Genomic DNA, 72,089 nt, shown 5'->3' with positions numbered 1-72,089 from the left:
AACCTGATCTTGCCGCCATTTTACATTCAGTGTTTTGCCAGTGTAGGGAGAGGTTGCTGTGTGGAGCAGGGACAGGCTGTTAGGGACACCAAACGCTAGCTAATAGGGCCACAAAAGTCATTTTGAGGACTGGTATAGGTGTGCTATCGATAGGTGTGATACACAGAGGGGTGCGATATACTTATAATATACTTTTATAATGAGCCCAAAACACATAGATCTATATAGTGATCACCTGGAAGTCAGGGGCCTAGGGGCTTACTTACAAGGTTCCAGACGGGGTCGCTCTTATCAGGGCGGGTGGTCTGTGGTTTGGCTATCAGGGCCAAAATAGTACCCCCCTGTAGGGCAATATCAGGGACAGTTCTTTGCCCACCTGGTCCTTCAATACCACATCATCATCTAGCCCAGGGATGGATGTTTTTTGCTTTCCCTCCGGGATTTATGGATGTGCACTGGAACCCCCCGGATTGTGGTAGGACATATGGTTTCTGATTTGGTGCCGCCAAGCTCCTGATTTAGTGCCGCCGAGCACCTGTTATTGCCTACCACATCTATGCTTTTTGCTTAACTTTAATAATTTAATTTAATTTCATTTTGAGGGATATCTTTTCCATTCACACGTCCGCAAAATGGGTCCGCATCCGTTCCGCAATTTTGCGGAACGGGTGCAGACCCATTCATTTTAAATGGGGCCGGAATGTGCTGTCCGCATCCGCGGATCCGCACTTCCGCATCTGTGCTTCCGTTTCCGCAAAAAAATAGAACATGTCCTATTCTTGTCCGCAATTGCAGACAAGATTAGGCATTTTCTATTATAGTGCCGGCGATGTGCGGTCCACAAATTGCGGAATGCATATTGCCGGTGTCCGTGTTTTGCGGATCCGCAAAACACTTATGGACGTGTGAATGGACCCTCATAGTAACATTATTTATGGTTACGTTTTACCTTTATGTACAGTCGTGGCCAAAAGTTTTGAGAATTACATAAATATTGGAAATTGGAAAAGTTGCTACTTAAGTTTTTATAATAGCAATTTGCATATACTCCAGAATGTTATGAAGAGTGATCAGATGAATAGCATAGTCCTTCTTTGCCATGAAAATTAACTTAATCCCAAAATAACCTTTCCACTGCATTTCATTGCTGTCATTAAAGGACCTGCTGAGATCATTTCAGTAATCGTCTTGTTAACTCAGGTGAGAATGTTGACGAGCACAAGGCTGGAGATCATTATGTCAGGCTGATTGGGTTAAAATGGCAGACTTGACATGTTAAAAGGAGGGTGATGCTTGAAATCATTGTTCTTCCATTGTTAACCATGGTGACCTGCAAAGAAACGCGTGCAGCCATCATTGCGTTGCATAAAAATGGCTTCACAGGCAAGGATATTGTGGCTACTAAGATTGCACCTCAATCAACAATTTATAGGATCATCAAGAACTTCAAGGAAAGAGGTTCAATTCTTGCTAAGAAGGCTTCAGGGCGTCTAAGAAAGTCCAGCATCGCCAGGATCGTCTCCTAAAGAGGATTCAGCTGCGGGATCGGAGTGCCACCAGTGCAGAGCTTGCTCAGGAATGGCAGCAGGCAGGTGTGAGCGCATCTGCACGCACAGTGAGGCGAAGACTTTTGGAAGATGGCCTGGTGTCAAGAAGGGCAGCAAAGAAGCCACTTGTCTCCAAAAAAAAAATCAGGGACAGATTAATCTTCTGCAGAAAGTATGGTGAATGGACTGCTGAGGACTGGGGCAAAGTCATATTCTCTGATGAAGCCTCTTTCCGATTGTTTGGGGCATCTGGAAAAAGGCTTGTCCGGAGAAGAAAAGGTGAGCGCTACCATCAGTCCTGTGTCATGCCAACAGTAAAGCATCCTGAGACCATTCATGTCTGGGGTTGCTTCTCATCCAAGGGAGTGGGCTCACTCACAATTTTGCCCAAAAACACAGCCATGAATAAAGAATGGTACCAAAACACCCTCCAACAGCAACTTCTTCCAACAATCCAACAACAGTTTGGTGAAGAACAATGCATTTTCTAGCATGATGGAGCACCGTGCCATAAGGCAAAAGTGATAACTAAGTGGCTCGGGGACCAAAACGTTGACATTTTGGGTCCATGGCCTGGAAACTCCCCAGATCTTAATCCCATTGAGAACTTGTGGTCAATCCTCAAGAGGCGGGTGGACAAACAAAAACCCACTAATTCTGACAAACTACAAGAAGTGATTATGAAAGAATGGGTTGCTATCAGTCAGGAATTGGCCCAGAAGTTGATTGAGAGCATGCCCAGTCGAATTGCAGAGGTCCTGATAAAGAAGGGCCAACACTGCAAATACTGACTCTTTGCATAAATGTCATGTAATTGTCGATAAAAGCCTTTGAAACGTATGAAGTGCGTGTAATTATATTTCACTACATCACAGAAACAACTGAAACAAAGATCTAAAAGCAGTTTAGCAGAAAACTTTGTGAAAACTAATATTTGTGTCATTCTCAAAACTTTTGGCCACGACTGTATATTCTAATGGATTGCCTTCCTTGTACAATGTTATAATATACTTTTTATGTTAGAAAGTATATTATAGTGCATTTGTATTGTGCGGCAGTTGTGTGCGGTTCTGCAGGTATATAGAGGGACAAGCGTTATTGGAACAAATAATTTCTACTAATGTGATATACCAGTCGCCCCCAAAAAAACTGATTGAAGCGGGGTGTTATATACCAATATACTTTCTTTATAGTGCATTTGCGCATGCGCGAAAATTATATTGCCGATATTTCGCATTGAAAACAAAAATGAATGGAAATCGCAAATTCGAATAATACACTGCTCAAAAAATTAAAGGGAACACTTAAACAACACAATGTAACTCCAAGTCAATCACACTTCTGTGAAATCAAACTGTCCACTTAGGAAGCAACACTGAGTGACAATCAATTTCACATGCTGTTGTGCAAATGGGATAGACAACAGGTGGAAATTATAGGCAATTAGCAAGACACCCCAATAAATGAGTGGTTCTGCAGGTGGTAACCACAGACCACTTCTCAGTTCCTATGCTTCCTGGCTGATGTTTTGGTCACTTTTGAATGCTGGCGGTGCTTTCACTCTAGTGGTAGCATGAGACAGAGTCTACAACCCACACAAGTGGCTCAGGTAGTGCAGCTTATCCAGGATGGCACATCAATGCGAGCTGTGGCAAGAAGGTTTGCTGTGTCTGTCAGCGTAGTGTCCAGAGCATGGAGGCGCTACCAGGAGACAGGCCAGTATTAAGGAGACGTGGAGGAGGCCGTAGGAGGGCAACAACCCAGCAGCAGGACCGCTACCTCCGCCTTTGTGCAAGGAGGAACAGGAGGAGCACTGCCAGAGCCTTGCAAAATGACCTCCAGCAGGCCACAAAAGTGCATGTGTCTGCTCAAACGGTCAGAAACAGACTCCATGAGGGTGATATGAGGGCCCGACGTCCACAGGTGGGGGTTGTGCTTACAGCCCAACACCGTGCAGGACGTTTGGCATTTGCCAGAGAACACCAAGATTGGCAAATTCGCCACTGGCGCCCTGTGCTCTTCACAGATTAAAGCAGGTTCACACTGAGCACATGTGACAGACGTGACAGAGTCTGGAGACGCCGTGGAGAACGTTCTGCTGCCTGCAACATCCTCCAGCATGACCGGTTTGGCATTGGGTCAGTAGGTACCTCGCCAGAGGTAGCCTGACTGCCATTAGGTACCGAGATAAGATCCTCAGACCCCTTGTGAGACCATATGCTGGTGCGGTTAGCCCTGGGTTCCTCCTAATGCAAGACAATGCTAGACCTCATGTGGCTGGAGTGTGTCAGCAGTTCCTGCAAGACGAAGGCATTGATGCTATGGACTGGCCCGCCCGTTCCCCAGACCTGAATCCAATTGAGCACATCTGGGACATCACGTCTCGCTCTATCCACCAACGTCACGTTGCACCACAGACTGTCCAGGAGTTGGCAGATGCTTTAGTCCAGGTCTGGGAGGAGATCCCTCAGGAGACCGTCTGCCACCTCATCAGGAGCATGCACAGGCGTTGTAGGGAGGTCATACAGGCACGTGGAGGCCACACACACTACTGAGCCTCATTTTGACTTGTTTTAAGGACATTACATCAAAGTTGGATCAGCCTGTAGTGTGTTTTTCCACTTTAATTTTGAGGGTGACTCCAAATCCAGATCTCCATGGGTTGAAAAATTTGATTTCCATTTTTTTTATTTTTGTGTGATTTTGTTGTCAGCACATTCAACTATGTAAAGAACAAAGTATTTCAGAAGAATATTTAATTAATTCAGATCTAGGATGTGTTATTTTTGTGTTCCCTTTATTTTTTTGAGCAGTGTACATCTGGTATGTCACTGTCCATGTTGTGGGACTATTTCTGCACTTCTAGTAATTATTTCTTGGTTGCAAATATGAGCTGAAGGTTTTTCAGGTTCGCCTGCCATTAAAATGAATGGGACCCGCCGCGAAATTGCGGTTTACGAACATTTGATCGCGTTTGCGCACCGCCCCGGCAGATGTTTGTCCATCACTAGTAAAGGTATCAACCAAACATCATCTTCTGATGCAGTGGTTATGAGATAAGGGCTCGCTCATCAATTACAAGGAGTCACAGCTAACCCCAACTCAGGAGCTGAAATATCTGGTTTCATCGTAAACTCTCATCAGCAAACGATAAGCTTGTCTTCAGAGAAGAGAGACGCAAGCACGAAGCGGCTAAGTCACCTCTTTCCTCACCCCAAAGTGTCCATTTGGTATGTCTGTTGAATCTCCTATCTTCATCATAGATGTAATACTAGGAGGCTGTACCTCACGTCCACTTACCCCAAGGGAATATACACTCCTTGGAACAGATATCACAAAAGCCTAGAGAAGAAACTTTTGGGTGTATCCTTCAATTCACCAAAGGCTGAAGTCGTGACTAAAACCCAGGCATCTGCTACGTGGCAACTTCCTGATTCCCCCTACAGTCCTCACTACGGATTCCTCCTCCTGCGACTTGGGTACGCATGGCGAGAAATTGTGGGTCCACAAAATGTGGCATAAGAAGAGGTAGTCATCCAACCAGAAAGATCTCGGGGTTGTCAGACTGGCTCACTTCCATCCTTACCCTCATGACCACCAGATGCTTGTTCATTCCGACTACTTTACCTAATGGTTTACATCAATAAACAGGCTGCAAGAAGCTTTATCCAGAAGAGTGGAGCCTCCAGTTCCTCATCTACACACAAATATCGTCTTTTCTCCAATCTAGATTAAATAATTTAGGTAAAGAAGCTACAGAAACATTTGATCTTTTATTGAAAACACCCCAAAATCATCTATTTCAAACCTATCTAAAAATTTACAAAATTTATATTCACCTGCACATTTCCAAAAAATTTTTAGGACATGGACTTTTCAGCTTCCAGATGAAAATATACCCAAAAATCTTTTTTTTAAGGATGGTCAAAAGTCTAAAAATGTACATATAACGAAAGATGGAAAGAAACTTTCTTCAAAATCATACATAAAGCATATCCAAAAAATGATAAAAATTAAAAAATATCCAAACTGTCCTAAATGTAACTCATCAAACATAGATTTATGGCACAGATTATGGACGTGTAACAACATTCAAAACTTCTGGAAAAACATCCAACAATATATATAGAAGCACACTGGAACCGATATAGAACAAGACATCAAACATCACAAATAATCCATGCCATACTATGCCGATGTATCATGAACTCCTGGATATACCAGTCTACCCCCACAACTACGAAAGTAATATCCCAAATGAAATGCATGATGTGTATGGAGAGAATAGATACACTAAATAAAGAAAAAACAACACCATTTCTTTAAAAAATGAAAAACTTTAATGGAACACCTGCAAAGTCAAGAAATGGAAAATCTGATGAGTCCATTCCAACACACAGAATGGTACAATGTAGAAAAATTAATAGGTACCCTAGGGAAACAAAATATTTTGAATATTTATAAAAATACGTATGTATGTGTGTATATTACAAGACATTATATATGTGTCTTAATATTAATGTCAAGTTACAGTGGGGCAAAAAAGTATTTAGTCAGCCACCAATTGTGCAAGTTCTCCCACTTAAAAAGATGAGAGAGGCCTGTAATTTTCATCATAGGTATACCTCAACTATGAGAGACATAATGAGAAGAAAAAAATCAAGAAAATGACATTGTCTGATTTTTTAAGAATTTATTTGCAAATTATGGTGGAAAATAAGTATTTGGTCAATAAAAGTTAATCTCAATACTTTGTTATATACCCTTTGTTGGCAATGACAGAGGTCAAACGTCTTCGCTAGGTCTTCACACACTGTTGCTGGTATTTTGGCCCATTCCTCCATGCAGATCTCCTCTAGAGTAGTGATGTTTTGGGGCTGTCGCTGGGCAACATGGACTTTAAACGGGGTTGAGATCTGGAGACTGGCTAGGCCACTCCAGGACCTTGAAATGCTTCTTACGAAGCCAGTCCTTTGTTGCCCGGGCAGTGTGTTTGGGATCATTGTCATGCTGAAAGACCCAGCCACGTTTCATCTTCAATGCCCTTGCTGATGGAAGGAGGTTTTCACTCAAAATCTCACGATACATGGCCTCATTCATTCTTTCCTTTACACTGATCAGTCGTCCTGGTCCCTTTGCAGAAAAATAGCCTCAAAGCATGATGTTTCCACCCCCATGCTTCACAGTAGGTATGGTGTTCTTTGGATGCAACTCAGCATTCTTTCTCCTCCAAACACGACAAGTTGAGTTTTTACCAAAAAGTTCTACTTTGGTTTCATCTGACCATATGACATTCTCCCAATCCTCTTCTGGATCATCTAAATGCTCCCTAGCAAGCTTCAGACGGGCCTGGACATGTACTGGTTTAAGCAGGGGGACACATCTGGCACTGCAGGATTTGAGTCCCTGGCGGAGTAGTGTGTTACTGGTGGTAGCCTTTGTTACTTTGGTCCCAGCTCTCTGCAGGTCATTCACTAGGTCCCCCGTGTGGTTCTGGGATTTTTGCTCACCGTTCTTGTGATCATTTTGACCCAATGGGGTGAGATCTTGCGTGGAGCCCCAGATCGAGGGAGATTATCTGTGGTCTTGTATGTCCTCCATTTTCTAATAATTGCTCCCACAGTTGATTTCTTCACACCAAGCTCCTGGCCTATTGCAGATTCAGTCTTCCCAGCCTGGGGCAGGTCTACAATTCTGTTTCTGGTGTCCTTCAACAGCTTTTTGGTCTTGGCCATAGTGGAGTTTGGAGTGTGACTGTTTGAGGTTGTGGACAGGTGTCTTTTATACTGATAACAAGTTCAAACGGGTGCCATCAATACAGGTAACGAGTGGAGGACAGAGGAGCCTCCTAAAGAAGAAGTTACAGGTCTGTGAGAGCCAGAAATCTTGCTTGTTTGTAGGTGACCAAATACTTATTTTACCGAGGAATTTACCAATTAATTCATTAGAAATCCTACAATGTGATTTACTGTATTCTTTCCCCTCATTCTGTCTCTCATAGTTGAAGTGTACCTATGATGATAATTACAGGCCTCTCTCATCTTTTTAAGTGGGAGAACTTGCACAATTGGTGGCTGACTAAATACTTTTTTGCCCCACTGTATATATTTATATATTTTTTTATGACTTGTATTTGTTATACCTTTTATTTATATGTACTGTATGTATTCTACAAAAAAGAACAAAGGACTGCGATTCTAAAGTTATCAGAAATCAAATGTTCTGATAATTGAAAACTACAATAAAAAGATTAATAAAAATAAAATAATAGATACCTCTATTCCAACAAACAAAATAGTATAATCTAGAAAAATTAAAAGGGAAACTAAATTTTTAGAACATTTATGAAAATATGTGTATATACGTTACACACAATGTTGCAAAACATTACACCTGTGTCTTAATATTAATGTTACGTTATATATTTATATATTTTTGGGGACCTGGCCGGATGCGGAGCTAAGAGGTCGCGTATTGCACCAGCTTCGGCAGGTACCGCACAAATAAGCTGCACACAGCACTCCAGAACCCCCTGAGCAGCCCCATAATACAGCCCACAGCTGCCCCACACGCTCACCTCCACAATATGGGCCCCACTAAACAGAAGGAAGCGGCACCCAGCAAGATAGAGGTCTTCGTTCCGGCCCCCAGCAAAATCCAAGATGGTGCCTGCAGTTCACAGCACAGAAGCGCCAAGAGAGACGGCGCGCGCTCAGAATCCTCCCTGCCCTCCTCGGTGCATAATTCCCCAGCCAGCAAGCTGCGATTCCCCAGTGGCAGCCAAGAACAGCTTCACAATAAAGAGCCAACAGCTCCTTCAATGAGAGGCTCTTTTGAGTCACAGCCTTCCCCCAGCAGAGGCATAGTCCTCCAGTCACAGAATCTACACCGAGAAGCCTCTTAGACTACTTTCACACTAGCGTTAATGTTTTCCGGTATTGAGATCCGTCATAAGGACTCAATACCGGGAAAAAACGCTAACGTTTTGTCCCCATTTATTGTCAATTGGGACAAAACTGAACTGAACAGAACGGAATGCTCCAAAATGCATTCTGTTCTTATACCGGAGAGCAAACCGCAGCATGTGATGCGGAGAAAGACGGATCCGTCATGAACCACAATGCAAGTCAATGGGGACGGATCAGTTTTCTCTCACACAATAGAAAACGGATCAGTCCCCCATTGACTTTCAATGAAGTTCATGACGGATCTGTCTTCGCAATGTTAAAGATAATACAACCGGATCCGTTCATAACGGATGCAGACGGTTGTATTGTCAGTAACGGAAGCGTTTTTGCTGAACCGTGCCGGATCCAGCAAAAACGCTAGTGTGAAAGTAGCCTTATCTGAGCCGAAGCAGTCAATACATAAAGATATCACCACTGCTTTTTCAGCCTTACAAAAAGATATGGCACAAATTGGGGACAGAACCTTCCATATTGAAAATAAAAGGGAGGAATTCACAACTGCACATAATCAATTAGTGGATGCGCACAATGAGGTAGAAGAGGATTTGGAAGAGCGCTCAAGTCGTAACAATCTTAGGTTTAGGGGGATCCCCGACAGTATAAATGCGGACGCTTGCAGGATTTCCTAACTGATTTCTTTGTAGCGCTCATCCCTTTAGCAGAACAAAGAGATTTACTTATAGACTGAGCGCACACCGCATACCTAAGCCTAAAAGTGCGCCAAATACAGCCCCTAGAGACGTCATCGCCAGATTTCATTTCTTCCACTTTAAGGAGAAAATCACAAGATCTCCCAGAGCGCTTCCAAAACGTCTTGGTGTTTGCAGACCTATCTGCTGCCACTTTAAACAGACGGAGGGAATTCTCTACTACCACCAAAGTCCTGAGGATATCCAGTAAAATTTATTTTCTCCAAGAGTGGCATAACCCACGTCTTGACATCACCGAGAGAAGCCATGACACTACTGCAAAAATGGTCGCTGGTAACTCTGGACGAAGAGACAAGCTCTCCACTAAATTAGAGACCACCAACACTTTCTAAAGAATGGGCATAATTGATGGGGACTTTCTCGGGCTGCCGATATCTGGGTTCATGTGAGTTTACCATTTATAGTTTCAGGTACCAGGAGCATTAATGGAGCGACCAACTTCTCTGATCTCCCCCCGGTAATACACTGCGTGCAGAATTATTAGGCAAATGAGTATTTTGACCACATCATCCTCTTTATGCATGTTGTCTTACTCCAAGCTGTATAGGCTCGAAAGCCTACTACCAATTAAGCATATTAGGTGATGTGCATCTCTGTAATGAGAAGGGGTGTGGTCTAATGACATCAACACCCCATATTAGGTGTGCATAATTATTAGGCAACTTCCTTTCCTTTGGCAAAATGGGTCAAAAGAAGGACTTGACAGGCTCAGAAAAGTCAAAAATAGTGAGATATCTTGCAGAGGGATGCAGCACTCTTAAAATTGCAAAGCTTCTGAAGCGTGATCATCGAACAATCAAGCGTTTCATTCAAAATAGTCAACAGGGTCGCAAGAAGCGTGTGGAAAAACCAAGGCGCAAAATAACTGCCCATGAACTGAGAAAAGTCAAGCGTGCAGCTGCCAAGATGCCACTTGCCACCAGTTTGGCCATATTTCAGAGCTGCAACATCACTGGAGTGCCCAAAAGCACAAGGTGTGCAATACTCAGAGACATGGCCAAGGTAAGAAAGGCTGAAAGACGACCACCACTGAACAAGACACACAAGCTGAAACGTCAAGACTGGGCCAAGAAATATCTCAAGACTGATTTTTCTAAGGTTTTATGGACTGATGAAATGAGAGTGAGTCTTGATGGGCCAGATGGATGGGCCCGTGGCTGGATTGGTAAAGGGCAGAGAGCTCCAGTCCGACTCAGACGCCAGCAAGGTGGAGGTAGAGTACTGGTTTGGGCTGGTATCATGAAAGATGAGCTTGTGGGGCCTTTTCGGGTTGAGGATGGAGTCAAGCTCAACTCCCAGTCCTACTGCCAGTTTCTGGAAGACACCTTCTTCAAGCAGTGGTACAGGAAGAAGTCTGCATCCTTCAAGAAAAACATGATTTTCATGCAGGACAATGCTCCATCACACGCGTCCAAGTACTCCACAGCGTGGCTGGCAAGAAAGGGTATAAAAGAAGAAAATCTAATGACATGGCCTCCTTGTTCACCTGATCTGAACCCCATTGAGAACCTGTGGTCCATCATCAAATGTGAGATTTACAAGGAGGGAAAACAGTACACCTCTCTGAACAGTGTCTGGGAGGCTGTGGTTGCTGCTGCACGCAATGTTGATGGTGAACAGATCAAAACACTGACAGAATCCATGGATGGCAGACTTTTGAGTGTCCTTGCAAAGAAAGGTGGCTATGTTGGTCACTGATTTGTTTTTGTTTTGTTTTTGAATGTCAGAAATGTATATTTGTGAATGTTGAGATGTTATATTGGTTTCACTGGTAAAAATAAATAATTGAAATGGGTATATATTTGTTTTTTGTTAAGTTGCCTAATAATGATGCACAGTAATAGTCACCTGCACACACAGATATCCCCCTAAAATAGCTAAAACTAAAAACAAACTAAAAACTACTTCCAAAAATATTCAGCTTTGATATTAATGAGTTTTTTGGGTTCATTGAGAACATGGTTGTTGTTCAATAATAAAATGAATCGTCAAAAATACAACTTGCCTAATAATTCTGCACTCCCTGTATACTGGATAAATAGATGATCACTTACAACCGGACACTTGCAAAATCCACTGTTATAATTAGAGTTTAATCCGTTACAGTTCGTGGTTTAATGGTTATTACCTTTACAGTATATTTACGGTTTTCCTTAAAAAAAAAAAAGTATCCCCCTTTTATTTTATATTGTATCGTATTTAACGGTGACATTTGTATATTCAACTTTTGTACTTAGGACACTACCATGGTATTCACCATCCCTAGTATTAATACTAAAGGCCTTAATAGCCTTTTCAAAAGATCAATGTTTTGGAAAGAAGCGAAAATTCTATATAATATGCGCCCACGAGACCCACCTAAATAAAGAGGACACTTTTAGATTGCAGAACAGGAACTTTACTATCACTCCAGCCACAGGGAAGAAAAAAAGGGGTAGCAATAGCGATTAAAAAACAACTTAGTCTTTCAACTAATTAAAGAAATAATAGATGAAGACGGAAGATATATTATCCTCATCTGTAATATATACACTAGTCGCCATTTATGCCCCTAATCACCAACAACTTTCTTTCATTAAAGATTTATTATCAAAGATATCCAGCGTAAAACAGGGGTCACTGCTTATATGAGGAGATTTCAATTTACCCCTGTCACTCATCATGGATAAATCCTCCCATCCAGATTCCAGACACTCGTCAGTGGCATACTAAGGGGGTGGCGTGGGGAGGGGCAGTCCGCCCCAGGTGCCGGCTCTCAGGGAGTTGCCAGAAGCAATGAGCGCTTCCATCCATACAGATGGCAGCGCTCATTGCTGGAGCGCAGGGAGCTGGGTCCTGTCACTCACCGCTCAGCTCCCAGCGCTCCTCCCCTCCTTCAGGCGGCGCACAGAATGGTGAAGCAGTAAGTCTTCACCCCGCTCCACCATTCAGCCTGCAGACACAGAACGCGCTGCCAGCCTGTGTGGGCGGAGCCTGCATGCCGGAAATCTGCATAAGCCCCGCCCACACAATGCTGCAGAGCGATCTGTGCCTGAAGGGAAGAGAGGTATGTGCGCTTCAGGAACGGGACAAGGTAAGTAGTTACTGTGTTTTTTTTATTTATTTTTATTCAGAGGGGGCACAGAGGGCTTTATTACTATGGAGGGGGCACAGAGGACTTTATTTCTATAGAGGGGGCACAGAGGGCTTTATTACTATGGAGGGGGCACAGAGGACTTTATTTCTATGGAGGGGGCACAGAGGTCATTACTAATGTGAAGGGGGCACAATGGGCATTTCTACTATGGAGGGGGCACAGAGGGCATTACTAGCACAGAGGGCATTACTTCTATTAAGGGGGCACAATGGGCATTATTACTGTGAAGGGGGCACAATGGGCATTATTACTATGAAGGGTGCACAGTGGGCATTATTACTATGAAGGGACACAATGGGGATTATTACTATGAAGGGGACACAATAGGGATTATTACTATGAAGGGGGCACAATGAGGATTATTACAGTGAAGGGGGCACAATGGGGATTATTACTATGAATGGGGCACAAAGAGGGCATTACAACTGTGAAGGGGGCACAGAGAGGGCATAACTACTGTCAGGGGGGCACAATGTGGGCATAACTACTGTGAGGAGGCACACATCTGTACAAAACTACTTTGAAAGTTGTACAATGAGGGCAATACTACTGTGAGGGGGTACAAATTTTTTATTGGGGTGTGTGCCAGAGAAAGGACCCGCCCCGGGTGCCAAACACCCTAGGCACGCCACTAACACTCGTCCCCCTTTTCACAGCTTCTCCTATCGGAAGATATGTATAACATGTGGAGAGTACTTCATGCCTCTGAGCGTGATTCAACATTCTACTCCCATCCATATAAAACATACTCAAGAATTGACATCATTATCATAGAGAAATGGTTATTACAAAAAATTGAAAAGGCCAGGATTGGCTCAATAATATGGTCGGACCATGCACCAGTGTCATGCCAAATTTTGGAAAACTGTAATAATTATTCAAACATTCCCAGGAGATTAAATAATTACTTATTAACGCATCTTGACTATAAAAAACAAATACAGGATAACCTACAGGAATATTTTTCCTTTAATTTTTCCTTTAATTGCACTGCAGATGTCTCCCCGATCACTGTGTGGTGTGCGCATAATGCGTTTATAAGCGGGCAGATAATAAAATTGCTGCTCATAACAAGAAATATAGGCTTCTCCAGACAGAAAAACGAAGTAAAGCCATAGCAGACCTGGAACATTCACATAAACTCAAACCTCCGCCCGTAACATATAAACAACTCCAAGATTTAAGATTAAATATGAGATATATCAATTATACCAGCACAAACATGAACAACAGTGATGACCAGTTCGCAGTGTTCGCCAGCGAACACATGCGGGCTGCCATCTTGACTCACAAGTCCGGCGATGCACAGGTAAGCCCTTACCTGTGCCTGTGCCGGGAGCCAGTCTGAAACAAATGCGGTCACCGGGAGCAGGCAGTTCCGAGAACAGCCCGATGAAGGCCCCTGGCGGCTGTTCTCGGAACTGCCTGCTCCCGGTGACCGCATTTGATTTCAGACCGGCTCCCGGCACCGGTAAGGGCTTACCTGCGCCTCGCCGGACTTGTGAGTCAAGATGGCAGCCCGCATGTGTTCGCTGGCGAACACTGCGAACTGGCCATCACTGATGAACAATACCCGAGGAAAGCAAAAACACGCCTCTATTGGCAGGGGAACCGAGCAGGAGCTATGCTCGCTAATAAGATTAATACTAGAGCAGCTAAACAGAAACTATACTATGCCTCCCACTTGTTAAGGAACCAAAAGTAATGGGACAGAATAATAATCATAAATCAAACTTTCACTTTTTAATACTTGGTTGCAAATCCTTTGCAGTCAATTACAGCCTGAAGTCTGGAACACCAGACGCTGGGTTTCATCCCTGGTGATGCTCTGCCAGGCCTCTACTGCAACTGTCTTCAGTTCCTGCTTGTTCTTGGGGCATTTTCCCTTCAGTTTTGTCTTCAGCAAGTGAAATGCATGATCAATCGGATTCAGGTCAGGTAATTGACTTGGCCAATGCATAACATTCCACTTCTTTCCCTTAAAAAACTCTTTGGTTGCTTTTGCAGTATGCTTTGGGTCATTGTCCATCTGCACTGTGAAGCGCCGTCCAATGAGTTCTGAAGCAATTGGCTGAATATGAGCAGATAATATTGCCCGAAACACTTCAGAATTCATCCTGCTGCTTTTGTCAGCAGTCACATCATCAATAAATACAAGAGAACCAGTTCCATTGGCAGCCATACATGCCCACGCCATGACACTACCACCACCATGCTTCACTGATGAGGTGGTATGCTTAGGATCATGAGCAGTTCCTTTCCTTCTTCATAATCTTCTCTTCCCATCACTCTGGTACAAGTTGATCTTGATCTCATCTGTCAATAGGATGTTGTTCCAGAACTGTGAAGGCTTTTGTAGATGTCATTTGGCAAACTGTAATCTGGCCTTCCTGTTTTTGAGTCTCACCAATGGTTTACATCTTGTGGTGAACCCTCTGTATTCACTCTGGTGAAGTCTTCTCTTGATTGTTGACTTTGACACACATACACCTACCTCCTGGACAGTGTTCTTGATCTGGCCAACTGTTGTGAAGGGTGTTTTCTTCACCAGGGAAATAATTCTTCGGTCATCCACCACAGTTGTTTTCTGTGGTCTTTTGGTGTTGCTGAGCTCAGCGGTGCGTTCCTTCTATTTAAGAATGTTCCAGTTGTTTTGGCCACGCTTAATGTTTTTGCTATCTCTCTGATGGGTGTGTTGTGTTTTTTCAGCCTAATGATGGCTTGCTTCACTGATAGTGACAGCTCTTTGGATCTCATCTTGAGAGTTGACAGCAACAGATTCCAAATGCAAATAGCACACTTGAAATGAACTCTGGACCTTTTATCTGCTCATTGTAATTGGGATAATGAGGGAATAACACACACCTGGCCATGGAACAGCTGAGAAGCCAATTGTCCCATTACTTTTGGTTCCTTAACAAGCGGGAGGCACATATGCAAACTGTTGTAATTCCTACACCGTTTACCTGATTTGGATGTAAATACCCTCAAATTAAAGCTGACAGTCTACAGGTAAAGCACGTCTTGTTTGTCTCATTTCAAATCCATTGTGGTGGTGTATAGAGCCAAAAAAATTAGAATTGTATCGGTGTCCCAATATTTATGGACCTGACTGTATATGATAACCAGCACAACAAACATCAAAACCCTCGATACATGGCCAATGTCTTTGCCTTCTGTTATTCCACGCTTTATAATCTAAAGGATGATCCTGTCACGTTGGACAGGATACAAGATACAACAGAAAACCACAAAACAAGTGTCTAGGCCAGAAGCTGGGGATAAAGGTTACTATCCTGACTAATCCCTACCAGCTCTCCCTAGACTTCTGTGCCCACGTTCAGACCCTAAAGGTGGGAATAAACGTGCCCCCGTGCCTAAGGCTGAAGATTCCCTAAAATCCCTAAGATGGTGAAAGGGGGAAAGGGACAGCCTGCTTCCTCAGGACCTGGAGGGTCAGGCGTCCCTCTAACAGCCTAGACAGAAAACAAAACCAACTTATCTTGTTACTGAGCAGAAACAGCAAATCCTTCCTTCCTCTGAGCAAGATAGCAGCTATAACCCACACCGGACACTGGGAAGGGGCGTAATTTAAACTCATACAAACGACCCCACCCAGTGCACCTGAAGGGAGGCGGATACAGCTCAACTCCAAAACCAAAACAAAAAACTACACACGTGCTGCTAACCTGGCAGACCTCCGCACATAACCTGAGCAGGGCATGACAGATCCCTCTACACCCCAACCTACTAACTATACGATCAAGTCCTTTTTAAAGGAGATTTCACTTCCAGAAATAGCAAGAGAACAAATGACAAAGCTAAATAAACCCATAGACGAATTGGAAATATTAACAGTGATAAAAGCGGCAGAAAATAATAAATCCCCTGGACTCGATGGTCTGACCATTTAGTATTTTAAAATCTACTTAGACATCCTAGCCCCTCATATATTGGCAACCTTTCAGCAGATTTTCAACACAGGGGAAATCCCAGATGAAATGTTGCAAGTGATTATAATTTCTCTCCCCAAACAAGAAAAATCTCCAGACCTACCAGGCAACTTTAGGCCCATTTCTTTATTAAATTCAGACCTTAAAATACATTACACAATTTTAGCTAACAGAATCTCTCACATTGTCCCAACTCTTATTAATAAAAGACCAAGTTGGTTTCATCAAATCTATGCAAACTATAGTCGGAACCAGGAGAAAAATGTATCTTATTCATGTAGCTGAGACTGGTCGGATGTCTTCTCTGCTTCTGTCATTGGATGCGGAGAAGGCATTCGATTGCGTACATTGGGGATATCTGTTCGAGATGCTCTCTAAATATGGACTTGATGGCAATATTCTAAATGCAATCGAACTTCTGTACTCCCAACCCTCAGCGTCCGTATATATTTCTGGGATGATATCTGACAGGTTTTAATAAGCAACAGCACGAGGCAAGTGTGTCCCTTATCCCCCATAATTTTTGCCCTGGTGATAGAACCTCTAGCTGAAAAAATCAGAACAAACCCATTAATATCTGGAATTAGTGTTGGTGGTCATAGCCATAAAACTGGGTTGCTTGCTGACGACATAATACTAGCGCTCACAGACCCCCTTAACTCCTTACCAGCCACTACGCAAGTGTTGGAGAGATTTACATCAGTTTCATATTATAAATTAAACATAGCCAAATGCCAAATTTTAAATTTGGGACTAAAACAATCAGTAACCGGCCGACTGAACGCCATGTACCCCCTTCAGTGGGATAACCAATATATCACCTATTTGGGTATAAAACTCACACCATCTACGTCAAACCTACTGTCAACCAACTATACGCCTTTAAGGGAGAAAATAAAAATGGAACTAATCAGAATGAAAAAACATGAGATCTCATTGACTGGTAGAATTGCCTCAATTAAAATGTTTATATTGCCTCAGATCTTATACCTGTTCCGTAATTTACCAATATCCTTTCCTATGAAAATATTAAAGGAACTGCAATCTATTATATCTAAATATATATGGCTAGACAAGCATCCGAGAGTACAAACTGAAGTGCTATACTTACCTCTTTCCAGAGGGGGGTTTCGGGGGCCCATCTATTGTAAGATATTATAGAGCCTGCATATTTGAGCAGCTTAGATTTTTATGGAAAGGTGAGGACAAACTGTGGATCTCCATTGAGAAACATCTCATGGGACATCTAATCCATCATCATTCTTTTACTTCCATTTAGTGACAGAACTAAAAAATAAAATACAGTTCTCTCCTACAATTGATGCGGCTTTAGAATTATGGAACTTCTTAACCACCAATGTGGATTTCTATAAGGCTCACCTAGAAGAATTGGAGAGCTGTATTCCAGTTTTGAATCTTAAATTATGGGTTCATGCTGGTATTAAATATATAGGGGATTTATTTCCCTTTAGTGTACTTAGAGATAACTATGATATACTGAATAAGGAATATAGTCCCTGCAGATAAGACATCTGTTATCGAAGAAAACGTCTCTACTGCCTGATTCTTCTAAACTTTCTTATTTACTATATAGCTCTTCTCATCATTTCAGGGCATTGTCCCTATCATACAACTATATGTTAGAAGCCATGGATGACCCCTTACCGTCATATCGTCGCAAATGGGAAAAATACCTGACCTGCTCTATCACTCCAGGTCAATGGCAAACGTCTTTCTTAGTTGTACCCTTACTCCGTCCATATACGGGCATGTCGAATAAATGTTGGAGGTGCCTTGAACCCAAGGCAGACCTGATTCATGTAGGGTAGAACTGTAAAGAGATTAAAGCTCTTTGGTTAGCTATCAACAACCTATTGACCCAGGTATGTGGAGTTACAATATCTCTCTCAGCACAACAAGCCCTTTTGTCAGTAGACTTAGACTCCTTTCCATACGAGATCAGAATAGTGAGCACTCATGTAATAATTGCTGTAAGATTAAAAATAGCTAGCTACAGGAAAAAATCGAATTCCCCTCCATTCGCCGAAGTCATAGGTATGATTAATGAGAACGGCTTATCATAGAAACTAATAGCTTCTTTCATAAATAAAATACCCTAGTTCATTAAGAAATAGAATGTATGGCTTAAGTTCTCCTTGAATAAAATATCTCTACAATATTGAGATGTGTATGAATAAGTATGAAAAAAAGGTTAACTATCTGAAAGATCCGAATTCATGCATGTCACCTACTTTTTTTTAGTTTTTTCTCCCCTTTTGTTACTTTATATATTTTTTCTATTATTATTTTATATACTTTGTGATTTTTTTTTTGCCTCATTTGAAAGAGCTATCTATTGACAATGATTAAGATGTCATGTGTTCTGTATCTGATTCAATGACAGACAATGTATCTCTGTTCAAACATAAAAGACAACTTTATTGATTGTTAAATGGTTTTGATAAAAAAATAAAAACAATGCAAAAAAATATATATATATTATATATATATATATATATATATATATATATACCTGACTGACACTAGAAAAGAAAAAAGTGTTGGCTCCATCCAGATTAGTGTCTTAGCAGAGGGTATAGCCAAACTAACCAGTTGGTACTAAAGCAGTAGGCGCACCAAAATCCTGAGTGAAAAGTGAAGCCAACATGTCCTAAACCAGAAAGAGGACCAATATCGAAGAGTCCCGGTAAACCGAACAAAAGAAAAAAACAAGGGTGGGATCTGTGTCCTCCAATACATCCAACGAGAAAAGGATTTTATGGTAAGTACAAAAATCCATTTATCTCGTGAATGGCATTGGGGAACACAGCACCATGGGACATCTCAAAGCAGTCCTCGAGGGTGGAAAGAAACAGCCATGCGAAAAGCCTAATGCACCGCCGCCTGCAGAACCTTGCGACCCAAACTGGCATCAGCAGAGGCCAAGGAATGGATGTGGTAAAACCTGGAGAAGGTGTGAACTGAGGCCCAGGTGGTGGCCTTGCAGACTTGGGAGGCAGAGGCCAGATCGCCCAGGATGCCCCGACCGCCCTAGTGGAGTGAGCGGTCAACCGGAAAGGGGGATTAAGACCCTTCGCCACATAGGCTTCCTTGACAGCCGACCAAATCCAACGGGAGATGGTGGCTTTGGAGGCTTGTAAACCCTTACGTGAGCCCTCAGGGACAACAAAGACAGTCAGAACGACGGAAGGACTCGGTTAACTGGAGACACAGCTCTGCCCAAACCACATCCAGACGGTGGAGAGACCGCTCTCTGGGATGAGAGGGGTTAGGACAGAATGAAGGCACAACAATCACCTCATTAATGTGGAAGGAGGAAACCACCTTGGGAAGAAAGGAGGGAACTGGGCACAGGACAACCTTGTCTTGGTTAAAAACCAAAAAGGGAGACCGGCAAGAGAGCGCCGCCAGCTCAGAGTGTCTGCGAATGGAGGTAATCACGACTAGAAAGGCAACTTTAAGAGACGGAAGAAAGGGAGATCTCCTTCAAGGGCTTGAAGGGAGAGGACTGAAGGGCATCTAAGACCAGATTCATGGTTCCACTGGAGAACGGAAGGGAGGGACACGATGAGCCACCCCCTGAAGGAAGGTTTTCACTTGGGTACGAGAAGCCAAGGGCCTTTGGAAAAGAACAGACAAGGCCGAGACCTGACCTTTGAGGGAGGCCAGACAGAGACCTTTCTCAAGGCTGGCTTGAAGAAAGGCAAGAATCCTAGGGACAGAAAAAAGGAGAGACTGAACCTCTCCAGATTCACACCAGGCAAAATAAGCCTTCCAGATGTGATGGTAAATCCTGGCCGACTGAGGTTTACGTGCATGAAGCATGGTTTGGATGACCAGAATCTCAGGACCGGGGCTTCAACAGACACACTGTTAAATGAAGCCGAGGTAAACTCGGGTGGAACAGCGGACCTTGCAAAAGGAGGCTGAGACACAGTGGTAGCCGCCATGGAGTGTCAGCGAGCAGGAAGACGAGATCTGCGTACCACGCCCTGCGAAGACAGTCTGGAGCCACCAATATCGCCGGGACCAGATCCATTTTGAGGCGTTTGAGTACCCAAGGAAGAAGCGGAAGGGGAGGGAAGAGATACAGGAGACTGAATTGGGACCACGGAAGCACCAAGGCGTCTACCGCAAGAGCCTGAGGATCCAGAGATCTGGCAAAGTAAAGCAGAAGTTTGTGATTCAGACGGGAGGCAAAAAGATCCACGTCTGGGATTCTCCAACGCTGACAAAGCTATTAAAACACCTCTGGATGGAGAGACCACTCGCCCGGGTTGAGATGTTGGCGACTGTGGAAGTTGGCTGCCCAATTGTCGACTCTGGGATGTGGACAGCAGAGAGAGCGGGAACGTGTCCCTCTGCCCACCGCAGGGTGTGAGACGCTTCTTTCAGGATCGCCACGCTTCTGGTGCCCCCTGGTGGTTCAAATAAGCCACCACAGTGGAGTTGTCCATCTGAATCCGGACAGGATGACAGCAGAGGAGGCGAGAGAGAGCTAGGTAGATGGCCCTGAGCGCCGGGTATTTATCTGCAGGGAACTCTCCCGTATCGACAACTGACCCTCGGCTGTTAGAGACCCAAAGACTGCCCCCCAACCTGCCAGGCTGGCATCAGTGGAGATCACCTGCCAACGGGAGGGAAGGAAGGATCTGCCGAGGAAGACGGTTCAGGGGTTTTAACCACCAACGCAAGTCCCGGCGGACCTGAGTAGAAAGGCGGATCGGGCAATCAAGGCCTGACGGAGACTTGTTCCACTGGGCAAGAATTGAGAGCTGAAGGGACCGGGTGTGGAATTGGGAATAAGGAATTGCATCGAAGGCGGCAACCATCTGGCCCAGAACGTGCATGCACGCCCTGATGGACAGAGGAGATGGCTTGCGAAGGCGAGCCACCCATGACTGGAGAGCCACTACCTTGTCCTGGGGAAGGAACACTCATCCGAGGAGAGTGTCGAATACCATGCCCAGGAAATCCATCCTCTGGCTGGGATCAAGGGAGGACTTGGAGTGGTTCACCAGCCACCTGAACTGGGATAGCATGGACAGGGTGATGTGGAGGCTGGACAGGTTGTACTCCCGGCACGAAGCCTTCACCAGAAGATCATCCAGGTAGGGTATTACTGCAACTCCCCTGACACGGAGAAGTGCGATGAGGGGAGCCAACACCTTTTTAAAGACCCTCGGGGCAAACGCCAGGCCAAAGGGCAATGCCACAAATTGAAAATGCAGAGAACCTACCGTGAAGCGAAGGTACCTCTGATGACAGAGCTATGGGGACATGCAGATAAGCATCCCGGATGTCTATGGACGACAGAAACTCGCCCACCTCGAGGGAAACACTCACCGACCTGAGGGACTCCATGCGAAAGTGACTGACAAGGATGAAATAATTGAGTGCCTTCAGATCCAAAATGGGGCGAATAGAACAGTCCTTCTTGGGAACAGTGAAGAGGTTCGAGTAAAACCCCTGAAAACGTTCCGAGTTCGGGACAGGAACAATCACTCCATGCGCGTGAAGGGAATGAACGGCCTGAAAAAAGCGGCCGCCCGGGAGGGGGACCTGGGCGGTGACAATTGGAAGAACCAAGAAGAGCGGAGAATTATATTTTGTATCTGTAAGAAACTACCTCCAGAACCCAGGCGTCGTCCACGCTTGCGCTCCAGTGATCCTGAAAGGAGAGCAACTCGAGCGGGGGGAAAACAGTCATGTAGATTATGGCTTTGCAGACTGGTGTTTGGAAGGCTTAGGACGTGCGTGCCAGGAGGGCTTGGCCTTGAAGGAAGGACGAACAGTCTTTTTGCCCTGACGGGAGGAGGAATCCCAAAAGGAGCGAAAACTCTGTGATCGCGATGCAGACATAGGACGGCGGTGGCGGAAACAGTTCTGGGGCAGGAGAGAACTTTTCCCACCTGTGGCTTCAGAAATAAGCTCCTCCAAACGCTTCCCAAAAAGCCTACCACCCAGGAAAGGGAGTGATATGAGTGCCTTTTTGAAGGCGGCATCCGCCACCCAGGCACGAAGCCAGACCGTGTAGCGGATGGCCACAGAGTTAGCGGCTGCCTTGCTAGTGCGGCAGGCCGATTCCAGGGTAACATCACAAAGATACCGGGATGCCTGGAGTAGATTAGAGGCAAGGAGGTGGAGCTCACCCTGAGTAGAATCTGGGGGTAAGGACCAAACAAGCTGTTTGGCCCAGACCACACAGGTCTTTGCCACCCTGGCAGAGGAGGAGCTAACAGTTTTCAGCCTAGTGTCGCCTCCTAGTGGCAGCAAACAGCTATAACCACGGTCCTGTGTCCCCCAATGATACGAGCGAGAAATTAACATCGCTTCTCAGCGCAATATTTAGTGTACGGCCCCCTATACTGCATGCTATATAAGAGGCATTAGTGTACATTTTGATCAAAAGGCATAAGCCCACTCACTACGTCAAGGTTGCCTCTTAGAGAGGGACCTACTCCAAATTTGGCGCGGCACTGCCTGGCAACCACCGGTGCCACAGCTCCGCAACAACAGGCGGCGGGATCCAGCCGCCAAACAGCACCCCTGCTGTCTGGCAATGCCACCCTGGCACCGGGTCCCACCAGCGCAGCGCCACAGCAACAACGGCCGCCAACCAGCACCGCATGAACAGTTGTCAAAGCTCACATTGTTACCTCCTCTCAGAGATTCAGACTAAGGGGTGGTAGGTCAATTTACACATATTCAGGCTACTGCTAATTAAAAGCCCCTGTACTGAATGAGAGGAGTGCTGATCCTGGACAGAATTATCATACATGAGGGTCAAGCACAAACAAGTTCAGGCTGACCGCATGGCAACTTTTTATTGCAATGGGCGCGCAAAAAATAAGTGGTGACCTCAAGGGGGGGGGGGGGGGGGCTGGGAATGGGAGTCTTCTCTGGAAGAGGACATGAGGGCTGAGTGGGAGCCTGAAAAAACTGAAAAGCAGCCAGCCAGAGACCCCAGGTGCTGTGTCTCTGAAGAGGTGCTGCAGCGCCCGCAGAAGTGTGCAGGAAGGCTGCAGGACAGATCCATGGGTGCTGGCAAGATGGAGGCCTAGAAGCAGAAGCTAAGTGCAAACCCTGCCCACGGGGGAAAAGCCCACACTTGACTGGGATAGGAGGGGAGGAGACCCCTCCCAAGAGCTGAGAGAAGCAGGGAGGGGCTAAGGAAAAAAGCCCGGGAAGCAAGGAAGGGGGGCAGGAGGATGGGCCTAGGCGAGGAAAAAGCCGGGGCCTCGATTAATGAAGAGGCCGGAAAAAGGTGCGCCCTCGGCGGGTAGGAACTTTGGGCCCTCCGGAAAAGAAAAAACTGGTGGGGGCTCCTGAGGAGGAAGTGAGGGAGGGGAAAAACAGGGCAAAAGATGCACCTGGCACCCGAGGACAGGCCAGAAAAGATGCGGCCTAGTCCCAGCAGAAGCCGGGGACTAAAGTAGAAGGGAAGGCCGGGGAGAGGTATGGGTAGCCAGGAAGGAGAAGGGTACCCAAGAGAGGGAAGAAAAAGGCCCCCCAACAAGTGTGAAGAAAATTTCTCCCCTCCCCACTGGAAAAACAGGGGGAAAGGGGAACCTCCCCAGGCCCCCCTGAATAAAGTGAATCCCACCCCCTGGCCAAAAGAGAGGAACTAACTCAGGAGACCCCATTGGGCAGGGACGCAGGGGGAGAGTACTTACCGTCTGACATCTTCAGGCGCTGCAGGGTCACCCCTTCGGGAAACTCGCACTCATGTGGGATTGCTGGCATGCCACTGCAGATGCAGTAATGGGGGACTGGGTGACAGGCGAGGTACAATAGTACCGCCTGCAGGTGGTACTACTAAGGCTACTTTCACACCTGCGTTAGGTGCGGATCCGTCTGGTATCTGCACAGACGGATCCGCACCTATAATGCAAACGCTTAGACCCGTTCATAACGGATCCGTTTGTATTACCATGAACAAAAAAAAAAAAGTAGCCTTAGTAGTACCCCCTGCAGGCGGTACTATTGTACCTCTACTTTTTTTTTTTTCATGATAATGCAAACGGATCCGTTTTGACTTTACATTGAAAGTCAATGGGGGACGGATCCGTTTGAAAATTGAGCCATATAGTGTCATCTTCAAACGGATCCGTCCCCATTGACTTACATTGTAAGTCTGGACGGATCCGCTCGCCTCCGCACGGCCAGGCGGACACCCGTTCAGGTGTCCGCTCACTGAGCGGAGGCTGAGCGCTGGCAGGCGGATGCATTCTCAGTGGATCCGCCTCCATTGAGAATGCATCAGGGCTGGACGGCTGCGTTCAGGACCGCTCGTGAGCCCCTTCAAACGGAGCTCACGAGCGGACACCCGAACGCAGGTGTGAAAGTAGCCTAAAGTGGAGTCCACGATGAAGCCCCATCCTGCAGCAGGCAGAGGTCTGCAGAAGAAAAATAAATAATAAAGACAACATAAAAAAGCAGCAAGACATGCAAAAAAACAGAGCAGGTCATGTCTGCCTCCTACAGACACTAGACGAAAACTAGTTAGTGTAGTGTCTGTGCAGAGGGTATAGCCCATCTGGGTGGATCTGGGTGGAGCCAACACTTTTCCTTTCTAGTGTCAGATGGGCATATACCCATGGTGCTGTGTCCCCCAATGCCATTCACGAGAAATTAACAAGGGTCTATGATTTTAAAAAGGCTTGTAAAAAAACAACTGTTCTTATTATAATTGAAAACTCCAATAAAAAAATTAAAAAAAGCTAGTTAGACGATTTATCACTCAGCTGGGAGCAGATGCAGGTGTATACACTAATATATATATATATATATATATATTATATATCTTCCCATAGAGTACTCAGGAAGGGTCAGGAGAAGCAGAAGGAAGTCAATTTCCCATGATGGCCTTGTTCCCGTTCTGTGGTCAGACTATTTCGGACCTTATCTTCTAGAAGGGGCGTCTTCTTCATCTACACAGGTTGCATCTCATAGTGTGGAAGTTGGCAAGGACAACCCGTTATACCTAGGATTTCACTGAGGTTGTTAACACTATGTTAGCTGCTGAAGGCTCAGGATATTTTTAACAGGCTGAGCAAAGGGGCTCCGACTGACCGCACTGAAATTTAGTGTGGCAAGCGTGACATGTGAAATGGCAGAGTCACTTTAAGGGGCTCTGTTCTGGACTCTGACATGGCTAAAATATGACCCATCCCTGCAGGAAGGAAGCCAGTAAGGGCAGATCTTACCCAGTCTACTAAAGTGGTGATCCACGTCCTGCCCAACCACAAGCAGCGAGAGTGGAAAGAAGGAGCTGCTTTGAGGACTAAACACGTTTATGCTTAAAGGGGTTGTCTCATTTCAGACAATGGGGGCATATCGTTATCATTGTCTTACAGGGGTGGGTCCCACCGCTGGGACCTGCACCTATATCAGCAGCGTGGTGTAAAGTGGTGGCTGGAGGACTCTGATCGGATGACCGGCCACTTTTATGGGCCCGACGGAAATAACAGAGCAAGCCCCATAGAAAATGAATAGAGGGCATGCACAGTGTGCCCTCCACCACTTTCGGGGATCCATTCTCGATATAGGTGAGGATCAGACAATGAAGGCATGTCCTAGCGATATGCCCTCATTGTCTGAGATGAGACAACATCTTTAAGTGTCTGCCTCCACACTACGCTTTTCCAACCTGCAGGGGCCAAAAAAAAAAAAAAACGTATGTTAACTTATACGTATATATATTTTTTTTACAATGAAACTATAGTGAAGGATGCCGCTATATCGCATCCATATGAGGTATCCATTTACATAATACGTTAAATGTAAGACAAAACCATGACATGAACCCAGCCTTAGATGGTCGCTTGATCCATGGTCAGTTATTGAGTATGACCAGCTTAAGCTATCGATGTTTGACTCCAAGATAACGCCTTTAACCAAACGTAGTGCGATAAGCCCCCCCCCCCACAACGATGCAGTCACTTAGGGACTGAGGCCCGTATGTTACAGAAGAGATCAGTCCATAAAGAGGGCTTTCTGACCACACTAAGGCCTCATGCACATGACCGCATCAATTTTGTGGTATGTAAACTCCAGTGGTCTTGGGTTTGGGATGGAAGATCTTAGGTTAGGTTCCACAATAGAACGAATCCAATCAGCAGGCACGCAAAATAAAGGGTGAGGCAATGGCTGATGTATCAAAGAATGAATCTCTATGAGCTGCTACCCTACAAAAACAGTGCATTAATTACCATAGCCATCACCACATCATGGGAGAAAATACTCTTTATTTTTCAGAAAAAAGGGCAAAACGAAATAAGTTGCTTGAGGTTTTGGGGCAAAAAAAAAAAGAAGAGGGACATAATTGTTTTGTAACATAGACGAGGAATAATCGGATATAGGAATCCTTAATTCGCCAACAATTGTTAGCTGCTCAGTTGCCGCCTCGTTACTTAGGGACAGGGACATATACTGTAATTTTCATATACTGGGCTGTGTTCATAAATAGAAAGGAATCAGGGGGTCCGAGATGCTGTGCGCCCCTCACTGTGTCTGTGGTCACCATCTCGAGTCTGTGGTCTGTCCCAGGAGCTTGTAGTCCAGTGTGAAGAGTCAGCATTCACCCTCTGAGGAGACATACAACAAGAGTTCAGTGTCTTGTTCCTTTAAGAGCGTGCGGCTTTCAATCAGAGATTGAATCAATCAAAACTGAGAAGATATTTCAGCAAAGGAAGGTAGGGGGAAAAAAAAAAATGTCCAAATGAAGATACGGCGATGTAGTGCACAAGCTGATATTTGAAAGGGGTTGTCAGGGATTAGAAAAACATGGCCGCTTTCGTCCAGAAATGGCATTGCATATTCTGTCCATAGGTTGTGTCTAGTATTGCATCTCAGCTTCAGTGAAATGAATGGGGCTTGGCTGCAATACCACACATAACCTATGGACAGAGGTGGTGCTGTTTTAGAAGAAGACAGCCATACTTGTGTAGTACTTTGTATGAGAAAATATGGCAGCTTTCTTACAGGAACCGTGGCACTCAGAGCCACAGGCTGTGTCTGCCATGCAGGTAAATGGGACTGGGCTGCAATATCAGACACAACCCATAGACACAGGTAGCGCTAGGGTTGTCACAATATCAAAATGTTGATTCGATTTCGATACCATAATAAAGTATTGCGATACTAGATACCGTGCGAAGAAAAAAAAAAAACACCAAAAAGGCTGTATGGAACGTCCGGCCCATGATAGAACAGTCCGATCCTATTTTGTGGGGGGACAAGGTGACAAAAAAAATGGTGAATCCCGCGGTTCTTATTTTTTATTTTTTCCTGTTGTGTTCACCGCATAGCAGATATTTTTTAATATTTTAATAGTTTGGACTTTTCGGACGTGGCGATATGTAATATATTTATTTATTTATTGTTTATATGTAAAGTTGGGAAAGGGGGTGATTTATACTTAATATTTTTTTTTTTTTTTACTTTTTATTTAATAACTATTTCCCCCCTTAGGGGCCAGAACCTGGATATTTTCATCCCTTGTCCTATTCACCCTGATAGATCTCTATTAGGGTGACTAGGACTTTACACTCTCCCTGCTGCCCTGTGCATAGTACACACAGCAGCAGGGAGATTACCATGGCAGCCAGGGCTTCAGTAGCGTCCTGGCTGCCATGGTAACCGATTTCACTGCTGCGGCTCTGATCGGAAGCTGCCACTAATGAGGTGGGGACCTGTGGATACTACCACCAATGACTATAATACTGGGGGGTTGGGGGGAGCGCACTGCGCCACCAATGAAGATAAATAACCTTTTATTACAAATATAGGCGGCGGGTGCCCGGCACCCGTCCTCTATGACAAGGCGGCATCATAACGATCTGGGTACAAAAGTATCGATAATTCGATGCCTGGTGCAACCCGAGGTGGCGCTGTTCCTCAAAAAAGAAAAAAATATGGACAGACAACTCAGGGATACTAATATCATCCACTATTTAATCCTATGTGGATTATAGTGTGTAAAGGATTAAACCATAGCCCTTCTCCAGTTCCCACCACTAAATGGGGATGTGTGGGCCTCGGCCAGGTGCAATCTGAGTTAGAAGTCCCCATGATCAGCATAAAGAGCTCTAACTCTGGAGGACGCAGCAGATCCACCTATCACACCGGTTTCATTGGCTGCTACTTTCCCAGTAATAAAGATTCCAGCTTGGGAAAGTAAGCAATGAAAAAGGACAGACACCAGCGGCCATCACCAGGGAAGAGCTTCTGTCGGGGAGTTGGTGCACTGCACCCCAACGGAGGCTACTTTCACACTAGTGTTTTTTTGCGGATCCGTCATGGATCTGCAAAAACACTTCCGTTACCATAATACAACCGCGTGCATCCGTCATGGACGGATCCAGTTGTATTATGTCTTATATAGCCATGACGGATCAGTCATGAACACTATTGAAAACCAATGGGGGACGGATCAGTTTTCTATTATGTCAGACAATCCGTCCCCATTGAATTACATTGTGAGTCAGGACGGATCCGTCTTGCTCCGCACCACATCACAGTCCGAAAAACGCTGCTTGCAGTGTTATTCTGTCCGCGATGGGGTCCTAACCAAACGGGATGGAATGCATTTTGGTGCATTCCATTTTGTTCAGTTTTGTCCCCATTCACAATGAATGGGGACAAAACTGAAGCGTTTTCATCCGCTATTGAGATCCTATGATTGATCTTAATAGCGGAATTGAAAACGCTAGTGTTAAAAGTAGCTGGAGAGGCACTAAGGAGTTCTGTCGTAATGGCCGTCATTTGTATCCGGACAGGGGATGACTGGGAAATGACGATCAGATCACAGTCACCAATAGTGAGGTGGATTATCAGGACCGGAAGACTGAACACAACAGGGAGGAGCAGAGGACAAAAACAAGACCCTGGGGACATACCTGCTGATAAACCTCAAGGCGCTGGATTCGGGCAGCTTCATAACTCGAAGGTTTTAGCCTGAAAAGAAGATGACCATTAGGAATAGTAACAGAACATGGTGCCCCTTCGCTGCTTCTTCCGCTTTCCTTCAGCTTACCTCCCTCCTGACATTGGGACAGACGCTCCTGCTCCATTCCTCCTCTGATCTTCAGGTGGCTTCACGTCAGTTGAATGTGTGGGATACTGGAAACATACAAAGCAGGACATCTTAGTCTGGGGTAATCCACCACCTCCATATAACATATGATACAGATCCCAGAGACAGCCCCAGCCGCTCTATCCTCTGGTGATCAGGAAGCTGCAGACAGAGACCTCTGCAGGGGAAATGTGGTATTACATATAATACATCATTAGGCAGAGAGGAGCCCCCACTCTCCAGCTCTTAGCAAAGGGATCCATAATTGTTATCTGTACATTACAAAGACTATAAGGTCACAGGTGTCACAGCTACATGACAGAATGCTTTATCCGCCCCTACCCAGCAATAACGGGTTTGGGAACCACCAATTTCTACATAGTACTTGCCTCATGTCTGACATTGTGTGCATGTGTACGGCCCGTGGCAGAGAGCTGATGAAGCGGCTGCAGTGCTTGACCTACAGGGACAAGTGGAGGCTGAGCTGCAGATGACAGAGATCCAAACCCCATTACTGGGAGCTGGCTATCCACCATTGGAAAGAGAACCTGAGATGGAAAAAGTGGCAAGAATTAAAGGACACGTCCCTTGCACAACTCACTGTTATTGTCCCAATGTATCTACAATACAACAGCTCGGCTAATAGCCTCGGTTAAAGGTTTCCTACACTTTTGTGTCTGCAGCTCTTCTGAAGGCCTATGCGTCTCCATGGTTACACTCTGTAATGTACTACTAGTCATGCACTACTCCTCATTAGTCCCCTACAATTTGCTAGCATACCATCAGGAGATTTGCAAGAAGCAGGGTGCAAATGAAAACGTACGGAGGTGCAGGACCAAACTACACATGGAGAGGCAGAGGTTTGCATGGGAGCTGTGGACACAAAACGATGGGAAATCTGTCATCAATATCATTTGCAAAGCTGCTTCATGCGTCACTTCAGATGCCAAAAAAATAAAACTGGTTGGCAAGGTCGACAATTTATATCTACACTGCTTGTCGCCTGCTCCTCACATATACGATACTGTGCACAGTGCTGGTCCACGTGTGTACTTACCTGCTGGGTGGGAGCTGCAGTGAGGTACCCGCTCTGTCCAGCATGATGAAGAGAAGCAGAGTAGTAATCAGATGCAGACGCCATGTCCTGTCTGACCTGAGAGCGAAACAGCATATTAACATTAAAGGATATGTTCAAACTGCGTATTCTGTCTCTGTCAAATCCGGGGTCATTTTTCACACTTGCACTTTAGCCACACTGAGTAGAGCGAAACCAAGAGCAGACACCTGCTGCGGCTTTCAATGGTGCCTGTCCGGACACTGTGCCAAGAAAGGCCATGTCTTTAAACTGCCGACTACGCAGCCTCTCATTGAAAACCATGGAAGGCGGAAATCGTGCAACGGGTCTACTCCAAAATTCCAGCGGCAAAAGGTGACTTTGTGAACAGGCCCTACAATGTTCTTGGATTGGCACGTCGCCTAATCATATTTTAAAGGGGTAGGGTGAGACGTTTAAAATCTCGGACAAGCGCCCAATTGCCTAAAATCCACTCTCTTGTACCGCTGATTTCTTTTACAAGCTGACTCGTCGTTAGTACCGCTGCAGCCAATTACTGTCCTAAGTGGTAGAAGGGCTGACCACTGGAGCCTCCACGGATTTACCATTACATTACTGCTTTTAGTAAATGGGCTGTCTATGATTTTTAGAGGGATTTCCCCCCCAAACAACATTTCTTTAGCTGATTAGCTTCGTGCCTGCAAGACGAGCGTAGCCGAGAGGAGGAGCTAAAACTTTTTTTTTCTCAGCTTAGTGTCGCCTCCTTGTGGCAGCAGCCATACCCCATGGTCCCCTGTGTCCCACAATGATACAAGTGAGATCCTATTCACAAAAGGAATAGGAGCAGCATGGTCACACGTGCACTACTGCTGCATTCACTCAGGGGACTGTGGACCACCGTTCTTCTGATCGGTGGGGGGTTCTAGCGGAAACATACAGAGCAGGACATCTTATTAGTTCCGTGGTAATCCACCACCTCCATATAACATATGATACAGATCACAGATGAAGGTATCACATCTTTATCATCCATTCCGGGCATAGGTGATAAATGTTGTTCATGGGAAAACCCTGTTTGATACGACCCCCAAGGATGAAATGAATCATACCTGCAACAGCTGCTGGTCAGTGCTGACTTGTGCTGGGCAGTAATGGCCGCTGTAGAGGAAGGCTGGAGCCTGGTATAACAAGCTGCCTGCAGGCATTTTGCTCAAGTCACTGAACTCTAGATACTGGCCTTTCAGGGCAATGCCGGAGAGAAGTGCAGATGTCGGCATCAGGGCAGGCGCTCCACCTGGTGACTGAGCAGGATGCAGGTACAGAGGCTGGGATCTGTCACAAAGCAAGACAAAAAGTATGAGGCAGAGGTAATAGAGGAAAGAGGTAGAAGAAAGGTAGAGAGGGGTCATGAAATTCTCTGACCTGTAGGGCTGCAGAGAGGGGGTTCCAGGTCTGTACCCACTGCCCGTGCCTGTGACATGGACATCCACCTGACACAGAATACAAGCAATGGAAATTATAAATCCATTCAGAGAGACAAAAACCAAAATATGCAGCTTGCAGCCAGTGTTTTCCTACCCGATAGTACTGGTTTGGATACACCCTCTGACCTCGCTCATCTGTAAAGAGGGAAAAAAAAATACTAATAAAAATGAAAATATTCCACAGTACAGCCAAACCGGCCACAATTTACAGTAAAAGCTGAATTCTGATTTTTACCTGTAACTGAAGTTTTCCTCCACAGATGAAGGCTGTGCCATTCTGGAGATACTCCATTATCCTCCAGAACACCACAGATGAAGGCTGTGCCATTCTAGAGATACTCCACCATCCTCCAGAACACCACAGCTGACAGCTGTGCCATTCTGGAGATGCTCCATTATCCTCCAGAACACCACAGATGAAGGCTGTGCCATTCTGGAGATACTCAATCATCCTCCAGAACACCACAGATGAAGGCTGTGCCATTCTGGAGATGCTCCATTATCCTCCAGAACACCACAGCTGACAGCTGTGCCATTCTGGAGATGCTCCATTATCCTCCAGAACACCACAGATGAAGGCTGTGCCATTCTGGAGATGCTCCATTATCCTCCAGAACACCACAGATGAAGGCTGTGCCATTCTAGAGATACTCAATCATCCTCCAGAACACCACAGATGAAGGCTGTGCCATTCTGGAGATGCTCCATTATCCTCCAGAACACCACAGATGAAGGCTGTGCCATTCTGGAGATGCTCCATTATCCTCCAGAACACCACAGATGAAGGCTGTGCCATTCTAGAGATACTCCACCATCCTCCAGAACACCACAGCTGACAGCTGTGCCATTCTGGAGATGCTCCATTATCCTCCAGAACACCACAGATGAAGGCTGTGCCATTCTGGAGATGCTCCATTATCCTCCAGAACACCACAGATGAAGGCTGTGCCATTCTAGAGATACTCAATCATCCTCCAGAACACCACAGATGAAGGCTGTGCCATTCTGGAGATGCTCCATTATCCTCCAGAACACCACAGATGAAGGCTGTGCCATTCTGGAGATGCTCCATTATCCTCCAGAACACCACAGATGAAGGCTGTGCCATTCTAGAGATACTCAATCATCCTCCAGAACACCACAGATGAAGGCTGTGCCATTCTGGAGATGCTCCATTATCCTCCAGAACACCACAGATGAAGGCTGTGCCATTCTGGAGATGCTCCATTATCCTCCAGAACACCACAGATGAAGGCTGTGCCATTCTAGAGATACTCAATCATCCTCCAGAATACAGAGATGAAGGCCGTTCCATTCTACAGATACTCCATCATCCTCCAGAACACCACAGATAAAGGCCGAGCTGATAAACATAGGAAATGCCACAAGTCTCGACTGTAGTGCCTCATGGAATTTTCTATGATGCATGTCTATGTGGTCAGATTGTCAAGGCTCAGCTGTGGGTGGAGGACCTGCAGAGTGGCAGCACCCCAAAAACAAAACAAAAACAAAAAAACACTATAATCAAGACTTAAGTCTTATACCTGAATGTTGTGATCTGGTCCCCCCTGGGTGGGTCGATGATAAAGTGAGCTGTCGAGGGTCCATCTGTGCTTCAACAGCATCCGAATTGGGAGAAATCTCCCAGGACTGTGCGGAGGAGCCTGTCTGAAAGTGAATAGTGCATGTGAATGGAGGAAAATACAACAGAATATGGCGAGAAATGCAAAGTGCAAGAAAGGCAGCAAAGGGTTCTTACCATGCAAGATGGCTGGCTTACAGTGCCTTGTGCATCTCTGCCACCCTGCTTGGTGCCAGAGGAAACGCAGGCCTCCTATACAGAATACAAAGCAGAAAATGAAAGAATCGAGCACAAACAGTGGGGTAAGTGAGAAGCGAGCCAGTACTTAATGGAAGACATGAACACTTACCTTAGCACTTGAGGATGGAGGAGGCGATAAAAGGCGAGCAGGGTTGCTGGCCACACCTGGACATTCGGATGAGGACTTCTGGGCCCGCTCCATTCCTATTGGATCAGGAGGAAGTCCCACTAACTGTAAAAGACATGAAGACGTAAGAAAAGTGCAGCAAGAAAACATATTGGACAAGAAAAGAGCCCAGATCTCAGTTACCGGATTGCGTCCACGCTGTGGTTGACCTTTGGCCCCCGGCCTTCCCGTTCTCTTGCCTCCTTCAGGCTTCATACCTCCATCAGGGGAGCTACGCTGACTACAACTGCTGGAGGAGAGCTGGGAATCGCTGCTCAGATCCACCCCGCTATCCGACTGACTCATCTGGGATTCAAAGAAAGGATGAGAACTCATTTACACCCGATGGACACAGGCTACAACATGACGTACTCGCTTCTACTTCTTCTACTTGCCTCAGTATTAATGGTGTCCTCATAAGAATTCAGAGGGTCCATCCAGGAATTCATGGGATAAGAAGAGCAAAACCTTCCCCGGTCATCTGATGTTAGGTATTATACCAGAGGGAAGAAAATGGTGATACACAAACAGGGCCACCAAAGAACAGATGAGAATAAAGACATTAGAAGACCTTTGGAGGGGAAGGTTTAACATCAACGCTCACAATAATCTAAAAAATAGTGTGGAAACAAAGACAACTCTAAGGTCCGATTCACATGACTGTGCTCGGCCCGGTCCATGTGTCGACCGCAACTTCCCAGACCCCAAACTGACTGCATCGTTTTGTTTTTTTATATAGTCAGCTCCTATCTGATCGCAGGTCTATTGTACTGTGCTCCCATGATGATGATGATGAGCTGACTGTCATTCAGTTCAGCTCAGGGGAGCAGCGGTTGGTTCGGGAGATTCGGCAGACTGTGTTTACCGGACCGAGCACGGCCGCGTGAATCGGATTACCCTGAAAATGAACCTACTGGTAACAAAAAGTAGGTAAGCACTCAAGGCAACGACAACCATTACTTTTGAACTGTGAGGGCTCACGCTTCAAATAAAACAAGAGTACAAGAATGAATTCTATTCTCTCAAATAGACCAAAAGTGAACCTCAAACCGGGCAGATTGATCAAATGCCTCCTTAATGGTGGCCGAGCTGGGAAAAATGGATCTGTCAGTGTGGGGGAGCAGTTAGTCAGCACCAAAAATCACCGCAAGTGCCCAGGGACGGCACGTTTGCTGCAAGCGCCCAGGCCCCCCGGCCTTACTCGCGCCTAACTTCTCCCCTGTGTATCTTCCGGCCAGACCTGTATGCTTGTGACTTCATTCTTTTGCAGCAGCCGAAATTCGATGCCAGCGCAGTACAGAGGCATAGTGATATGCAGTGCGCAGGCGCCAGTTAAGTAACCTCCAGGGCTGTAGGTGATGCACGCAGGTGCCGGATTTCGACTGCAGAAATGGAATGATGTCACAAGCCTACAGGGCTGGTCGGAGGATACAAAGGGGAGTAGTTAGGTGCGAGTAAGTCTGGAGTAAAATTAGGAAGGTGGGGAAGTTAAGAGGGCAAAAAAGGGGGTGACGTTTTGTTAAGATTCAACAATGCGACAAGAATTCCTGGCACAAAGTAAGCCAACCAGTAAGTAGGTGGTGTAAAGTTAGAAAAACGTGCCTAGCCGAGCACCAGAATGATCATCAAGCCTGGGCCACCGCGGGAAATTTGGCACAGCTCTAGACTGTACTAGGAAGTCTACTCGTGCATTTCTTCTTTAGGTGCTTCTTTGACTCTTCTGTAGACAAGGCTGGATGAGCTAGGAGCAGCTATGACAGATTCTAATGCTCTACTGTAGTTTTAGCTTTCACTGCTAACTTACTGCTCTGTCCTCTGTTCCAGAGACCTGACCCGAGGGACTCCAGGTGATGACCTTGAGAGAAGCGCTGTGCCCATGCCTTTGCAGAAACAGACATTCCTTCATGAGGAACATTCTACAAAAAAATTAAGAAATCAATAAATCACAAACTGCAAAGCAAAGAATCCAGAAATGGAATAGGCTGCAGGCCTGGTAATTAAAGGGGTATTCTCATCTCAGACAGAGGTGGGACTCGCACCTTTGTCCAAAATGAAGCCTAACAGGAGCTGGTGGGCAGCAGTGCCAGGTCCGGCCATCACCAAGCCTTTTTTATTGGCCAGTAAAAAAATTAGCCGAGTGAATCCCCACAGAAATTAATGGGAGCATCCCGCGCTGGCATGGCCACCGCTCCCATTCATTTCTATGGGGCCAACAGAAATAGCTGAGCCAGTGCTCTGCTATTTTCAGCAGCCCCACGGAAAAGAATGGAGGGCAGCCACGCATGCGCGGTGCGTCCCTTGGGACTTTGCCGGCTCCGTTTACGAGATGGGTGCAGGTCTCAGAGGTGTGCCCCCATTGTCTGACATGACACAACCCCTTTAAAAGGGTGTCTTCAAAGTATAAATGCATTCCCTATCCATAGGATAGGTGATAAGTATCTGATCAGTCGCAGTCCAACCGCTGGGACCCCCCACCAATCAACAGAGCAGTATTGTTCCCGACAGTCTAGCATGCTCCTCCATTCATCTGGGGGCCTGCGTTCTCGTGACTGGTGGGGCTCCCAGCAGTTGGACCCCACCATTTAGATACTATAGAGGATAAAGTTATATCTTACAGTGCAACTGTCTCATCATATACTTGTCTTGCTATACCTCTTGTGAAATCTCTCGAGCTCGTCGAGGCCGCATATTTCGCTTTTGAACTGGAACCGCAAAGCTTTCACTAACTGAGTCAGCACAGCTGTCATGGAGAGAATCTGCCGGAGGAATACGACCAGTTAATAATGCAGACAGACAAGATCAGCTCATGAGACATGCCCGATACTGGCATGAAGCAGAGGATCCACTAACCTGCCCTTGGCTCACAGCGCCCACTAGGAAGTTCCAAGCTTTGTTTGACGGCTATCACTTTGCCATGTCTTTGCCCTAGTTCGCTGAGTGCCTGTTGTATGCCCGCAGGATTACTGTGAATCACCCGGTCCACCCGATAGACTGCGCTTGTGTTGGGAGGTGGATGAGGAAGATGTACAGATGTAGGAGGGCGGTCGTCATTCGTTCTACTACTGTGAGGGAAAAAAATATTAAAGGGTTCTCCCACGACAAAGAGAGCCGAGTACAAACGTTATGCTGCCTCCATAGAGGCATGTGTGACTGCCGCTCCATTCAAACAGTAGAACATGCAATGCCATCCTAGAGATCAGCAGGGCCCACGGCAGTGGACCCCTGGCGATCAGGCAATTATATATGGGCATATGTCATAGGGGCTGCCCCTTTAATTTAAAATAACTGAGTGATTGAAACTCATCTGCTGAAGCTATCTTGACTCACCCTCGATTTCTGGGCGAGGGCCAGCTTCTTTTCTCTCCAGACTTGCCACCGCCACCTCCACCTCGCCCAGATCTCTGTCCACCAGGATGCATAGGTCGACGGTTCTGTCTCTCCATGACTGGCCTTTGGCTGGAGAAGCTTCTCTTTGACAGGTCTTTTCTTTGGTCTCTGACTCCCGCAGAAGAAGCAGGGCCAACTACTAACCCCCCATTCTGGACAGGAATGTCACCCTTTTCTTTTTTCTCAGTGAAGTCGCTGCTTTCTGATGCAGTCTCCCATTCCTCATTTGCCTGGTCAGAGTTGGCATTGCAAGGCTCTGGTGACTTGTGTCCTCGTCTGGGTCCATGGCGCTCCTCCTCTGGCTGAGCTGGACGATGGTGCTGCTCCTGCATTACAGTCACCTGCTGCTGTGGTGGCAGCGGGCCAGGCCCGTTCCCCGCTCGGGCAGCATTCTCTCTCTCCTGCTTCAGTCTTCGGAAGCGGGGAGGCTTGTCCTGCTGCTGCGATCGTCCATGCCTCCTTCTCCTGGGTGGAGGAGGAACTCTTTCGTCGTTGAGTGCTGGTGGACTCATTGGCATGACCACCCTTTCGTTTCTCCTCTCAGGTTTGTTCGGCTGAGTTGGTGGCTGTGCAGATGGACCTTGGGTTGCACTTGGTTGTTGCCTGGGGAGTGGGCTCCAGTTCACCGGGACGCTCGATGATCCTCCCCTTCCCCTTCTAGAAGGGACGCCCCTGGGTGTGAAGGTACGACCCCCTCTACCAGGGTCCCGACCCTTGTCTTGTTGTCGAGGATTAATAGTAACAGATTCAGTGTGTGTTTGCTGCAAGGGAAATCCATTCTTTCCAGCCTCTTTTTCAGAATTGAGTGGCTCCGTTTCGCTCCCAGTTTCGGAACCACGTTGCCGCCGTCTTTTGGGAACTTCTTCGTACTCTGACCCCTCGCTTCTTGTCTCGCTGGCATTACGTTCTCGTTCACCAGCACTTAACGCTGGCTTGCCCAAAGAATCGCCATCCTCTCTGTAGAAAAGGCCCTCTCTCCTGTATCCACCACGAAACTCACGACTCCTGCCTCTGCCACCACGTCCACGGTATGCCCCACGAAAGCCTCGTCCTCTGGCAAAGTACTCTCCTCTGCCGCGGCCACGAGATGAAGAGACAAGTGCGGGGGAACCTCGAGCATTGCCAATGACAGTTTCTTTTCTTCTGTGTGAAGGAGATCCAGCTGGTTGCTCCCCCTCTCTATTAGAATGATTTGTCTGTCTTGACTTTGGCGGCTCTGGTGCCGTTAGCGCGGTCTGACTTACTGTCTTACTATCCTGCTGCTCTCTGGATCCAGACTCCTCTTTTCTTACAGTCCGCTTGATAGGACCCGCACGTCTGTGGCCAGATGCCTGAGAGGAAGCGCCACCTGTAACTGGAGTTTCCTCCTGTCTCCGGCCTCCTCCTCCTCCAGGCCTAGGACCCCAGCGCGTCTCAGTCTTGGACTCGCGACGAGGCGGTCTGTGATACTCATTCTTGCTGCTTTGTCTTTCAGGCTTCATCTCCTCTTTGGTCATTTCTTTCCTGTCCTCCTTGTGGCGTCCACTATTGATTTCCGGTTTGGAAGCAGCATCTGGCTGGGAAGGAGGATTTGGAGGAGGAACAGAAGCTTCTCTCCGGAGTATGACTGGTTCGTCATCTGCTCGACGAGGCTGTGTGGAAGGAGCAGCAGCCAGAGTCGGTTGAACCGGGGCAGGTTCTGAACATCTTGGCTCCATGGATGGAGTAGGCTGCGGCTGCTGGGAGGCTGTGTGGTTCCGCTGCTGGTGCCAAGAACGCTGCTCATCTACTGGATATCGGTGCCCAACAGCATTTTCTTGATACGTCGTAAAATTGCCCAAGTAAGGCTGAGTCTGCTGGGGAGCAAGTGGACGAACGGGCGGTGTGTCACTTCTGAGAGTAAAAAAAAAGAACAAAGACAAAAGTGAGGCACATCAGCGTCATAGGCATAACACTGGAAACTAAAGGGCGACCAGGACAATGGTGCTACTGACCTCAGATCCCGGTCCTCCTCTTCTGTATTCTGTCTCATAGGGGATGCCATGGGCCGGGCATCAGGAGGATTGTACATCTCACCAGCCCACATTAATTTGGGGTCGGCTGGAGGAGTCCCTCGTTCTCTCATCAGCGGTGCATGCCGCTCATATCCATCAGACCCTGATCCACCACTATCTGATCGCTCTCGAGACATCAGTCCTTGGTAGAGCACACATTAAGATTAAAAAAACTAAAGCCATTACTGCGCATACGATACAAAAGAAAGTTAAGTAACATTTGAGGCAAAGGGAAGATGTAACAAGAAAAGAGGGATGTCAGGAACACACAGGGTAAGGATCGTCCGTCTATTTAACTGGAATATTGTTGAGAACCAGTAACACCACAAACACCTGTCACCACCTACCTGTAGGGTGAACACCTGCAGTGGGTGGGTAATAATCCAAAGGCCTCCCTTGCATGATTCGTGGATCTATAAAAGGTGGCACCATCACCCAACGAGGATCATAGCTAACATGAGGTGATGGCAGGGCAGCAGGCGGTGGTTGTGGTGTAGGGACAGGTGTTGTCCGTCCCATTGATGCTCCTCCATAGAGCGCCTTTTGAGGTGGCTGAGCTGTAGGTGCTGCAAGAGCCTGTGAAGGAGGTGGTCCACCCGGGGAAGGAGGAGTGGGCGTTCTGTTCTGTTGCCACTGTTTCATTAACTGCTCCTGCAGCAAAATAAAAGTAAACCAAATTCTTACAACCTGGTCAGGTGTTATTGTGACAAAGGTATGACATGTAATATATGTAGCATTCTGCAGTGGCTATACCATCTGACACCTTAAAGGGACTGTCTCATAAAGAGGCAATCTGTGCCAGTACTCCCTATTTGTGCATATGGATGTCAGAGGGGTTGGGAGTCCTGCCCCCCTCCCCTATGAAAAAGAATGCAAAATCCACCTCCCGTTCAAACGTATGGCTGCCACCAATGAAGAGAAATCTCTCATTAATTCCTATACAGGAGGCGGGAGCTGGCTGCAGAATCACATAGCCGACTCCCGACCTCTATGAGCGGTAGCTGCGATCCGTGGCACCTGAGGGGTTAACTACCGCAGATCGTAGCTATTGCTCATAGAGGTCGGGAGACGGCTATGTGATTCTGCAGCCAGCTCCCGCCTCCTGTATATGAATTAATGAATGAGTTATCTTCATTGGTGGCGCAGTGGCCATAGCTTCTCCCCTCCTCTTCTCATCTGTCTCTTCATTGGCGGCAGCGGCATCACAGGGAGAGGGAGACACTGCTTCCTTCTCCCCTGTACTGCTGAGGGAACACGGAGAGCGCTGTCAGCAGCGCGATCTGTGTTCCTAATTCGTTATCGGAATATCGGCAAAATAGATGCCGATAACGGTCAAAATACTGAATATCGGCCGATAATATCAGTAAAACTGATGATCGGTCGATCCCTACTTTGCACCACGGCCTTGGCTGCTCCACGTACGTAAGCTTCCAGTTTGATGCTGCCACAGTGGTGACCTGTTCCCCTGGCATCACATGACCATTTGTCATGATGCAAAAGGAGCAGGTCACCACTGCGACCAGTGACTGCAGAAAGTTTACATTCAGGGAGCCCAGTGAAGAAGTAGCCAAGGTCATGCAGCCAGAAAGCAGGTAAGCATGCTTCTCTTTGCAGTTCTGCTCAGGAGGGGAAGGGGGCACAACCCCTTTCAGTTCAAAGAGGACAGACACAATGCAGACATACTCAGTTAAACTGCTCACACTTCTTACCTGCTGCTGACGCTGGAAACGGGGTGGCAGACTTTTCTGAAACTTGCTATATCCTCCCTGAGAGGGGCCTGTAGCAGGTGGCCGGCTCACAGCTGGCACCGGCTCTTGTTTGGGCTCTTGTCTGGGAGGTGGGCTTGGTTCCCCTTTAACTTGAGGAACTTCAGGAGGAGCTGGAGGGGGAGCTACAGCAGGCGGTGGGGGAGCTTCAACAGGTGGAGCTGGTTCCACCACTACAGTCGGAGAAACAGAAAATGAGGATATATAACATAATACAGAAATGTGCAATGAGGTCAGTGTACACTGTATCATACCAGGAGAATGGGCTGAAGGATCTGGCCCCTCGTCAGTCCCACTCCTGGCTGCAGGCTGCTCTGCCTCTTCTGGAGCAGGCCGGCGCTTCATATCCAGACGCTTGAGCTTCTCCGCGCATGCGGCTCTTCTCTCCTCTTCCATCCTGCGTTCCTCCTCTTCTCTTCTTCTCCGGGCACGCTCCACAGCTTGGGAGATTTCAGAGGACGACTGTTTTCTGCGCTGACGCCATGCCTCATCCTCATCTTCCATGGGTGCAACTGCTAAAGGGGCCACCGGTTTTTCCTAGACATAAGGATTTAATTGAACTGTAAAGTACTTAGGATATATTCCCACCCGGCCGATCTGTTGCAGAAAGCATCCAAATAGAATCGTTTCAGTGGTAAGCACCTGGATGTCTCCAGATGAGTGGAAAGGTTACAGACATTTCTGCAACAAGTCTGCCATATGTGGATTCACCCTTTGGGGCCTGTTCACACAGCGGTTTGGCGCCGCATGGTGTCCACCTCCCACTGTTTTTAAGGGGAGGCAGCGCTGCATTTTGCATGATTGGCAGCTTAAATCCACAACCGCTCCAAGAAGGGACATGCTCCATGTTCCAGATACTAACTGAAGCCATGGTGGGTGTCCGCTCGCACTTTAGCTCTATTTAGGGTAACTAAGCACCAAACTGGTCCGTGGCATCCAAAGTGCGGCGGTTTCTGCTGCGGTATACGCAGTGGATTTTGAGAGAGTCAAAAAACGTCATGTGAACATACCCTTAAGAGGACAGCTGCCCGGCCTAAACACAGAGCAGTTCTTCTTTATTCAGAAATCTAAAGTGCTACCGGTCCCAGCTTTCAAGACAGGCAAACTTTCCTCTACCTTGTTTTCAGGTGTGGGTCCCCGATGTGCAGTCTGTCCCCTCTGAGAAGTTGCAACACTGGCAGCAGGTGCCTCCTGCGGTTCTGAAGTGCGAGCTCCCTCTTGCCATGCCACCTTGACTTGAGGGGGCTTCTCTTCTGTAGGGGAGACCTTCCTAGAATCAGTGGTCTCAGTAGCATTCTGAGGAAGAGGCGTCTTTTCAGCGCTAGGATTCTCATTCTCCCTGCAAACATAGCAGATGGTAAAGGAATCTATAGATTGGGTGAAGAAACCTACCGCCTCATAAGACGACAGTCATTTATCTAGGACTGGACAATTAACTAAATTAATTAGACTAACTTGCCCTTTTAATGCCTGACGATATTGATTTTTATTTTTTAAAACTGCAATTTAATTTTTTTCTTCTTCTATAGCGCTGTATCAGTGAAGCATGTGCAGGTCTTTTCAGTCCCTGCCTCATTAATCCTGGAGTGGGCAGCAAGGACTGAAAAGACCTGCACATGCTACGCTGATACAGCGCTATAGATCACTGCAGGAGCCCAGCACTGGCTCCCGTTGTGAGTTACTTCTGATGCCGGCCGATAAACTCCCTAGATGCTGCAGTCAATAGGGACTGTGCATCTAGACAGTAACAAAGTGGCTACATGCGTGACCGCTGCCTGACTCACCCCCGTCCAGGCAGACATGCAGTGTACTGTGCATACTTCTAGAGGGGTGAAGACCCCATCCCCACTGCACTGATACCACATCTTCTACACAGACTGGAAGGTAGACATGATGATCTGAAGCTCTGAGCATGTGTTCAGGTACCTGTGCATTGCCCTAGGGCAGGGGTCAGCAACTCCAACTCCCAGCATGATCTATTCACTTCTATGTGAGTTCTGAGAACAGCCAAGCAAGTGTGCATGCTGGGAGTTGTAGTTTCACATAGTAAACACTTATTATAGCTCAGCTCTTCTCTTACTGATAATAATGTGGCTTAAATAAGTGTTTATGACCTCTCAGAAGTTTAGAGATAAGGGTTATTCGATGACCAGCACAAAGTGACAGTGAAAGTACCAGTCACACAGTTAGAAAAATTGTTAACCTTCTGTGACAGAACAGCTCAATATTTTTAATAAAGGCCAATTGAAATTTTTTTTTAGCCAAAAATGAGTAACATGTAACATGCCTCCGAAGGTGTACATAACCTTTAACTCTTCCATTAAACTAGACAAACACACCTTTTATCTTCATTGTCTGTGTCTTTCCCGTCCTCGTCATCACTGAACTTCAGTTTTTCAGTGTAATCCACCTCTTCATGAGCTCCTAGGGGGGAAAACGACTATTTTAGAATGGAGAGGGATGAAACAAAGGAAGACTGACGTGCCGCATGAAAGAAATGATAGGAGCAGCATAAAGTGTTAGAGTGGATGAACATCCTTGCATCCTGTGAGTAAAGACCATGTCATGTTAGGAGGGGGAGACAAAGGATACGTGTAGAAATTGTGAACGGCATAAAGGGGTTGTTTACCCTTGGGGAACGTTTCTGCACAACCCCCTACTGTGGCTAGTCCTGCGGTGAGAATCATACTTAGTGGATCCCTCCCCCTTAGTCGTCACAGGCCTGGGGTCTTCCAGGGTCAACACCTGGTTTGATGCAGGTCGCTTGGCTGCTGCAGCCAATATCTGGCCCCAGTGCTGACATCACCCTGCTTCATGTCACTGGGTCATGTGAAGCATGGGTGACACGTCACCAGTGAGGCCAGTTATTGGCTGCAGCGACCATGTGACCCACGTCAAACCGTGCCCAAGAGTGGGGGGGGGGGATGGAGACAGAAGACAGTGGCGCAGATCGGACCACGCTGGGGGGAAGGAGTCTGCAAAAGAGGCCCCCCGGGGTGAACAACTTTAACCCCTTAAGGACCCATGACGTACATGTACATGATATCTGGACGGGACTTGACCCACGACGTACATTTACTTCATGAGGTCTGCGGGGCTCTGGGGGAAGATCGGGGTGGAATCGCGGCACCATGGCTGCTCTTACCAGCAGGCAGCCATGCAGGGTAAGGGCAGGATGGCGCCGATCCGCCTTCCTGCAGCTCCAAGCATGTGATTGGCCGATCAATGAGACCGGCACATCGCAGTGCAGGAAGTTGTCAGAAGATGCGGGCGGGTCAGGAGGAGGTCAGGGGACGGTGCTGAACAGGCCAGCACTGGCCACATCCGAGGTGAGGCAGGGGACACCAGTGTTTTGGGTCTCCTGCCAGCGCTGCGATTGGCTGGAACAACACTCCAGCCAATGGCAGCGCTATAGCTGCACAGGAAGAGGCTGAACTTCCCTGCATGCAGCCATTCTAGCTCGTTACTGCATGCTGAGAGGTTTTGTGCTTCTCTGTACTGCTGTGGATTGCTGGGACTTGTGGTGTACCACCACTGCAAATTTAACCCCTTTGCTGCTGAAAAGAAAGAATTAGAAGATCTGGAATAGCTGCACAAATATTTTTTTTCCCCATTTGCAGCTGTTCCAGATCCCTCCGTCCCTGTCCCTTCCCACCCTCCTTCCCCATTCTTTTTTTACGGACACCATTTGGTCCGTGCACTTTTTGGGTCTTTTTATATATATTTTTTTACATTTTCCAGCTCTGCATCACTTTTCCTGCGTGTGAGCTGTGACCACCAAGTGCTTTTCAGTGAGTACCTGCCTGATCAGCACCTGTGATTATTTGTGCTGATTTTTCATTAAAAAAAGAGGAACTGGTAGTTAGGGATATATATGTTAAATTTTTAGCCTGTGTTCACTGTAGTAAAGTTTTATACTACAGTTTTTGCAAGCACACACAATTTGTTTTTTTCTCTCACTTTTTTTGTATGTGAAAAAAATAACTGCAGCTAGTGGTAGTTAGACATACAGGTGAAACTCAAAAAATTTGAATATCGTTCAAAAGTCCATTTATTTCAGTAATGCAAATTAAAATTAGAATTTTGTGAAAAGGTTCAATATTCTAGGCTCAAAGTGTCACACTCTAGTCAGCTAATTAATCCATATCCCCTGAGCAAAGGGGACCTCAAAATTGTGACTTTGGGGGTTTCATAAGCTGTAAGCCATAATCATCCAAATCATAACAAATAAAGGCTTGAAATATCTCGCTTTGCATGTAATGATTCTATCTCATATGTTAGTTTCACCTTTTAAGTTGCATTACTGAAATAAATTAACTTTGCATGATATTCTAATTTTTCATGTTTCACCTGTATATATCAATTTCAGTTAGTGTCAGTTTAGATCTTTGCACGAACGCACCATCAGCGTACATGCATTTTGCAACCACTGCGAACCGATCTGTAGTGTCCATTACTGATCGCGTCTGCTCAGTTTGCACCGCAAGTTTTTTTGCCTGCAGAAAATACTTTCTTTTTTTGTGCAGAAAATACTTTTGTGCAGAATTTTTTTTTTGCAGAAAACTTTTTTATTACAACTTTTTTTCTAAATTTAATTTTTCATTTTCTGCAAGCCCCTTCACGTGTGAACACACTACATACACACCGCTCACACTAAATAAAAGGTTTCCACATTTCACACCCCAGTAAAATAAAAATGGCCCTTCCATCCCAACGACTATACTCAGCTGAAGAGGCATACGCCATGCTTGTCTCTGATACTGAGTCTGCCAGTGAGGGAGAAGATGCCAGTTTCCTCTACCCCCTCATTATCATCATCATCCGCTTATGAGGGACCCTCTAGAAGGCGCCCCAGGGTAGCAGCGGAGGCAGCCCCCCAGAGTGAGCCCACATGGACCCCACCCCCTGACGATTATGAGCCCCAAATTCCTGAGTTTGTGGGCAACTCAGGAATTCTGATAGATTGTGCGGACTTCACCGAGCTAGTTTTTTTTCAAAATCATCTTCTCTGAAGATTTTGTAAATTTAATGGTGGCCCAAACCAATTTGTACACCCAACAATTTAATGCTCAGAACCCTAGTTCGCCATACGCTAGACCCCAAGGTTGGACCCCAGTAAGTGCAGCAGAGATTATGAAGTTTTGGGGACTCGTGCTGCATATGGGTGTAGTAAAGAAGCCAAACGTTAGGCAATATTGGAATTCTGACACTTTCTACCAGACTCCAATTTACAGTCAGTCCATGACCTGGAAGCGTTTTGAATTAATCCGAAAATTCCTACACTACAACGACAATTCACAGTGCCCACCCCAAAACGACCCAACATTTGACCGACTGTTCAAGGTTAGGCCTGTCATTGGCCACTTCAACAACAAGTTTGCTGAGGTGTACAACCCAGAGAAAAATGTCAGTGTAGAGAAGTCCCTATTATTGTTCAAAGGGAGGATTAGATTCCGCCAATACCTGCCTAGCAAATGGGCAAGGTATGGCATAAAAATAAGAGTAGCTCCGGGTACACCCACAAGTTCCACATTTACGACGGGAAAGATTCCAGGATAGAACCCGCAGAATGCCCCCCACATCCTAGGAGTTAGTGGGAAGATTGTGTGGGATTTACTGCACCCACTGCTGGATAAGGGTTACCACCTCTATGTGGATAACTATTACACCAGCATACCCCTATTCAGGTCCCTAACTGCCAGGGGTACTGTGTCTTGCATCACAGTACGCACAAATCAGAGTAGCCTCCCTATATCCTTGGTAGTGCAACCACTGAGAATGGGCGAAAGTAGGGCTCTCCTCCATGATAACATGCTGGTGGTTCAATACAAGGGGGACGTCTTTGTACTGACCACCATTCACACTAACGCCAGCTCCCCTGCCACTGTACGAGGTACCACTACCACTGTCCCCAAACCAGACTGCATCCTTGATTACAACAGGCACATGGGAGGGGTGGATCTTGCAGATCAACTTATGAAGCCCTACAGTGCCACACGAAAAACAGAAGTGTGGTACAAAAGGCTGGCCGTACACATTGTACAGATGGCAATGCGTACATCTTATTTCAATCTTCAGGCCACAACCCTAACCCTTTCCTTCAGTTCCAAGAGGGTGGTAATCAAGGCCTTAATTTATCAAACCCAGGCCGGGGAGGGTCCCAGTACTTCAGGAAGTCATGGTGCCCGTGTCGTACCAGGGCAACATTTTCCAGGTCAAGTCCCCCAGACAGCAAGGAAGGAAAGGACCCCAAAAAGATACAGGGTGTGTTCCAAAAGAGGGATGAGGAAAGACACCATTTACCAATGCGAAACCTGCCCTGAAAAACCTGGCCTGTGCATGCAGGACTGCTTCAGAATCTACCATTCTTCCATGGAATATTAAAAGAATTTCATCCTTTATGCTCCCTGTAATATTTCCACTTTATATCTGATTTAGTCCACCTTGCTTGCATATCCACTTTCCAACAACCACTATTCTTTTCTGCGAGACACCCGTTTGCTAAAAAGTACCCTTTCCGCCACTTAAAAATGTTTGTACGGGGGTGCTCTTTCCGAAATGGGGTCACTCCTTGGGGTTTTTAATTTCTGGGGACTTCACGAAATTTTTTAAATGCGACATGGCAGCTAAAATGCCAATTCAGGTCAGCAAAATCCATATTTAGCCGTTTGTATCTAGAGCCCTGCCATGCGCCCATACATCATTTTTTGAGCACATACAGGGTATTGCCGTATTCGGGGGAAAATGGGGAACAAAATGTGGCGTGCATTTTGTCCTGGTTCTGCTTGAGAAAGTGAAAAATGTGGGTGTAAAGTAACTTTTAGTTTTTTCATTTTTTATTTTCACAGCCAAGCGTTTCCTAATTCTGTGAAATGCCTGATGGGTCAAAATGATCACTACACACCTTGAAATATTCCTTGAGGGGTGTAGTTTCCGGAATAGGGTTACTTTTTGGGGGTTTCCACTCTAGGGGTACCTCAGGGTGTGTTCAATTGCAAGATGGTGCCTGTCAATTATTCCGGTGAAATCTGCCTTCCAGAAGCCATTTGGTGCTCCTTTCCTTCTGAACCCTGTGGTACGCCCATATAGCAGTATACAAGCACATATGTAGTATTGCTGTAGTCAGGAGAAAATGGGCAATAAATTAGGGGGTGCATTTTCTCCAGTTCCCCCTTGTGAAAGTGAAAGATTTGGGTCTAAAGTCAATTTTTTTCGAGAAATGTTTTTAATTTTCACAGCCAATTCCATGAATTACCTTTGAGGACAAAGTTATCTCTACACATCTTGAAATGTTCCTTGAGGGGTGTAGTTTCCAGAATGGGGTCACTTTTGGGGGGTTTCCACTCTAGGGGGGGGGGGTCTTCATATGCGACATAGCTCCGAAAAGCCAATCCTGCAAAATCTGTCCTCCAAAAGCCCTATGGTGCTACTTCCCTTTTAAACCCTGCCATGCGCCCATACATCATTTTTTGAGCACATATGGGGTGTTGGCGTATTCAGGGGCAAAATGGGGAACAAAATGTTGGGTGTATTTTGTTCTGTTTTCCCTTGTGAAAGTGTAAAATGTGGGGGTAAAGCAACTTTTTCTGCAAAAAATTTAGACACCTTGAAATATTCCTTGAGGGGTGTAGTTTCCGGAATGGGGTCACTTTTTTGGGGGTTTCCACTGTAGGGCCACCTCAGGGTGTCTTCATATGCGACATAGCTCCCAATTACCATTCCAGCTAAATCCTCTCTCCAAAAGTCATATGGTGCTCCTTCCACTCTGAAGCCTGCTGTGTGCCCATACATCAGTTTCTGAGCACACATGGGGTGTTTCTTTAAACTCCAGATTCAGGTTAATAGATTTTGAGTTTTGTTTGGCTGTTAACCCTTGATGTGTTGCAGAAAAAAAATTGATGAAAATAAAAAATCTGCTAAAAAAAAAAAAGTGAAATTTTGAAATTTCATTCCCATTTTCATTTAATTCTCGTGGGGCACCTAAAGGGTTAACAAAGTTTGTAAAATCAGTTTTGAATAGCTTGAGGGGTGTAGTTTCTAAAATGGGGTGATTTATGGGTGGTTTCTAATATGTAAGCCTCAGAAAGTGACTTCATAACTGAACTGGTCCTGAAAAAAATTGGAGTTTTGGAAAGGTTCCTAAAAATTTGCTTTTAACGTCCCCAAATAAATAAAATGTAATTTTCAAAATGATCCAAACATGAAGTAGACATATTAGGAATGTAAAGTAGTAACTATTTTTGGAGGTATTACTATCTATTATAAAAGTAGAGAAATTGAAATTTGCTAATTTTTCCCATTTTTTTTTTGTAAATTTGGTATTTTTTTTTATAAATAAAAATGAAATTTTTGGACTCCATTTTACCACTGTCTTGAAGTACAATATGTGACGAGAAAACAATCTCAGAATGGCTTGGATATGTAAAAGCGTTTTAAAGTTATTACCACATAAAGTGACACGTGTCAGATTTGCTAACAATGGCTTGGTCCTTAAGGGGTTAATGCATCCAAAAAGAAAAGGAAAACAGTTATTGTGCTGCAATAACTCAAACTCCGTTTCACTATCCCCATCAAATCTGAGAACGAAGAGACAGCAATGGCGATGTTGCCCAGTGCTTCCCTCTAATTTCTCCCCGCACACAGTAGTGCCGCGGTCACTGCTATGTGCACTAAACTGCAGCCGTCACAATCCAACTGCACAGGAAGTGGCCGGGAAGCAATGAAGGAAATGCAGCAGGAAAATGAACACTGCTTCTTCTTCGTTCTCAGGATTGCTCAAACACCGCTGATCATCTCCGAGTGGCATGCCATCACTTCACAAGCTGGCAATACCCCTTTAAGTACTACTCTAGTACAAGGAGGGGGGGTGAACAGCAACAAGGAAGCCCCCTCTGCTATAGAGGAAAGCAATCACCTGCCCATCCATCATCTGCCTCTTGATCTAGTTCATCAAATTCTTTAAGATCATCTTGCTTCAGGATAGATGGGCGACTCACAGGCTCAGGCATCCTAGGAGCACTTTGGGAGGCACGTGGAGGAGCCAGGCGTGGGAACCTGTAATGGGAGACAGTCAATTAGCTTCCTGAAATGCCGGGAGTTCTTCAGAATCAGAGTAAGGCTACATGCACACGTTCAGGATTCATGCACTGAAATCCGCAGGTGTTCGCAGGCAAATCTGTGCGGTCAATCCGCATCGATTGGTGCAGATTTTACTAAGTGAATGACGGAAATACGGTCAGGCAAAATAAAATAAATTGACATGCTGCGGATTTTAAAATCCGCACCGCAGGTCAAAATCTGCGCGGAAAAAATCTGCATCGTGTGCACTGAGAATTTCAAATTCTCATAGAAAACAATGTACATGACCCATGGTGCAGATTTTACGCACGCAAATCCGTGCGGAAAATCCACACGCAATCCTGATCGTGTGCATTTAGCTTTAGGGTACTTTCACACTTGCGGCAGAGGATTCCAGCAGGCAGTTCCGTCGCTGTAACTGCCTGACGGATCCGGCAATCTGGACGCAAACGGATGGCATTTGTCAGCCGGTGTCATCTGGAAAAACGGATCCGATATTACATTTTTTTTTTTTGCGTTTTAAAAAGGTCTGTGCATGCGCAGACCGAAAATCCGGATTCGTTTTCCCAGAACACTGAATGCCGGATCCGGCACTAATACACTTCAATGTAAATCAGGGATGCTCAACCTGCGGCCCTCCAGATGTTGCAAAACTACAACTCCCAGCATACCTGGACAGCCTACAGCTATCAGTCTACAGCAGGGCATTGTGGGAGTTGTAGTTTTACAACAGCTGGAGGGCCACAGGTTGGGCATCCCTGATGTAAATTAATGCCGGATCCGGCATTCCAGCAAATGTTCAGTATTTTTCGCCGGAGAGAAAACTGCAGCATGCTGCGGTATTTTCTCCGTCCAAAAAACGTAAGAGGGACTGAACTGATGCATCCTGAACGGGTTGCTCTCCATTCAGACTGCATTAGGAAAGAACTGATCAGTTTTTGTCCGGTATTGATCTCCTGTGACGGAACTCAATACCGGAAAACAAAAAAACGCAAGTGTGAAAGTGCCCTGAGACCTCCATCACAAGCTAATACACATGGTTCATTACCTGGGAGCTTCTGTGCCATGAAAACGAAAGGCTCCTTGTGGCCCATATGGAGGGGGGAACGGCAAGTACGGGGGATACATCTAGGTAAGGAGGACAAAAAGGCGTCATAATAGCATCTTCAAAAGACTTTCCACGAGTGTGAAAAACGTAGCAGACATTTCATTCTCATACAATCCACAAGGTACGGGACACTTAGGGGGCAAGAAACTCTATAACTGGATAGAAAAGTTTGCCTGCAGTTTCGTTAAAATCTAGGTCCACCTTTGAAGCCCATTTTACAGAGTAATGTACATACATAAACTACATTACTATGGCCCCTTCATATACATCAGGCCATCCGGTTCAGTTCCCCTCTGGCATGAAGCAGAAAACCAGGACTGACCCCACAGTGTTTCCATGTGACTGTTCTCATACATCCGGCGCCTCACTGATAATGCTGGATGTCAGAGAGCCGGACAGAAAAAACACTGCACGCTGTGCTTTCCTGTCAGTCCATAGACACTGAACCTGCACACTATAGTGCATGACATATATCCACTGGCCGTACACAAGTTATATACGGTATGCAAAGCGGGCTCCGGCAATCAGCACCAAGTGTAAGATTCAAGCCAGACTCTGTACAATTATCTATATTATGGGGAAAATTAAAGGGGTTGTCCAGTTTCCTAAATTGATAGGTCATCAATATCAGATCGGCAGGGGTCTGACTCTTGGCACCCCTGTTTGAAGAGAATGTGGCGCTTCATGCGAGCTCCGCTTTTTCTTCACCGTTTACCTGCTCACTGTCGACATCGCAGTGTTCTATTCACTGCAATAGGACGGAGTGTAACTACCTCTGCTCATTCAAGTGAATGGGATGGCGGAGTCGTAATTACACTGCTCGCTTCTGCAATTTCGACAGCGAACTGGTAAACCGTCAGTAAAGGAAACTAGACAACCCCTTTCACTTTCTCTTGCATAATAGGTTAGAGATCTGCCTGAAGACAAGGTTATACCATTCTCCTATAAGCAGCAGAACTGTGAGTGCAGCTCGCGAGTATAATACAGGATGTAACGGAGGATCGGTAATGTGACATACTGATAAATAAATGCAATCACATTTTTACATAAAAATGTTAATATGTCAACTGTAAACTGGTGTTCATAAAGTGGACATACCCTTAAAAATACATACTGACATAAGGTACCAGTACAACATGCACCGAAGAAACTTTCAGCTAACAATCAGATGCCCGATCCTGAGCGAGACTTCACTCCCGGCCCACAAACGGGAGGAAACTGCTTACAGGGGGCTGCAGGTCAGGCAGAAAATGTCAGTACACAACATAATGAAGATCTGCAGGTTAAAGCTCTGCAAGAAGGAAAAGCTTCAGGATGGAGGAAATCTGTAGTGACAGAGAGAAGCACAAGATCCCACGATACTCACAAATGGTGCAAGCATCCCCCGATATGGAGGGAACTGTTGGGGCGCAGGGGGAGGCAGCCCTGGCCGGAGGGCTGGCTCACTGCTGGGGGTGTGTGCCGCATCAGAGGGAGGCTCACGGCTCTCACCATCCAGGGAGCCTGGACCAAGCCCCCCCCTCCCACCCCCGTCCCTCCAGCTGGTTACATCTGAAGGATGGAAAGTTTGGACAGTAAGTAACAATGATACAAGCCGCAAATAGAATTAATCAGCCGTATACATAAGCAAAAGCCTTTACTCTGGGGGCGGAGGCTTGGTCCGGGCCCATACGACACAGCGGAGGTGCTCTGGTCGTGCCCACTTTTGTCCTGGTCCCCAGCCGCCTGCAGGGTTGGAAATTCCTCTCGAGAGAATGGCGACGGTCGGCTTGATACCTTTCCACCTATCAATGAATGAAGTGAAATAAGCATCCAGCAAAGAGGGAACACAAAAGAGGAGACTAAGGCCTCTTTCACACTTGCGTTGTCCGGATCCGTCGTGTACTCCATTTGCCGGAGGTGCCCGCCGGATCCGGAAAAACGCAAGTGTACTGAAAGCATTTGAAGATGGATCCGTCTTCAAAATGCGTTCAGTGTTACTATGGCAGCCAGGACGCTATTAAAGTCCTGGCTGCCATAGTAGTAGTGGGGAGCGGGGGAGCAGTATACTTACAGTCCGTGCGGCTCCCGGGGCGCTCCAGAATGATGTCAGAGCGCCCCATGCGCATGGATCATGTGTCCATGCGATCACGTCATCTATGCGCGTGGGGCACCCTGACGTCACTCTGGAGCGCCCGGGGAGCCACACGGACGGTAAGTACACTGCTCCCCCGCTCCCCACTACACTTTACCATGGCAAACAGGACTTTATCGTCCTGGCAGCCATGGTAACCACTCTGAAAAAGCTAAACGTCGGATCCGGCAATGCGCCGAAACGACGTTTAGCTTAAGGCCGGATCCGGATCAATGCCTTTCAATGGGCATTAATTCCGGATCCGGCCTTGCGGCAAGTCTTCAGGATTTTTGACCGGAGCAAAAAGCGCAGCATGCTGCGGTATTTTCTCCGCCCAAAAAACGTTCCGTTCCGGAACTGAAGACATCCTGATGCATCCTGAACAGATTTCTCTCCATTCAGAATGCATTGGGATAATCCTGATCAGGATTCTTCCGGCATAGAGCCCCGACGACGGAACTCTATGCCGGATGAAAAGAACGCAAGTGTGAAAGAGCCCTAAGTCCCAGTGCACACAGCCATATTTGTCATCCGCGTACAATGTGCATTTTTTGCGGACCCATAAAATCCGGACACCACACAGCAAAAAAAAATAGAACACAGCCTTTTCTTTACATTTCATTTTTACAATGAAGCACGCACGGCTGCTATGCTGCAAATCCATGATCTGCGGATCGCAAAATACATGCGGTAGTGTGCATGAGGTCTAAGAACTGACGGATAAAACACAGGCCTCCCGAGGAGAACACCAAATCAAATATTACTTCTCTTACCATCTCCTTGTGCTCCATGTGTGGTACTGGCCTGTGCCCAGGTCTTTACCACGACGACGGCTGGTTGGGGGGGCTGAAAAGAAATAAAGGAGTAGTCATTAGGACGGGAGCAAAATGTTGCGTACAGTGGAAGCAGATTGCACCTGTCAGACTATACACCAGCAGACCTGATCATAGGGTTGCTCTTCCATACAACAACAAAAAATCAAAACCAAAAGTTTGTCTTAAAGGGGTCGTCTCACGTCAGCAAATAGAATGTATTATGTAGAAGAAGTTAATACAAGGCACTTACTAATGTATTGTTATTATCCATATTGCCTCCTTTGCTGGCTGGATTCATTTTTCCATCACATTATACACTGCTTGTTTCCATGGTTACGGCCACCCTGCAACCCAGCAGTGGTGGCCGTGCTTGCACACTATAGGAAAAAGTGGTGGCCGGGACCAAGGGAACGCACATAGGACAGTGATTTTTCCTTTAGTGTGCAAGCATGACCACCGCTGCTGGACTGCAGGGTGGTCATAACCATGGAAACAAGCAGTGTATAATGTGATGGAAAAATGAATCCAGCCAGCAGAGGAGGCAATATGGACAATCACAATACATGAGTAAGTGGCTTGTGTTAACTTCCTCTACATGATAAAAGCCATTTGCTGAAGTGAGACGACCCCTTTAAGGAGCCCCGACCATAAGGTGAGCTCAGGCAATCAGCTGATCCTGCTGTAAGGAAGCCCCCCAGTGAGCCCTTGTTTGCCCTGTATAGAGAGCAAGGTGAACTAAAGCAATTTTGCCGTGCCCATAGAAATAAACTGGCCCGCTTACTAGATGGGAAGTCTATGCAGCCCGCCAGTCTATGCAACATAGTCTGAAAAGAAGCTGTGCTCTGCATAGCCAGGAATACCCCCCTCTCCCACTTCATTGATGGGCTCCCTCCAGTGATGTCTCCCATTGCTATACTACAAACCTCATCCTCTTATCATTGTTCTATGCTCATTTGGCTTCCACATATTCTCCCTAACACCGGGCAGTCCCACAACACGACGCTAGGAAGGTGGCATACATCACGTGGTAGGTACCCCCGGCGGTTTGATAACCTAAACGGAAAAAGGGGGTAAGAAAAACAATCAATCATTCTTATACGTCATCGGCCGCTTTACCTCTTGTGGAACTGGGGGGCGCTTCGGCTGGTTTGATGCAGGCGTCTGTGAAGCCAGCGGTGGCTGCGACTCCGGCTGCGCTGCTGGAGAGACATCGGTACTGAGGTTGGACAGGAAGAGAGCAAACAATGGGGTGGGAAGAAAGGAGAGAGAAGCAGAAAATTAAAATGGCTCCTGCTGCACGATGTGCTTGTGTGAGCTCCCGTCTACCATTACATCCAGGCGTCTGCCACGCATAGCCCTCATTACACTGGTGCCACGGCTGCTTCCTCACCTCTTTGGCTCTGGTGTTTCCTGCTTGCTTGCCCATCCTGATCCGTCTTTGGGAACTAGTGAGACGTTTGGATCATTCCCTTTGTTTTCCGCTTTCAGGCTTGGTAGGTTGGCTGGGGGGGGCATGCGCCTGGCAATAGCAACTTTACCGAGACTTTGCAGGCCATGGCGGGTTGTGACTAGAGAAGGAAGCAGGGTGGATAAAAATCTATGATTTTTTTGATTTAAATCAGATTTTTTTTATATAAAATGCTTTTTGAGGTAAATAAAAATATATTACCATCCAAAGGTTATTCCATCATGAAATAAAGATTACGGTAATTTTTTAATTATGTAGAATAAGGCTGCATATGTTTAATTCTTTTGGTAAATAAATTCCATTAATCCATTCACAATGTCATGCGCTTCCAGAGGTTTTTGTAAGGGCACTTTCACACAAGCGTTTTTCTTTTCCGGCATAGAGTTCCGTCCTAGGGGCTCTATACAGGAAAAGAACTGATCAGTTTTATCCCCATGCATTCTGAATGGAGAGTAATCTGTTCAGGATGTCTTCAGTTCAGTCGTTTTGACTGATCAGACAAAAGAGAAAACCGCAGCATGTTACGGTTTTCTCTCCGGCGAAAAAAAACTTAAGACTTGCCTGAATGCCGGATCCGGCATTTTTCCCCATAGGAATGTATTAGTGCCGGATCCAACATTCAAAATACCGGAATGCCGGATCCGTCCTGCGCATGCGCAGACCGGTAAAAATGTGAAGAAAGATACAAGACGGATCCGTCTGTCCTCATGACAAGCGGAGACTGATCCGTTCTTGCAATGCATTTGTGAGACGGATCCGCATCCGGATGCGTCTCACGAATGCTTTCAGTCACATGCAGATTGGCGGACAGTTCCGACGACGGAACTGCCTGCCGGATAACACTGCCGCAAGTGTGAAAGTAGCCTAAGATTATTGGGCAGTTTCTCTGCCTACAAGATATTATCACAGATGCTTGGTTTACTTTTGCAGTTCTCAAAACTGAATTTGACTCAGCAGAGATCACAGGCCTCTTCTTCACAGCTAAAATGTTATAACATGAACAGAGTTGAGAAAAAGACCTTAATCCTAACTTCTACAAACCTATGAATGCAGAATCAAACTAATATGAAAAGTTGTTATTCTAAAAATCTTCATCTACTTGCATATTATAAGTTATACCAGCAAGAATTTGTCGTTATGTAGAAAACTATGATTTAAATCAAGCCTTACTGACTAGTGATTTAAATCATGATTTAAATCAAATCCCCCCATAAGGAAGATCAGCAAGTTACACTGCAGGAGGAGGGAGGACAGAAATACTGCATGCACATCTGCTGGCATCACTGAAAGCGGCACGAGCGCCGTTACCTGCTGGTTTCTGCACCTCTAAGGACTTGCCCTTGTATGTATCAAACAGGTTGAGAGACGAGTACTTCTTGCCATCCTTCCCTTTTGCAGTCTGCCCCGGCCGCTCTGACATTGCGGGGGAAGCTCATTGAGTACGATCTAAAGAACAAAAAAGGGAATAAAATCACATCGTATTCAAGTGCAAAAAGCATCTATGAACATGGCAGCACAATGAGATAAAGCCTACCCCTGGGAACATCATATCTCCCCCCCATCACCCCATAAGACCGCTACGGAGTACACGCTGCGGCAAACCTGGAATATAGTCACTGTGCAAAAAGCCTGGGACCAGATATGATGCCAGCTGCCACATGCCAACGCTCTGCCTTCTGGACCCATCAGAACACTACAAACAGTAACATGGAGGAGGCGTCATATCAAAGTCTAGACAGACAACTGTAGTGTGATCCACAGTCATGCCGCCTCCTGCCTGCCCCCCGCGTCCGTCATGCCGCCGCCTGCCTGCCCCCCGCGTCCGTCATGCCGCCGCCTGCCTCCCCCCCGCGTCCGTCATGCCGCCGCCTGCCTGCCCCCCGCGTCCGTCATGCCGCCACCTGCCTGCCCCCCGCGTCCGTCATGCCGCCACCTGCCTGCACACCAAATGTAAGTCAGCACAAAGTAGGGGTCAAATGGAAGAAAACATGAGACTATGAGGCTGTTACCATGGAGACATCTAGACCACAGAGGAGCTGCAGACAGAAAACGGTTGATTCTTAATAAGGGGCGATTAAAGTTGCTTCATCTTAGTTCTTGTACTCCGCCATCTCCCATAAAGAATGAATGGAGCGGTGGTGCGTGTGCCTGACCTTTTCTCACCATCAGCGGGGGTCCCGGGGTCCCAGCAGTCAGGCTGCACCCCCCCCCCCATCTAACAGTTTTAATATGAAGAATTTGTGATCCAGAATTGTCATTTCACGTGGACGACAATAATTCACTAGAACAGACATGTCGGGAGAGGTGATGGGTCGTTTTTAATGTGACCCCAAAATGTCGTGGTCTGCTGAACTGTCGACTTTCCATCCCTGGGATAAGGGGGTCAAAGCCGACCCCTGAATCTGAACCCCGTAGCATTCCCCTCCTCCACTATCCTTACAGCAGGTGTAATACCAGGGGAGATCTGGACTCTGCCGAAGAACGCACTTGGTGTCCTCGCTCTGTAACTTTACATGGTTGCTGCGGTTTCTTCCACTTTACAATAATACCGCTCACTGGTGACGAGGAGGGAGACATTTCAGGTCCTGACTTGCTGTAGCGGTGGCTTCTCTTACAGAACCGCTCGGGGATTCACTGATCTCCTTCACACAAAAACCCAGCAATTCCGGCTTTTTTGTCAAATGACTCTTGTTAGGAGTGAGGGGTCTATGGGTGGGGGTGGGGACACCGCTCCTCCTTGTGGGAAGCTCCAGAATACCGTCTTATAGACCAGGCAACGCTACCGGCAAAATGTTCTTGAAGGGGTAATCCAGGATTTTGTTATTGAGGGTCTATCCTGGAGTAGGTCATCAATACTTAATTGGTGGAGATCCCCCCCCCCATCTTCGGAAGTCTGCACTGGATCTTCACCGCTCCCTAGTGGATGGACCAGGTTCCTGCAGCGCTGCTCCCATCTTCTTTCTTGCAGCCACTCCCGTTCATCCGCTAGGGTACGTCCCCTCATCCACTGACGGCTGGGGACCCCTCACCTGACAACTGCTACTGGGCCCCAAACGAGCACAGGAGACAAAGATGGTGCGGCAGCAGAGGTATAGAGCACTGAGGATGGGACGGGTCCTCCAACGTACGCAGTGCCACACAGCTGCAAACATCCTGCACAGGCGCCCCCTGAAACAACACAGACTTTTTTTTCTTTTTGCATTGAAAACAGGTAGGATAATGGTGGGGGGAGGGGGACACAATCATGTGACTCCCTAAAAACTGCCAGCGGGCAGTAAACGAGCACCACTGACTGGAGATCTCATCCACAGGCCCTCGGCACGGGCCCTTACATAAACCGGTTTCTATGGTGTGGACTGGAGCTTCGCACTTTTTTTTGGGCTCGTGTTTCATGGTGGATTTAGCGCTGAAATCGACTCACATCGTTTTCAAAAGGGAGCCGCGCCGGAAAGGATTTTCCTAGTGCCGTTTTTCCAGACCAAGCTTGGCGTGGTTACCGCGCGGACACCCAAATCGGCAGCCTGCTCACGGGTTAGCACCAATAGGTTTCTGCCATGGGATGTGCTGAGGATGTGACGCTCATCTGCCAGCGGCAGATCCCGCCGTAGTGGAGCCGCTCTGCAGTACTGCACTGTACCACACAGAGGCGCTACCAGTCACCGCATGCAGCTCAGTCATATAGATCAGGGGCAGGTGATGAAAGTGCAGGGTGTGGGGCCCCGCTGATCTGATCCTGATGAACTACCCCGATAAGCCATTAAAGGGGTTATCCAGGAATGGACAGGATAAGGTCATCATCATCACATTGGCGGGGGTCCATGTCCCGGCACCCGTTTTAGGGAGCCGCGGCGCTCACCAGAGTCCCACTGACTTGAAGGCCATGTGACCGATGTACAGTGACGTCACATGGAGTAGGAAGAGGCCGCGGGGGGGTCCCAGGTGTCGGACCTCCACCAATCTGAGGATGTGTCATCGATATAAATTCCTAGATAACCCCTTTAATGGGGGGAGGTCCTCTGTTCAGGATCCTCATCTCTCTGGAGGACCCGTCCTCTGCTGATGTGAATGGAGGCGGTGCAGGGAGCCTGAACACTAACGGCCAGGTTTCAGCAGATTAGCGCTGACCTCTGGGGGTCCCGGCAGGAGGACACGCCCCCTAGCTGATGCCCCCGCGCTGCACTGTGCCGGCCCCAGGTCACACAATGGGGAAGGAGTTATCAAAACTGGTGGAGCAGTCACCATAGCAACCAGTCACATCCCAGCTCTAATTTTTCTCCAAGGATTTTTTTTTTGTAACTGAAAGCTGCAATCTGGTTGGTGGTTGCTATGGGCAACAGCACTGCTCTCCGCGCCAAATTGAATCCCCCCCCCACCCTTTTATCGATGCCCGGGCTGCACCATCTCACAAGGTCTCTTCTAGTAAACGCCCGGGCTGCACCATCTCACAATTCGACAGCATCTTTCCTCAGAACGCCGCGCTGTGCGGCTACTCTCGTTATTCCCCCTGGAAATGTAGGCATAAGCTCTCAGCTGGGTGTTGCCATCCCCTCCACACCCCATTGCCCAAACAGTGCCAGATGAGCGGAGGGACGCGACCATTGGAGTAATGCGCCCACACCGTTTTCATCCTACACTTTCAGGTGGAATAACAGAGGGACGGCAGAACGCAAAGCTCTACGGAATTATTACTTCCCATAGATACTTATGGGCGTGACCCTGTATGGCCCCTCATCCCGTTTCTGGGGTGCTTTCTGAGGACCCCTGTCAGTACGGGGCCCTCCTCCAGCACAGATGTCGATTGGACGAGAGCTGGTGACAGACAGGCGGCTCCTTGGGAAGCGCCGTCCAATCCGGAAGCAGGAGAGCGGACAACCGTAACAGCTACGGCATCCTGTCCTACAGCAGCTGACGTGACCGAGGGTCCGACAGCCGAAGACAGGCCATCAAACTAGTCCCATGACAGCACAAGCGCCACGACAGCCGCCAAACGGCGTGCAAGCGCCACGACAGCCAGCAACAGGTCTTAGCAAGCGCCACGACAACCGGCCCTCACAAGCGCCACGACAGCCAACTTAGCAAGTCTTAGCAAGTGCCACGACAGCCGCCAACCGGTGTGCAAGCGCCACGACAGCCGCCAACCGGTGTGCAAGCGCCACGACAGCCGCCAACCGGTGTGCAAGCGCCACGACAGCCGCCAACCGGTGTGCAAGCGCCACGACAGCCGCCAACCGGTCTTTGCAAGCGCCACGACAGCCGCCAACCGGTCTTAGCAAGCGCCACGACATCCGTCAACCGGTGTGCAAGCGCCACGACAGCCGCCAACCGGTGTGCAAGCGCCACGACAGCCGCCAACCGGTCTTAGCAAGCGCCACGACATCCGTCAACCGGTGTGCAAGCGCCACGACAGCCGCCAACCGGTGTGCAAGCGCCACGACAGCCGCCAACCAGTGTGCAAGCGCCACGACAGCCGCCAACCAGTGTGCAAGCGCCACGACAGCCGCCAACCGGTGTGCAAGCGTCACGACAGCCGCCAACCGGTGTGCAAGCGCCACGACAGCCGCCAACCGGTGTGCAAGCGCCACGACAGCCGCCAACCGGTGTGCAAGCGCCACGACAGCCGCCAACCCATCCTCACCAGCGCTGCTATCCGCCATTACTACCTCACTAGCTGCAACCACAATAGAGAAGCAAAAATATTAACCAGCGGCGCCGACCATCGAAAACTACTAAAAAAACATAAAAAACGTAGACCGGAGACAATCGTTTCCAATTAGAGCTAAGCGGCGGTTAATGAAGATGGGCACCAGACAGAAAGGGTTAACTCTGCAAACTACGATCCGACCGTACAATAATGCGTCAGAATCGCGACTCGCCAAAGCCGTATACGCTGACGTGAAACCGCAACGTACAGAAGGCGATGGAAATGGGACGAAAAAAAAAAAAAAAAAGTATAATTATTGTTATTATTTTTATGTGGCCGCCATCAGGGTGTTTGTGCTGAGGGCCCGGGGAGGCGTCACTACACCACGGCGGGTACCAGTGATGGAGAGGATGGGGGAGGAGGGAGCAGCAGCTGGAAGAGAACAGGAAGCCGCACGAAAGACGCAGCGGCGGAGTGCGGTAATGGGGGGGGGGGTGCACGGCCGGGTGTGAGGATGGAGTCAGGAAGGGGGGGGGATGTTGGTGACTGAACGGAAAACAAAATGGCGACACTACGTCTCCTACAACTACAAACAGCGGCACTGGCTCGGATGGATGGCACCGCGCCTACTACCCCGCACCCCATACCCACCTGGGCTCGACGCGCCGGGTGAGGGGGTTCCGATGAGCGGGTTTTCGGGATGGGGAAAGCCTGCCGGGAAGAGGATGGCAGCGGATTGTCCTTTTTTCCCCCCCTGTTTGCCTTGTAGCTCGATGGGGGAGGGGGACTAATGACAAGATGGAGGCCCGCACACCGTACAGTCCGCACGTCACAGCATTCCAGGCCTTCTGATTGGGTGGGCGGGATTCAGGGGACAGTTTAGCCGGGATTGGGCAATGTCAAAAGAAAGGCGGGTCATTACTGAGCTGTAAGCCAATGGCAGAGCGGCGGGGCTCGTGTCAGCCAATCAACGCTATTGTTGTCATTAAACGTGTAGTCCCCACAACGAGGTTTGAAACGCAAATGGGATGTTTGGCTCTTGAGGCTGTAGCAGCCATGTTTGTGTTTCCCACTCTTCACTGCAGAGAAGTTGGAGGCTGGGCTGTGGTGCTGGCAGCTGGCTTGTCCTGAGCATCAAGTAGTGGGCTGTTATGACCTCAGCTGCTGCACAACCTCTTTTTAAAGAGGAAGTGAAATGTGTGCGACAATTCAAGAGATTTATCAAAACTGGTGTAAAGGAAAACTGGCTTAGTTGCCCATAGCAACCAATCAGATTTTACCTTTCATTTTTTAGAGCTCTTTTGGAAAATGAAAGGTGGAATCTGATTTGTTGCTATGGGCAACTAAGCCAGTTTTCCTTTACACAGGCTCCCTGTGCTTCTGCTGGGAGATAAGCGGTGCCAATATATACATTTAGGAATGGCAGACAACCCACACATGAACCTGCTTGATCAGGCTAGCGGAATGGCCCTATTGTTTCCTATGGTGGGAGCAGGAGAGTCTTTCACCTAAAATCACCATTATAGAACACTAACATCAGGATCTCCATTACGGTACATTCCCCATATTAGAATGCTACCTTCCATATTGCTGTCCATCGCCGATTTTCTCAGAAAAACACTTTTATTCAATATGTTAATTCGCTTCTGAAGGTGCCTAGGGGCGGCGTTCATGTGGCCGGTGCCCAGGCCCCTCGTCGCTTTTCATACGAAGCTCCTCCCCTGTCACCCTCTGGCCCTAGGTTCTTCTGATTACGTCCCCCTCTTAGTGAGAAATCCAGCACCAGCGCCGTTCAACAGATTCGCCACGCCTGCGCACTTCATTCCCCATTATGGGCAGAGGCACAAGGTCGGGATGTACGCTCCGGTACATGGGCATTAAACGCTCTTGTGCCTCTGCCCATAATGGGGAATGAAGTGCGCAGGCGCGGCGAATCTGTTGAACGGCGCTAAATTTCCAGCTGGCCTGGCGACTACTGTTTATATTCATAGGTGTAAATGCTCCTTAGCCAATCACTGGCTGCAGCTATGACCCGCCTCCGCCAGTGATTGGCTGAGCAGTATTTCCTGCCAGGTCAAGACAGGAACAGGAAGTGTAGCAGAGGCCCCGACACCGCAGGAATGGCAGCGGATCGGTGAGTATCAGCTGTGTTTTTTTTTTGTTTTTTTTTTCATTATAACATTTGCTGCACCCATCATAAAGGTTTTTTTATTCCTCTGGAATACCCCTTTAAATTAAAGGAGAGCAGAACAGCAAGATACACTCCAACCCAGCAAGCAGAAGATCCAAAACGTAAAGAAGTCCAAGGCAGCGCCGCCGCCATGACGATCCTTCTTCAGGCTTCGTGCCAGAACCTCACTGGAACACGTGGTATCAGCAGCGCCGTGGATTGTATCAGTGTCAGTAGACACCGCTGCTCGGCGAGATGTGACTCATGGTGACTATAGGGGGAATTCTCAGAAATATGTTGGGGACAAACCACTTCCCCCGTCGCCCCTCAGACCAGCGTGGTTTCATGACTGTGTGAGTCACAGGACATGTCGCTGTGTATCTACACCAATGTATGTCATGGTTGCCGGGTTTTGGATTTCAGATCAGCGTCATGAAAAGTGTGTCATAAACTTGTTTTACATTATCGACACCCATTTACATCGCAGCCCCCCTCCCCTCCTCGCCCTAATTATATAGTCACCTATAGCCCCCTGCACCCTGTATTATGTATCACATGATCTGCCGGTGCCCCCCTTTATTCTGCCTTCCATATGTATTACATTACATGCCTTGTAACATGCCTGGGACCCTCCTCCCTGTATAATACATTATGGGGGGGGGGGGAACGCTAGAAATTGCAGGCTGGGCTTCACGACCGCTTCCCGAAACTGCAGATCCCCGCACACTGACGTGGGAGATAAACCGTCAGGAAAGGACATTTTACATTCGAGTTGTGAGGGACTGTGTTTAGGAGAAATACTGTTTATGAGATATAAAATAAATAAAAATCAATAAATATGCAAATCAGGGCTTCAGTGCACTGAGGGCGGGCCCTAGGTCCTTGGTGCACCTTAGTTACTGCTCTCTGATTCCCTAAACACCCTACTATTCACTTAATTGACAGGACCAGGCATCCAGGTCGTAGGGGAGTGTCCAGGGAAGCCGAGCGAAGGATATAAGGTGCACCAAGTGCCTAGGGCCCGCCCTTAGTGCACTGAAGCCCTAATTTGGATATTAAAAAAAGAAACACTTATTTCTCATAAATGCAGCAACTCATCCGGGGAAGAAAGGTATATTTTCAATTAACAGGGTTGGCCCTACCAGGCATTATGGCTGGTGTAATAGGGATGATCCTGCTGACAGATGCCTTTTAACCCTTTCCAGGCACAACCGTTTTCTGTCTTTGCATTTTCATATCTTTACTCCCCGCCTTCCAAGAGCCATCACTTTTTTATTGAGGGTTTTTTTTTAATGTGGGATAAGTTGCACCTTCTAATGACAACATTTAAAATTGCATACGTTGTGGGAATCTGGGAGAAAAAAACATTAAAGGGGGTTGAATTGGTCAGTACGACTACAGCAATTCCACATTTGTATAGTTTTTTGTGTTTTAACACTTAAAAAAAAAATCTAAAACTTTGAAAAAAAAAAACATTTTTACTTTGCATCTCCATATTTTAACCCCCATAACCTTGCAGTCTGTATTTCTCATTGATATCATTTTTACGGTACGTATGACTTTTACACCACTTTTTGGCCAATTTATTGTGAGGTCTACCGTGATTTGACCATTGTGATTTTTTTTCTGTTGTGTCGTTCACCGTACGGGATAAATACTTTTATATTTTAATAGTTCAGGCGTTTTCGAACGCGGTGATTTCTGTAATGTTTAGATCTAAAATGGTGAAAGGGGGGTTGATTTGAATTTTTAAATGGATTTAACTAAGCAAATAGTTCTGAGCCTCCTATTGAATAATTACTGCATGGGCGATTATCTTTCAGCGATAAGTTATTTAACCCCAACTGGTGCAATGAGTTGCTTCTCATTTCTTAAACGACCATGTGGAAAGACACATCTCGTGGTCGTGGAAAAGATGTTCGTCTGTTTGAGAAGGGTCAAATCATTGGCATGCATCAAGCAGAGAAAATATCTAAGGAGATTGCAGAAACTACTAAAATTGGGTTAAGAACTGTCCAACGCATTATTAAAAACTGGAAGGATAGTGGGGACCCATCGTATTCGAGGAAGAAATGTGGCGGGAAAAAAATCCTGAATGATCGTGATCAAAACGTTTGGTGAAATCAAATCAAAGAAAAACAGTAGAACTCAGGGCTATGTTTAATAGTGAAAGTAAGAGCATTTCCACACGCACAATGCGAAGGGAACTCAAGGGATTGGGGCTGAACAGCTGTGTAGCCGTAAGAAACCCACTAATCAATGAGGCAAACCAGAAAAAAGGCTTCAATTTGCTAGGGAGCATAAAGATTGGACTCTGGAGCAATGGAAGAAGGGCATGTGGTCTGTGAGTCCAGATTTACCCTGTTCCAGAGTGATGGGCGCATCAGGGTAAGAAGAGAGGCAGATGAAGCGATGCCCCCATCATGCCTAGTGCCTACTGTACCAGCCTGTGGGGGCAGTGCTAGGATCTGGGGTTGCTGCAGTTGGTCAGGTCTAGGTTCAGCCACAGTATGTGCTCCAAGAATGAGGTCAGCGACTACCTGAACATACTGAAGGACCAGGTTATTCCATCAATGGATGTGTTCTTCCCTGATGGCACAGGCATATTCCAAGATGACAAGGCCAGGATTCATCGGGTTCAGGGAGCAGGAGACATCATTGTCACACATGGATTGGCCACCACAGAGTCCAGACCTTAACCCCATTGAGAATCTTTGGGATGTGCTGGAGAAGGCTTTGCGCAGCGGTCAGACTCTACCATCATCAATGCAAGATCTCGGTGAAAAATTAATCCAACACTGGATGGAAATAAATCTTGTGACATTGCAGAAGCTTATCGAAACAAAAAGCTAAAGGCGGTCCAACAAAATATTTTTGGTGGCGACTTTTTTTGGACGGGCAGTGTATTTTTTTTTACTTTTATAGGCCTCATGCACACGACCGTATTGCGGACCGCAAACAGCGGGTCGGCAATCCACGGACACCGGCCGTGTGCACCCCGCATCATGGATGGGTCCGTAGATAGTCACGGAACGGAACACCGGAAGCACTAGGAGTGCTTCCGTGGTTCCGCACCGCAAAAAAAAAAAAAATGACCCATGGACATACCACGGATCCGTTCAAGTTGAATGGGTCCGGCCCGCTGCACAGATGTTGCCCGTGTATCGGGGACTGCAATTGCGGTCCCCAATGCATGGAACGGCTGCACAACGGCCCCTTTAGGGGGTTTAAACATGTGATCATCAGATCGCTTCTACCATAGACTGCAATGGTTTACTATCGCCATCTATATACAGGTTCTTCTCCAAAAATTAGCATATTGTGATAAAGTTCATTATTTTCTGTAATGTACTGATAAACATTAGACTTTCATATATTTTAGATTCATTACACACAACTGAAGTAGTTCAAGCCTTTTCTTGTTTTAATAATGATGATTTTGGCATAAAGCTCATGAAAACCCAAAAATCCTATCTCCAAAAATTAGCATATTTCATCCGACCAATAAAAGAAAAGTGTTTTTATTACAAAAAAAGTCAACCTTCAAATAATTAAGTTCAGTTATGCACTCAATACTTGGTCGGGAATCCTTTTGCAGAAATGACTGCTTCAATGCGGCGTGGCATGGAGGCAATCAGCCTGTGGCACTGCTGAGGTGTTATGGAGGCCCAGGATGCTTCGATAGCGGCCTTAAGCTCATCCAGAGTGTTGGGTCTTGCGTCTCTCAACTTTCTCTTCCCAATATCCCACAGATTCTCTATGGGGTTCAGGTCAGGAGAGTTGGCAGGCCAATTGAGCACAGTAATACCATGGTCAGTAAACCATTTACCAGTGGTTTTGGCACTGTGAGCAGGTGCCAGGTCGTGCTGAAAAATGAAATCTTCATCTCCATAAAGCTTTTCACCAGATGGAAGCATGAAGTGCTCCAAAATCTCCTGATAGCTAGCTGCATTGACCCTGCCCTTGATAAAACACAGTGGACCAACACCAGCAGCTGACATGGCACCCCAGACCATCACTGACTGTGGGTACTTGACACTGGACTTCAGGCATTTTGGCATTTCCCTCTCCCCAGTCTTCCTCCAGACTCTGGCACCTTGATTTCCGAATGACATGCAAAATTTGCTTTCATCCGAAAAAAGTACTTTGGACCACTGAGCAACAGTCCAGTGCTGCTTCTCTGTAGCCCAGGTCAGGCGCTTCTGCCGCTGTTTCTGGTTCAAAAGTGGCTTGACCTGGGGAATGCGGCACCTGTAGCCCATTTCCTGCACACGCCTGTACACGGTGGCTTCCGCAGGTCCCCCAAGGTCTGGAATCGGTCCTTCTCCACAATCTTCCTCAGGGTCCGGTCACCTCTTCTCGTTGTGCAGCGTTTTCTGCCACACTTTTTCCTTCCCACAGACTTCCCACTGAGGTGCCTTGATACAGCACTCTGGGAACAGCCTATTCGTTCAGAAATTTCTTTCTGTGTCTTACCCTCTTGCTTGAGGGTGTCAATGATGGCCTTCTGGACAGCAGTCAGGTCGGCAGTCTTACCCATGATTGCGGTTTTGAGTAATGAACCAGGCTGGGAGTTTTTAAAAGCCTCAGGAATCTTTTGGAGGTGTTTAGAGTTAATTAGTTGATTCAGATGATTAGGTTAATAGCTCGTTTAGAGAACCTTTTCATGATATGCAAATTTTTTGAGATAGGAATTTTGGGTTTTCATGAGCTGTATGCCAAAATCATCAATATTAAAACAAGAAAAGGCTTGAACTCCTTCAGTTGTGTGTAATGAATCTAAAATATCTGAAAGTCTAATGTTTATCAGTACATTACAGAAAATAATGAACTTTATCACAATATGCTAATTTTTTTAGAAGAACCTGTATATAGAAAAGGATGTATATATGTGTGTGTGTATGTTCCGCGAAAACTCAAAAACGCAACCATCCATTTCAACGAAACTTGGTATACACATCCCTTGCTACCTGGAAAGAAATCTTTCGGGGTCTCAGCTCTCTAGGACGTACCGTTCCCGAGATATTCCCCAAAAATGACCTGCATTAGCCAATACAAGCCTGCAAGTCTTTCACTTAAATCGTAACTGCCATACACACGGTCACATGTCCCTTATTAGCCAATAGAAGCTTGCAGGTCCTACTCCAGGTTGCCATAACAACTGATCACAGGTTTTAGCAGTTCGCAGGTCCTATGACGTATGACGGCACAACTACACTCTTACATGCATGGGGGGCAGGGGCCACTATTAAACGGACGGGCGCTATGGAGTTCACTATTAAAGGGGCGGGCACCGTGGCGTTCACTGTTAAAGGGGCAGTCACTGTGAAAGTCACTGTTAAAGGGGCGGTCACTGTTAACTCCTTAAGGACACAGTCTTATTTCACCTTAAGGACTTAGCCATTTTTTGCAAATCTGACCAGTGTCACTTTAAGTGGTGATAACTTTAAAATGCTTTTACTTATCCAGGCCATTCTGAGATTGTTTTTTCATCACATATTGTACTTCGACACTGGTAAAATGGAGTAAAAATTTTGAAAAATTAGCAAATTTCTAAGTTTCAATTTCTCCACTTCTATAATACATAGTAATACCTACAAAAATAGTTATTACTTTACATTCCCCATATGTCTACTTCATGGTAGGATTATTTTGGGAATGACATTTTATTCTTGGGTGACGTTACAAGGTTTAGAAGTTTAGAAGTAAATCTTGAAATTTCTCAGAAATTTTCAAAAACCAACTTTTTAAGGACCAGTTCAGGTCTGAAGTCCCTTTGTGAGGCTTACATAATAGAAACCACCCCATTCTAGAAACTACACCCCTCAAGGAATTCAAAACTGATTTTAAAAACGTTGTTAACCCTTTAGGTGTTCCACAAGAATTAATGGAAAATAGAGATACAATTTAAAAATGTCACTTTTTTGGCAGATTTTCCATTTTAATATTTTTTTTCAGTTACAAAGCAAGGGTTAACAGCTAAACAAAACTCAATATTTATGGCCCTGATTCTGTAGTTTACAGAAACACCCCATATGTGGTCGTAAACTGCTGTCTGGGCACACGGCAGGGCGCAGAAGGAAAGGAATGCCATACGGTTCTTGGAAGGCAGATTTTGCTGGACTGGTTTTTTTGACACCATGTCCCATTTGAAGCCCCCCGATGCACCCCTAGAGTAGAAACTCCATAAAAGTGACTTTACAAACGTCGTTAAGCCTTTAGGTGTTCCACGAATCCAAGAATGAATGGAAAATAGAGATAGGCCTCATGCGCACGACTGTTGTGTGCATCCGTGGCCGTTGTTCCGTTTTCCGTGATTTTCTGTGGACCCATTGACTTTCAATGGGTCCGTTGAAAACTCGGAAAATGCACCGTTTGCAATGCGCCGCACAGACCTTTCACTTACCAGTAGGGGGAGCGCCCGGCCGGTCACAGACATCGCAGCTCGCAGGTAAGTATAATGCTTCTAAAAATTGCTAAGTAACCATGGCAACCAGGACTGCAGTAGCGTCCTGGTTGCCATGGTTACCAATCGGAGCCCCAGCGATTAAACTGGGACTCCGATTGGAACTCTCCACTGCCACTAATGATGGGGGAACGTGATTTTGACTAGGGGGGGGGGAGATGTGAGGCCGCACTGGCCACCAATGATGGGGGATTCGGAACGTGATTTTAACTAGGGGGGAGGGGGGAGAGAGGTGAGGCCGCACTGGCCACCAATGATGGGGGATTCGGAACGTGATTTTAACTAGGGGGGGGGGAGGTGAGGCCGCACTGGCCACTAATGATGGGGGATTCGGAACGTGATTTTAATTAGGGGGGGGGGGAGAGGGGAGGCCGCACTGGCCACCAATGAATGTAATACAGGAAAGGGAGGGGGGGCCGCACTGACCACCAATGAATGTAATACAGGGGAGGGAGGGGGGAGTCTGCCCCCTCCTGCCTGGCAGCACCTGATCTCTTACAGGGGGCTATGATACGCACAATAAACCCCTCAGGTGCGGCACCTGAGGGGTTAATTGTGCGGATCACAGCCCCCTGTAAGAGATCGGGTGCTGCCAGGCAGCAGGGGGCAGTCATGTACACAGTTTGTAGGATATTCTAACTTGAAGCGTCCCCATCACTATGGGAACGCCTCTGTGTTAGAATATACTGTCGGATCTGAGTTTCACGATCAATCCGATGGTATATTCTAACATAGAGGCGTTCCCATGGTGATGGGGACGCTTTAAGTTAAAATATACCATCGGATTGGAGAAAACTCAGATCCTATGGTATATTAACTCCTGACTTTACATTGAAAGTCAATGGGGGACGGATCCGTTTGCAATTGCACCATATTGTGTCAACGTCAAACGGATCCGTCCCCCATTGACTTGCATTGTAGGTCATAGGGATCGACCGATATTGATTTTTTAGGGCCGATACCGATACCGATAATTTGTGAACTTTCAGGCCGATAGACGATAATTTATACCGATATTCTGGGAATTTTCATTTTTGAGAAAAAAAAAATTCCTACACAAATCTGCTGAAAATTAATGTTTATTGTTAATGTGTATTTTTTTGTTTATTGTTAATGTGTATTTATTTTTAAATCTTTTTCATTTATACTTAATATTTTGTGTTTTTTTTTTTACTAACTTTTAGCCCCCTTAGGGACTAGAACCCTTGTCCTATTCCCCCTGATAGATCTCTATCAGGGTGAATAGGAGCTCACACTGTCCCTGCTGCTCTGTGCTTTGTGCACACAGCAGCATGGAGCTTATCATGGCAGCCAGGGCTTCAGTAGCGTCCTGGCTGCCATGGTAACCAATCGGAGCCCCAGGATTACACAGCTGGGGCTCCGATCAGAGGAGCAGGGGAGAGGGGATCCTGTGGCCACTGCCACCAATGAGTAATACTGGGTGGGGGGGCGCACTGCGCCACCAATGTTTTTACTATTGGGATTGGGATGGGGATGGGGGGCGCACTGCGCCACCAATGATTAATACTGGGGGGCTTGGGGGGGGGGGGGCGCCCTGCGCCACCAATGAAGAGAAGTCTCTCATTCATTCATATACAGGAGGCGGGAGCTGTCTGCAGAATCACATAGCCGGCTCCCGACCTCTATGAGCGGTAGCTCCGCGGCACCTGAGGAGTTAACTACCGCGGAACGCAGCTACAGACCTATAGAGGTCGGGAGCCGGCTATGTGATTCTGCAGCCAGCTCCCGCCTCCTGTATATGAATTAATGAAAGGCTTATTTTCATTGGTGGAGCGCTGGCCACAGCTCCTCCCCTCCTCTTATGTTCTCTCCTCTCATTGGCGGCAGCGGCAGCAGCAGCACAGGGGGAGGGAGACACTGCTTCCTTCTCCCCTGTGCTGCGGAGGGAACACAGAGAGCGCTGAGGGCAGCGCGATCTGTGTTCCCCATACGTTATCGGAATATTTGCAAAATAGATGCCGATACCGATAACGTTCAAAATCCTCAATATCGGCCGATAATATCGGCCAAACCTATAATCGGTCGATCCCTAGTGTCAGGACGGATCAGTTTGGCTCCGCACGGCCAGGCGGACACCAAAACGA

The 72,089-nt window shown here is 46.9% G+C and overlaps 1 protein-coding gene across 1 annotated transcript; it reads right to left on the bottom strand.

Annotated features, from left to right (window-relative positions):
- Positions 1 to 26,554: 26,554 nt before the first annotated feature.
- PRRC2A (proline rich coiled-coil 2A) lies at positions 26,555 to 62,151 on the bottom strand. Its single transcript, XM_040405971.1, has 32 exons — positions 62,000 to 62,151; positions 57,016 to 57,153; positions 55,630 to 55,807; positions 55,356 to 55,455; positions 54,198 to 54,270; positions 52,952 to 53,095; positions 52,678 to 52,862; positions 51,252 to 51,331; positions 50,040 to 50,179; positions 43,465 to 43,549; positions 42,242 to 42,464; positions 41,380 to 41,662; positions 41,069 to 41,298; positions 39,707 to 40,010; positions 39,300 to 39,501; positions 37,267 to 39,198; positions 36,790 to 37,001; positions 36,592 to 36,695; positions 35,744 to 35,855; positions 34,335 to 34,420; positions 34,084 to 34,245; positions 33,883 to 34,005; positions 33,711 to 33,785; positions 33,496 to 33,619; positions 32,046 to 32,086; positions 31,890 to 31,957; positions 31,577 to 31,799; positions 30,471 to 30,566; positions 29,803 to 29,961; positions 29,375 to 29,460; positions 29,238 to 29,295; positions 26,555 to 26,924 (listed from the first exon to the last, which is right to left on the bottom strand). Exons 2-32 carry the CDS (start codon positions 57,125 to 57,127, stop codon positions 26,814 to 26,816), a joined length of 6,111 nt encoding a protein of 2,036 aa, XP_040261905.1. The 5' UTR covers positions 57,128 to 57,153; positions 62,000 to 62,151; the 3' UTR covers positions 26,555 to 26,813.
- Positions 62,152 to 72,089: the final 9,938 nt, after the last annotated feature.

The sequence above is a fragment of the Bufo bufo genome, chromosome 8, assembly GCF_905171765.1.
Source record: "Bufo bufo chromosome 8, aBufBuf1.1, whole genome shotgun sequence".
NCBI classification, from domain to species: Eukaryota; Metazoa; Chordata; class Amphibia; order Anura; family Bufonidae; genus Bufo; species Bufo bufo.
This window is presented reverse-complemented; position numbering and strand designations above follow the sequence as displayed.

Excerpts from the sequence above, each read along its gene's own strand:
- PRRC2A (XM_040405971.1), bottom strand. The coding sequence starts at position 57,127 with ATGTCAGAGCGGCCGGGGCAGACTGCAAAAGGGAAGGATGGCAAGAAG. Across the intron at positions 37,002-37,266 it reads CCCTCGCCCAGAAATCGAGG|TAGTAGAACGAATGACGACC; the intron begins GTGAGTCAAGAT and ends TTTCCCTCACAG. Across the intron at positions 29,962-30,470 it reads CTGCAGCTCCCACCCAGCAG|GTTCTCTTTCCAATGGTGGA; the intron begins GTAAGTACACAC and ends TTTCCATCTCAG.